Genomic DNA, 60,948 nt, shown 5'->3' with positions numbered 1-60,948 from the left:
AGGAGTCTCTTCACACCCCCCCTCAGAGGTGCGGGGGGAGGAGTCTCTTCACACCCCCCTCAGAGGTGCAGGGGGAGGAGTCTCTTCACACCCCCCCTCAGAGGTGCGGGAGGAGTCTCTTCACACCCCCCCCCGAACAGTGCAGGGGGAGGAGTCTCTTCACACCCCCCCCCCCTGAACGGTGCAGGGGGAGGAGTCTCTTCACACCCCCCTCAGAGGTGCGGGGAGGAGTCTCTTCACAACCCCCCTCAGAGGTGCGGGGAGGAGTCTCTTCACACCCCCCCTCAGAGGTGCGGGGGGAGGAGTCTCTTCACACCCCCCCTCAGAGGTGCGGGGGGAGGAGTCTCTTCACACCCCCCTCAGAGGTGCGGGGAGGAGTCTCTTCACAACCCCCCTCAGATGTGCGGGGAGGAGTCTCTTCACACCCCCCCTCAGAGGTGCGGGAGGAGTCTCTTCACACCCCCCCCCGAACAGTGCAGGGGGAGGAGTCTCTTCACACCCCCCCCCCTGAACGGTGCAGGGGGAGGAGTCTCTTCACAACCCCCCTCAGAGGTGCGGGGAGGAGTCTCTTCACACCCCCCCTCAGAGGTGCGGGGGGAGGAGTCTCTTCACACCCCCCCTCAGAGGTGCGGGGGGAGGAGTCTCTTCACACCCCCCTCAGAGGTGCGGGGAGGAGTCTCTTCACAACCCCCCTCAGATGTGCGGGGGGAGGAGTCTCTTCACAACCCCCCTCAGAGGTGCGGGGGGAGGAGTCTCTTCACAACCCCCCTCAGAGGTGCGGGGGGAGGAGTCTCTTCACAACCCCCCTCAGAGGTGCGGGGGGGGTGGGGAGTCTTCTAGAACAGAATGATGAAGGTAGCAGACGATAGGACGGTCACCTGTATGTAGAAGTCGCTTCCTCACTGCACTGCCCTCCGCTGCAGCACGGCTTCCCAGAATCCTTTGCAGGAAGAACACAGCCTGAGGATTTCTTCTCTGACAATCGCTGAGACACTTGTGTGGCAGAGAAGGCGGAGGAGGGGCCTGTCATAACAAGAGATATGAAAGTCACCAACCAATCATTTCATCTCATCTCTCCGTGTATTCCTAGCTGCAGGCATAGAATCCGGTACTAACTGCTGGAAACTGGGAAGATATTGGGGGAGGGGGATTTACCTATTGAAGAGTGAGGGCCACCCAAGTGATTTGGTAACTGGTCGCAATGAACTATGGGGGTTTTATTGTCCCCCGTCCCCTCCCCCGACTGTAAATGTGTCCTTACTGTCCTGAGCCCCCATAAGGCTTCTTTCACACGGATTCACTGCAGTTTACCCGCACCACACCTTCTCAACCACCCCTCCTCCACCTCCACCACCCCTCCTCCACCACCCCTCCACTACCACCCCTCCTCCTTCACCACCACCACCCCTCCTCCTCCACCACCACCCCTCCTCCTCCACCACCCCCCCTCCTCCTTCACCACCACCACCCTCCTCCTCCACCACCCCCCCTCCTCCTTCACCACCACCACCCTCCTCCTCCACCTCCTCCTTCACCACCACCCCTCCTCCACCTACACAACCCCTCCTCCTCCTCCTTCACCACCACACCTCCTCCTCCTTTCCTGACGGTTAGCTGCATTAGCCAAAGACTTCTATTCTATCCTATGGGTGCGGTTCCCTTTCTGAAAGTGCAGCAATCCCGCAGGATAGAATAGAAGTCTCTGGCTAAGTGCAGCTGCAGTCAGTGTGAAAGCAGCCTAATAGTTGTTAACCCTTTTATAGGTACTGATTTGCTGATTGCAAAGCTATTAAGCCGGTTGTATGTTATTAGGCGGGCCTTCTTGCCCTATGCTAGGAAGGATTGGTGGCAGAGGGCATTTGGTATCACTCCGCCTGGGATAAAATCCGGAAATACAGAGGACGCATCAGCTTAGAAAGCGCCCTGCGCTCCCTCTGCTGCCGGCACTCGGATGCTCTGGGATGGCGGTCAGCCACATTGTGATAAACGGGTTGCCCACCCCAGGCATGCGCTTCCATGGTTTGAGGTTGCGCGCCACAGGTTAAGCGCCCCTGTATTAGGACAGGGGGGGGGGGGGGGTAATAAAATGTATACCCTTCATGCACATGGACACTGACAGGCACTGATGAAGAACTCGGCCATTAGAGCCTATTGGACAGAAATGAAGGAGGTGGGGGGGACTGCAGGCCGTATGGTGCTGCTAAATAGAGCTGAATGTGAGAACCTGAACAGTGATAACAGAGGCCAGGAAGTACACAGGGGGTTAATTTACTAAAACTGGAGAGTGCAGAATCCAGCCAATCATCTTCCTAAATTAAGCTTTGGCAATAAAACCTGGAAGCGGATTAACCAATCACCACCAATCACAGCTGCACCAGATTCCGCACTCTCCCCCCCCCCCCCCCCAAAGAGGCGGAGTCTGTACTGATCATCCATAATAATCTACAAGCAGGAGGCGGAGAATACCAACCAAACGCACAGAAAGGCGACCCACCAGTGATAGAATATAATAAGGACACTGCAGGAAGGAAATACAAATCTCATCTGATTGGTGGGGGATTTCAGGTCACATTTAATGAATGGAAGAAAGCCGTCTCTCTGTGCAATGATGAATCTCACCCGTGTGCGTGTCCAATGTGCACATACACAGCACACATCTCTCCTCCCCCCTCTGCTCCCGCCGGTCATCTGTGCTGGAGAGGAGGAGCTTCTCGCTGGTCCTATGGAGGGGACATCCAATAGAGAACAATCAGGTGATTACATTATAAGTATGTAGTGTACGGTATGCATGTATGTTATGTAGTGTATGTGTATATGTAATATGTATGTAATGTATGCATGTAGTGTACGGTATGGATGGTATGTAGTGTACGGTATGGATGGTATGTAGTGTACGGTATGGATGGTATGTAGTGTACGGTATGGATGGTATGTAGTGTACGGTATGGATGGTATGGATGGTATGTAGTGTACGGTATGGATGGTATGTAGTGTACGGTATGGATGGTATGTAGTGTACGGTATGGATGGTATGGATGGTATGTAGTGTACGGTATGGATGGTATGGATGGTATGTAGTGTACGGTATGGATGGTATGTAGTATACGGTATGGATGGTATGGATGGTATGTAGTGTATGGTATGGATGGTATGGATGGTATGTAGTGTACGGTATGGATGGTATGTAGTATACGGTATGGATGGTATGGATGGTATGTAGTGTACGGTATGGATGGTATGTAGTGTATGGTATGGATGGTATGTAGTGTACGGTATGGATGGTATGTAGTGTACGGTATGGATGGTATGTAGTGTACGGTATGGATGGTATGGATGGTATGTAGTGTACGGTATGGATGGTATGGATGGTATGTAGTGTATGGTATGGATGGTATGTAGTGTACGGTATGGATGGTATGTAGTATACGGTATGGATGGTATGGATGGTATGTAGTGTATGGTATGGATGGTATGTAGTGTATGGTATGGATGGTATGTAGTGTATGGTATGGATGGTATGTAGTGTACGGTATGGATGGTATGTAGTATACGGTATGGATGGTATGGATGGTATGTAGTGTACGGTATGGATGGTATGTAGTGTATGGTATGGATGGTATGGATGGTATGTAGTGTACGGTATGGATGGTATGTAGTATACGGTATGGATGGTATGTAGTATACGGTATGGATGGTATGGATGGTATGTAGTGTATGGTATGGATGGTATGGATGGTATGTAGTGTACGGTATGGATGGTATGTAGTATACGGTATGGATGGTATGGATGGTATGTAGTGTACGGTATGGATGGTATGTAGTGTATGGTATGGATGGTATGTAGTGTACGGTATGGATGGTATGTAGTGTACGGTATGGATGGTATGTAGTGTACGGTATGGATGGTATGGATGGTATGTAGTGTACGGTATGGATGGTATGGATGGTATGTAGTGTATGGTATGGATGGTATGTAGTGTACGGTATGGATGGTATGTAGTATACGGTATGGATGGTATGGATGGTATGTAGTGTATGGTATGGATGGTATGTAGTGTATGGTATGGATGGTATGTAGTGTATGGTATGGATGGTATGTAGTGTACGGTATGGATGGTATGTAGTATACGGTATGGATGGTATGGATGGTATGTAGTGTACGGTATGGATGGTATGTAGTGTATGGTATGGATGGTATGGATGGTATGTAGTGTACGGTATGGATGGTATGTAGTATACGGTATGGATGGTATGTAGTATACGGTATGGATGGTATGGATGGTATGTAGTGTATGGTATGGATGGTATGGATGGTATGTAGTGTACGGTATGGATGGTATGTAGTGTATGGTATGGATGGTATGTAGTGTACGGTATGGATGGTATGTAGTGTACGGTATGGATGGTATGGATGGTATGTAGTGTACGGTATGGATGGTATGTAGTGTACGGTATGGATGGTATGGATGGTATGGATGGTATGTAGTGTACGGTATGGATGGTATGGATGGTATGTAGTGTACGGTATGGATGGTATGTAGTATACGGTATGGATGGTATGGATGGTATGTAGTGTACGGTATGGATGGTATGTAGTGTATGGTATGGATGGTATGTAGTGTACGGTATGGATGGTATGTAGTGTACGGTATGGATGGTATGTAGTGTACGGTATGGATGGTATGGATGGTATGTAGTGTACGGTATGGATGGTATGGATGGTATGTAGTGTATGGTATGGATGGTATGTAGTGTACGGTATGGATGGTATGTAGTATACGGTATGGATGGTATGGATGGTATGTAGTGTATGGTATGGATGGTATGTAGTGTATGGTATGGATGGTATGTAGTGTATGGTATGGATGGTATGTAGTGTACGGTATGGATGGTATGTAGTATACGGTATGGATGGTATGGATGGTATGTAGTGTACGGTATGGATGGTATGTAGTGTATGGTATGGATGGTATGGATGGTATGTAGTGTACGGTATGGATGGTATGTAGTATACGGTATGGATGGTATGTAGTATACGGTATGGATGGTATGGATGGTATGTAGTGTATGGTATGGATGGTATGGATGGTATGTAGTGTACGGTATGGATGGTATGTAGTGTATGGTATGGATGGTATGTAGTGTACGGTATGGATGGTATGTAGTGTACGGTATGGATGGTATGGATGGTATGTAGTGTACGGTATGGATGGTATGTAGTGTACGGTATGGATGGTATGGATGGTATGGATGGTATGTAGTGTACGGTATGGATGGTATGGATGGTATGTAGTGTACGGTATGGATGGTATGTAGTGTACGGTATGGATGGTATGGATGGTATGGATGGTATGTAGTGTACGGTATGGATGGTATGGATGGTATGTAGTGTACGGTATGGATGGTATGTAGTGTACGGTATGGATGGTATGTAGTGTACGGTATGGATGGTATGTAGTGTACGGTATGGATGGTATGTAGTATACGGTATGGATGGTATGTAGTGTACGGTATGGATGGTATGGATGGTATGTAGTATACGGTATGGATGGTATGGATGGTATGTAGTGTATGGTATGGATGGTATGTAGTGTACGGTATGGATGGTATGTAGTGTACGGTATGGATGGTATGGATGGTATGGATGGTATGGATGGTATGTAGTGTACGGTATGTAGTGTATGGATGCGGTAAATGGGCGTCCCCTCACCTGTACAGAGTGCTGACTGTGGAGGGGAAGTCGGATTGCAGTTTGGTGATGAAGGATTCGGAGAGATTCTGGATGGAGTTCTCCGGGGCCTGGAGGGAAAAACCGAGGAATTACAGCAAAACTACAAGATGTAGAAAAGAATTACAAACCCCCCTCCATTAGCCAGAGACACCACCCCCCCCCCCCTTGTTTTTCCAGGGAATGCTGTGCTCAATCACCCTAGACCAGATCTATTCTCCCCCCCCCCCCCCCTCCAGAGAATGCAGGGTTCTCTCACCCCAGATCCTCCCAGGGAATGCCACACTATAGACCCCCCTAAACCCGGTGAAAGTTATGCTTCATCTTCCTAGAACCTCCTAGGTAAAGCCGAGTTACGTTACTTTCTTCTACAGAAATGAAATTCTCCTATTACTCCCGGGGAAGTTTTATAGATGCCCAGAGCCTCCCGGGTCTCCGTATTCTATACCATCCCTGTACCTTCTACACCGTCCCCGCCCCTTCTACACCGTCCCCGCCCCTTCTACACCGTCCCCGCCCCTTCTACACCGTCCCCGCTAGGGCTGAACGATAGTCGATATGATATCCACTATCGTTCTGTGGCCGTAGGCGATATTCATATCGCCGAGGTCACGATATTTGCATAGGCAGGGGGAGGGACTCGGAGGAGGACAGGAGGACTCGCAGACTTCCGTGTTAGGCGTGTTAGGTCAGAGGAGAACTCACACATCCAATCCACTGCAGGCTGCAGCCCACCCCACACGTTCAGTGAGTCTCACTCTCCGCCCTCGTTTTTTCAATGGCACATTCAGGCAACCAATCACGCCGTGAGCAGCTGCACAGCTAACCAATCACGCGTGCCTGCACACCTGATTGGTTCGCTGTGCCGCTACTCACGGCGTGATTGGCTCCCTGAATGTGCCATTGAGAAAACTAGGGCGGAGAGTGAGACTCACTGAACGTGTGGGGCGGCTGCAGCCTGCACGAGACGAGTGAATAATGTAATGTATGCGGCTGTGCTCCTTTCTAATCCACCGCTCCACCCTCCTCCTACCACTGCCAGTATATATGTGAAATACAATAATCTATAATGACATGGTGTGTATACAAAAAGGGAAAAGTAGATGTATGTATATATATGTAGAGGAAAATAAATTATTAATAATTCAGAGGTTATTTATATATTAATAATTTATTTTCCTCTACATATAAATACATCTACTTTTCCCCTTTTGTATACACACCATGTCATTATAGATTATTTATTGTATTTCACATATATACTGGCAGCACCAATCACTTCCTCTTCCTTTTTATAATCTATTATATAACCCCTTCCAAGGTTATACTTTGAAGTGGGCTGCAGCCAACCTCCTTTATATTTCTCCATATAAAGGACGGGTCCCTCAATATCGCAATATATATCGTTGGAAAAAAAATATCGCAATATATTTTTTTTCCAATATCGTGCAGGCCTAGTCCCCGCCCCTTCTACACCATCCCCGCCCCTTCTACACCGCCTCTCTGTACCTTCTACACCGTCCCCGCCCCTTATACACCGCCTCTCTGTACCTTCTACACCGTCCCCGCCCCTTCTACACCGCCTCTCTGTACCTTCTACACCACCCCCGCCCCTTCTACACCGCCCCTTCTACACCGCCCCTTCTACACCGCCTACCTTCTACGCCGCCTCTCTACCTTCTACACCGCCTCTCTGTACCTTCTACACCGCCCCCGCCCCTTCTACACCACCCCTTCTACGCCGCCCCTTCTACGCCGCCCCTTCTACGCCGCCCCTTCTACGCCGCCCCTCTACCTTCTACGCCGCCCCTCTACCTTCTACGCCGCCTCTCTACCTTCTACACCGCCTCTCTACCTTCTACACCGCCTCTCTACCTTCTACACCGTCTCTCTACCTTCTATACCGTCTCTCTACCTTCTATACCGTCTCTGTACCTTGGTGTCCAGTGCTGGGATGAAGACAGACGGAACATTGAAAAGTCGGTTATAGAAGGAAATTTCCTTTAAGGAATATTCTCTCATTGGACGGACAACAACAACATCCCCGAAACGATTATCAGAAAATCCCTGTATGGAGGAGGGGAGGAAATCAGAGGATTAATTATAATCTATGATACAAACTTAGAGCAAAATCTACACAAAACTTCCTACATTGGATCCAACATTGAATATAAAAAACGTTTCTACGACTCCAGTGAGGCCCCCAATCCCGGCAGAACACCCAAACAGCGGGAAAGCGTATAAAACAATAAGAGATGGCGGCTGTACTATGGGCTCAGACCGCTCATAGGATCGGATTTTCTTCCAGTCACCCCTAAATATGGAGCGGGTTTATCTTCAGTCCAGGTGGCATTGGGATCCCCAAAATGCTTTGGGGGCGTGGCCTAGCGGGAGCCCAAGCTGAGGTTGTCTCCCCCGTACCACCATAGGACTCCATGGATGTGCCGCACCCCGGATCTTTCCTCTCCTCTTCCAGACAGCACTAAAGAGGAACTCCACCACATCTCAGCACCACAAACCAAAAACACTAATTCATTTTTAATATTCAAAGCAAAAAACCCCATCCATCCATCCATCCATCCATTGTCTCCATCCATCCATTGTCTCCATCCATCCATGTCACAATGCTTTATTTTGCTGAGAAATCACTTTGAAAAACCACCATCTTCAACTGTGTGAAAGAGGGGGGCATTCTGACTTCCAACATAAGGGGCCCCATTCTCCCCACCAACATAAGGGATCATTCCCCCCCCACCGACCACCAACATTAGGGATCATTCCCCCCCCACCGACCACCAACATAAGGGATCATTCCCCCCCCACCGACCACCAACATAAGGGATCATTCCCCCCCCACCGACCACCAACATAAGGGATCCATTCCCCCCACCGACCACCAACATAAGGGACCCATTCCCCCCCCACGACCACCAACATAAGGGACCCATTCCCCCCCCACCGACCACCAACATAAGGGACCCATTCCCCCCCCACCGACATAAGGGACCCATTCCCCCCCCACCGACATAAGGGACCCATTCCCCCCCCACCGACATAAGGGACCCATTCCCCCCCCACCGACCACCAACATAAGGGACCCATTCCCCCCCACCGACCACCAACATAAGGGACCCATTCCCCCCACTGACCACCAACATAAGGGATCATTCCCCCCACCGACCACCAACATAAGGGATCATTCCCTCCACAGACCACCAACATAAGGGATCATTCCCTCCACTGACCACCAACATAAGGGATCATTCCCTCCACTGACCACCAACATAAGGGATCATTCCCTCCACTGACCACCAACATAAGGGACCCATTCCCCCCCACTGACCACGATAAGGGACCCATTCCCCCCACTGACCACCAACATAAGGGATCATTCCCCCCCACTGACCACCAACATAAGGGATCATTCCCCCCCACTGACCACCAACTTAAGGGATCATTCCCCCCCACTGACCACCAACATAAGGGATCATTCCCCCCACTGACCACCAACATAAGGGATCATTCCCCCCACTAACCACCAACATAACGGACCCATTCCCCCCACTAACCACCAATGGAAAAAAGTTTTAGTAGGGACTCTCTGAGACCTGAAGATGATTGTATGAGTTCCTGTGGGGTAAAAGATTGAGAAATTTGGCATCAGACTGAACAGACTGGAGATACCGGCAGCTTCCTCTTCACGAGGAAGAAAAGTTAAAGTGTTACTTTTATTGTTCTATGCATTCTAAAACAGCTTCCTCCTCCCACACAGGCAGCTTCCTCCCCTCACAGCAGCCTTCTCCTCCCTCACACACCGCTTCCTCCTCCCTCCCTCACACACCGCTTCCTCCTCCCTCCCTCACACGCAGCTTCCTCCTCCCTCCCTCACACACCGCTTCCTCCTCCCTCCCTCACACACCGCTTCCTCCTCCCTCCCTCACACACCGCTTCCTCCTCCCTCCCTCACACGCAGCTTCCTCCTCCCTCCCTCACACGCAGCTTCCTCCTCCCTCCCTCACACGCAGCTTCCTCCTCCCTCCCTCACACGCAGCTTCCTCCTCCCTCCCTCACACGCAGCTTCCTCCTCCCTCCCTCACACGCAGCTTCCTCCTCCCTCCCTCACACGCAGCTTCCTCCTCCCTCCCTCACACGCAGCTTCCTCCTCCCTCCCTCACACGCAGCTTCCTCCTCCCTCCCTCACACGCAGCTTCCTCCTCCCTCCCTCACACACCGCTTCCTCCTCCCTCCCTCACACACCGCTTCCTCCTCCCTCCCTCACACACCGCTTCCTCCTCCCTCCCTCACACACCGCTTCCTCCTCCCTCCCTCACACACACACCGCTTCCTCCTCCCTCCCTCACACACACACCGCTTCCTCCTCCCTCCCTCACACACACACCGCTTCCTCCTCCCTCCCTCACACACACACCGCTTCCTCCTCCCTCCCTCACACACACACCGCTTCCTCCTCCCTCCCTCACACACACACCGCTTCCTCCTCCCTCCCTCACACGCAGCTTCCTCCTCCCTCCCTCACACGCAGCTTCCTCCTCCCTCCCTCACACGCAGCTTCCTCCTCCCTCCCTCACACGCAGCTTCCTCCTCCCTCCCTCACACGCAGCTTCCTCCTACCTCCCTCACACGCAGCTTCCTCCTACCTCCCTCACACGCAGCTTCCTCCTACCTCCCTCACACGCAGCTTCCTCCTACCTCCCTCACACGCAGCTTCCTCCTCCCTCCCTCACACGCAGCTTCCTCCTCCCTCCCTCACCGTTTCCTCCTCCTCCCTCACACACCGCTTCCTATTGTCCTGATATTTGGCAGGGGGTTCATATGACTGTTACACAGAATGACCAGCAGAGGTCCCTGTAATCACAGAATACACTCACTGTATCCAGAGGCAGAAAGGCTCCTCGGCCGAGTGAAATATTGCTGAGCAGTCGGACGGCCAGGCGGGTGCAGCTCTCTGCACTCATCACCTTGGAGTAGCCGTGCGATCGCGCCACGTGCAAAATTAAATGGTTCCTGAAAAAGATAAAAAATACATGAAATCTTCAAACCCAAATACACAGCATGTGAAGGTTCATGTCATGGGTAAAGGATACATTTTACTTTTATCACAGTAATCCATTAAATTACCCCCCCCCCCCCCCGACGAGATCTGCGTTCAGAGATCTCCACTATGCAGCCTAATGGGGGTGCCCATCCCCCGCTGCAGAATCTCCTGGCTGGGATCTTATGATCTCCCCTCATTCTATGGGAGGAATCTCTTCCGTGTCCCAGCAGTGGATCAGAGATTCCTAGAGATTCATTGTCACATGTGTGGAATAACGCTCAGGCCGGGGATTGTACAGCGGGGGATGGGCGGCTCCCGGTCAGATACAAAGTGGGAATCTCTAATTTATTAATTGTATTTAATGTCCCCAATCCGGGCAACGGTGCACTTTAACCTCCTCAGCCCCGGAAGATTTACCCCCCTTCATGACCAGGCCATGTTTTGTGATTCGACACTGCGTTACTTTAACTGACAATTGCGCGGTCGTGTGACGCTGTACCCAAATATAACCGATCCCCTGTTTGGACAGTGAGGGTAGGGGAGGGGAGGGGAGGGGGGGGTGGGGGTTGATCTTCTCCCCTCACTCGCTGTCACAATAAAAAAAACGCTCGCCTGCCTGGCTGCGTCATCCTTTCAGTGTTCTGGCAATGGGAAAATGACAAGTACTGTCCGCCTTCGCGGCTGTCAGCTTGCAGTTCTCAGTGAAAGAGGGGGGGGGGGTGCTGTTGAGCTCTCTTGGTAGTTCATTGAACTTCCTGTCATTGGGTAAAGGCCGGTGTTCTAAAATTTCATCGGACCTGTGAAAATTCCGGACCTCGTCACTTCCGGTGAGGCTACGTCACCACCAGCTGGTGCGAGCCCCGGTGCGCAGCGTACAAGGCATTTTCCAGGTCCGATGACATTTTAAGACTTAGCGAACAGCTGACTGAGAGGAGGCGGGGCTGAGGCACCGGGTATGGGCGGTCCAACAACTCCACTTCCGGGTCTATGCGTTCCAGACAAACATCTTTTTTTTCTATCATTCCACACATTTATACACATTGAGAGAAATAATAAAATGTTTAATATTAATCGTAATCATAATTAGTATTTATATCAAGCAGAAAAGGGAAATGCATCATGGGAAATGCAGTGATTCTGGACCCCGGCACAGTGTGTTGGTATGAGAAGAAGAAGAACAACAACAAGAACAACAACAACAACAAGAACAACAACAACAACAACAAGAACAACAACAACAAGAACAACAACAACAAGAAAAACAAGAAGAAGAAGAAGAAAAACAAGAACAAGAAGAAGAAGAAGAAGAAGAAGAAGAAGAAGAAAAACAAAAACAAGAAGAAGAAGAAGAAGAAGAAGAAGAAGAAGAAGAAGAAGAAGAAGAAGAAGAAGAAGAAGAAGAAGAAGAATCCGCCTTTCCGTTCCATTGAAGTAAAGGGAATGTATAAATGTGTGGAATGATAGAAAAGAAAACATAAAAAGATTTTTGTCTGGAACACATAGACCCGGAAGTGGAGTTGTTGGACCGCCCATACCCGGTGCCTCAGCCCCGCCTCCTCTCAGTCAGCTGTTCTCTAAGTCTTAGAATTTCATCGGACCTGGAAAAATGTCTTGTGCGCTGCGCACCGGGGCTCGCACCAGCTGGGTTATGACGTAGCGTCACCGGAAGTGACGAGGTCCGGAGTTTTCATGGGTCTGACAAAATTTTAGAACACCGGCCGGTATTGGAGGAATGAACTGTAACTCACACCCATCGGCCAATCACAGCTTCAATGCTTTACAGGTCCCCAACCATTATAAATGTGTATTTTCTTCCCCGTCATTTATTATACTATTAGTAAAGGTGAAATTCTTCTTCTTCTTCTGGGATTTTAGTGCTGAATATTTGCAGACAGGAATGGGAATCTCACCGGAGGGAATGCAGCAGCTCCTGCTTGGCGGTCAGAGTTGTGACGGAGGAGAAGAGATCTCTCAGCGCTGCGCCGTGCTCTGCAGGGGGGCGGGGGAAGGATGGAGAGCGGCTGTATTCTGCCAATGGGGGGCTTAAAGTTGGAATCGGTCTGAGAGTCGCATCAGATATCCCATCCCCCGCCCTCTGCTGTCCCATAAAACTGCCCACCGCCTGCTTGTAGTTCCCCTCCTGCGGGAGGAGATTTGTCTGAAGAACCGATTCTGGCAGAGAGAAAATCTGCAGAGAAAAGAGAAGAGAAGAGGAGAGGAGAGGGGAGGGGAGGGGAGGAGAGGAGAGGAGAGAAGATAAAAACGTACAACTTCAAATCAGGAAATCTCTCTTCTATATTACATTATGTATTATGAGGGAGGGGAGGGGGAGGGGATTCAGGCTCACCTGCTCCATGTAGAGGATATAGGGGAGGGGGGAGGGGGGAGGGGATTCAGGCTCACCTGCTCCATGTAGAGGATATAGGGGAGGGGAGGGGGAGGGGATTCAGGCTCACCTGCTCCATGTAGAGGATATAGGGGGAGGGGGAGGGGATTCAGGCTCACCTGCTCCATGTAGAGGATATAGGGGAGGGGGGAGGGGGGAGGGGATTCAGGCTCACCTGCTCCATGTAGAGGATATAGGGGAGGGGGGAGGGGGGGAGGGGATTCAGGCTCACCTGCTCCATGTAGAGGATATAGGGGAGGGGAGGGGGAGGGGATTCAGGCTCACCTGCTCCATGTAGAGGATATGGGGGAGGGGGAGGGGATTCAGGCTCACCTGCTCCATGTAGAGGATGTGATACGGGAAGGAAGTTGATTTTAGAATTCTCTCGATGTCACATAGGAGGCGTTCTCTGTCCTCCCAGCTCTGACCGCACACTGCGCCTTCTATAGAGGAGAGAGGGGAGACCCTGAGTGTTGGGGGGTTCACACATCACAATACATCTGTAGAAAAACTTCTATTCATTCAGCAACTTCCCCCCCCACCCCCCCCCCCATTTCCCATCCCAACCCTTCCCCCCTCCACCAACCAGAGGCCACAGATTGCTGCCGGTGACCCCCATAGAGAGATTCTCCTCACTTCCTCCATTGTCCTCAGCAATCTGCCGGTGTCATCTGTCTACAGAGCACAGAAGGAGAAAAGGGGGGGATGGGTATTTGCCTGACCTAAGAGAGTCTTGTGATTCCTCCCTGCATTCTATTTGCAGAATTTACTTCATAGCAGAGAGGATTTCATTTAAATCATTTTTAAAGGGCAACTGTCATCTCTGTACTGCGGTGGCCACTCCCCCCTGACCCACAGCCACTCCCCCCCTGACACACGGCCACTCCCCCCCTGACCCACTGACTCACTGACAGTCCTATTGACTTGGATGATGATGCGGCAGTGGCACCAGGCGAGGGGCGTGGCGGCAGTGGCACCAGGCGAGGGGCGTGGCGGCAGTGGCACCAGGCGAGGGGCGTGGCCGTAGCAGGCGAGTGAATGCCGCTGACAGGCGCCGCCATGATGGATCCGAGGTTCTCTTTACATGGAAGAACCGGATTCTGGCTCAGAGTTGGAATCTTTAACCCCTTGCCGAGCAGCCGCCATCGTTTTACTGGTCGGCTCGGTTACATGAGATTCTCTTCATGTAGCGGTTAGTGTGGACGCATGCGCACCGCCAGAAGAGGAGGAGCCAATCAGCAGGTCCAGCGGCCGCGATGTCCACCGGTCACCGGCGATCGCTCCCCATGGAGACAGAACGGCCGATGTAAACACAGCACCCCCCCCCCCCCCCCCGTTCTGTCAGTGATGAACACAGGGATCCTCCTATTTAGAATCACAGATCTCTGTGTTCATGCAGCAAGCCCATCCCCCACACAGTTAGAAAACACCCCCTAGGGACACATTTAACCATTTGATCATCCCTGGTGTTAACCCCTTCCCTGCCAGTGTCATTATTACAGTGACAGTGCTTATTTCTAGCACTGATTACTGTAATAATGTCACTGGTACCCCCAAAAGTATCAAAAATGTCAGTTAGGGGTCCGATCTGTCCGCCGCAATGTCGCAGTCCCACAAAAAAAAAAAAAAAAATTGCAGATCGCCGCCATTACTTGTAAAAAAAATTAAAAAAAATAATGAATAAATCTTTCCCGTAGTTTGTAGATGTGATAACTTTTGCGCAAACCAATCAATCAATATTCACTTATTGGGATTGTAACAAATATATGCAGCTGAATACAAATTGGCCAAAAATGTTGAAAATAAAAAAGATTAAATTTTTTTACTGGGAATAAATTTATAGCAGAATGTGAAAAATATATATTTTTTTTTTTCAAAATTGTCTTTTTTTGTTAATAATCACAGGAGATCAATAAACACCAATAGAAATCTCCATTTGTGGGAAAAATCCACATCAATTGTATTTGTGTACAGCGTCGCACGACCGCGCAATTGTCAGTTAAAGTCACGCAGTGCTGAATCGCAAAAAATGGCCTGGTCATTAAAGGGGGTAAAACCTTCCAGTCCTTAAGTGGTTAATATTTGCAGATAAAATGAAGGTTTCCTATTTAGAATAAGCGGTCAGATTAGTAAAACAGCGATAATCAGAACCTATCCACTCATACAGTTTGTAGTGTACATAGAGCTGCGGGATAAAGGAATATTCCTGAACTTTATCTCATGGTTCCTGTGACCTCAGTACAGAGCAGAGATTGGATTCATTGCATGGAAATATTGCAGAATATACAGCCTCATGCTACATAACTAAGCTCCAATTCATGCTGAATAAACTCCATTATTCATGTATCTTCAATAGAAAACTATATTTACTCCAAAAGCATTTTAATAAAAGGCTTTTGATTTCAATTTTTAAAAAAAAAAATCAGATTTTTTAATTTTTTTTTTTAAATCATTGATTTTTATTCACCGGCTTCAGAGAGGATCGGCCGAGTGAAACAAGAAATAAAATTCCCTCATTCTCTCATTTCTGAATTCCGCTGAACATGGCGGCCATCTGAGAGTTTTCAGTGATAAATATGTCCCCCCCCTCCCCCCCCAAAAGACGAGCGGCTGCACCGATCGATCGATCTTCCCCCAACTCACCATCAATGAACAGAATGGCCGGGGTAAAACGCAGCTTCTTCGGAGCATCGCGGCTCAGTCCCTGCAGAGAACAAATCGCCATCAATCGATCGGAGATTCTTTTTATTATAAATTACAATCATTTTACACTCACAGGCGACTCTGCAATGGAATCGCACAGAGCAACCTCCGGACTTCATCTTCTCAGGGTCCCGCCCACACTCCTGGCTCCTCCCCCTAACCAACTGCCTATCATAACAAACCACTTACTATGGGGCGCTCCTGACCCGGCTGTGTGTGTCCATTGACGCACCTCCCGGAGCCGGACTGGAATACTCCCAGGATGTGAGTGAGGCCTCGATATTACCGCTCCCCACCATCCATCACAGGAGCGACTTCTCCAACACTGAGCTCAGAGCTACTACATCAGAGAGGGGGAGGAGTCAGAGAAACCACGCCCCCCTGTGATGGAAGGGAGCAGTAATGACCATGCCTTCCATCATCCTTGGAGTTTTCCAGCCAGGCTCCAGGGAGGTAAATGGCTGCATCCATAGCAAGGACATTATTCACCCCCTCCCCCATCCATAGCAAGGACATTATTCACCCCCTCCCCCATCCATAGCAAGGACATTATTCACCCCCTCCCCCATCCATAGCAAGGACATTATTCACCCCCTCCCCCATCCATAGCAAGGACATTATTCACCCCCTCCCCCATCCATAGCAAGGACATTATTCACCCCCTCCCCCATCCATAGCAAGGACATTATTCACCCCCTCCCCCATCCATAGCAAGGACATTATTCACCCCCTCCCCCATCCATAGCAAGGACATTATTCACCCCCTCCCCCTCCCCCTCCCCCATCCATAGCAAGGACATTATTCACCCCCTCCCCCATCCATAGCAAGGACATTATTCACCCCCTCCCCCATCCATAGCAAGGACATTATTCCCCCCCTCCCCCTCCCCCATCCATAGCAAGGACATTATTCACCCCCTCCCCCATCCATAGCAAGGACATTATTCACCCCCTCCCCCATCCATAGCAAGGACATTATTCACCCCCTCCCCCATCCATAGCAAGGACATTATTCACCCCCTCCCCCATCCATAGCAAGGACATTATTCACCCCCTCCCCCATCCATAGCAAGGACATTATTCACCCCCTCCCCCATCCATAGCAAGGACATTATTCACCCCCTCCCCCATCCATAGCAAGGACATTATTCACCCCCTCCCCCATCCATAGCAAGGACATTATTCACCCCCTCCCCCATCCATAGCAAGGACATTATTCACCCCCTCCCCCTCCCCCTCCCCCATCCATAGCAAGGACATTATTCACCCCCTCCCCCATCCATAGCAAGGACATTATTCACCCCCTCCCCCCATCCATAGCAAGGACATTATTCACCCCCTCCCCCATCCATAGCAAGGACATTATTCCCCCCCTCCCCCTCCCCCATCCATAGCAAGGACATTATTCCCCCCCTCCCCCTCCCCCATCCATAGCAAGGACATTATTCACCCCCTCCCCCATAGATAGCAAGGACATTATTCACCCCCTCCCCCATCCATAGCAAGGACATTATTCCCCCCCTCCCCCTCCCCCATCCATAGCAAGGACATTATTCACCCCCTCCCCCATAGATAGCAAGGACATTATTCACCCCCTCCCCCATCCATAGCAAGGACATTATTCACCCCCTCCCCCTCCCCCATCCATAGCAAGGACATTATTCACCCCCTCCCCCATCCATAGCAAGGACATTATTCACCCCCTCCCCCATCCATAGCAAGGACATTATTCCCCCCCTCCCCCTCCCCCATCCATAGCAAGGACATTATTCCCCCCCTCCCCCATCCATAGCAAGGACATTATTCACCCCCTCCCCCTCCCCCATCCATAGCAAGGACATTATTCACCCCCTCCCCCATAGATAGCAAGGACATTATTCACCCCCTCCCCCATCCATAGCAAGGACATTATTCACCCCCTCCCCCTCCCCCATCCATAGCAAGGACATTATTCACCCCCTCCCCCATCCATAGCAAGGACATTATTCACCCCCTCCCCCATCCATAGCAAGGACATTATTCCCCCCCTCCCCCTCCCCCATCCATAGCAAGGACATTATTCCCCCCCTCCCCCATCCATAGCAAGGACATTATTCACCCCCTCCCCCTCCCCCATCCATAGCAAGGACATTATTCACCCCCTCCCCCATAGATAGCAAGGACATTATTCACCCCCTCCCCCATCCATAGCAAGGACATTATTCACCCCCTCCCCCTCCCCCATCCATAGCAAGGACATTATTCACCCCCTCCCCCATCCATAGCAAGGACATTATTCACCCCCTCCCCCATCCATAGCAAGGACATTATTCCCCCCCTCCCCCTCCCCCATCCATAGCAAGGACATTATTCCCCCCCTCCCCCATCCATAGCAAGGACATTATTCACCCCCTCCCCCATAGATAGCAAGGACATTATTCACCCCCTCCCCCATCCATAGCAAGGACATTATTCACCCCCTCCCCCTCCCCCATCCATAGCAAGGACATTATTCACCCCCTCCCCCATCCATAGCAAGGACATTATTCACCCCCTCCCCCATCCATAGCAAGGACATTATTCACCCCCTCCCCCATCCATAGCAAGGACATTATTCACCCCCTCCCCCATCCATAGCAAGGACATTATTCACCCCCTCCCCCATCCATAGCAAGGACATTATTCACCCCCTCCCCCCATCCATAGCAAGGACATTATTCACCCCCTCCCCCCATCCATAGCAAGGATATTATTCACCCCCTCCCCCATCCATAGCAAGGACATTATTCACCCCCTCCCCCTCCCCCATCCATAGCAAGGACATTATTCACCCCCTCCCCCATCCATAGCAAGGACATTATTCACCCCCTCCCCCATCCATAGCAAGGACATTATTCACCCCCTCCCCCATCCATAGCAAGGACATTATTCACCCCCTCCCCCCATCCATAGCAAGGACATTATTCCCCCCCTCCCCCATCCATAGCAAGGACATTATTCCCCCCCTCCCCCATCCATAGCAAGGACATTATTCACCCCCTCCCCCTCCCCCATCCATAGCAAGGACATTATTCACCCCCTCCCCCATCCATAGCAAGGACATTATTCACCCCCTCCCCCATCCATAGCAAGGACATTATTCACCCCCTCCCCCTCCCCCATCCATAGCAAGGACATTATTCACCCCCTCCCCCATCCATAGCAAGGACATTATTCACCCCCTCCCCCATCCATAGCAAGGACATTATTCACCCCCTCCCCCATCCATAGCAAGGACATTATTCACCCCCTCCCCCATCCATAGCAAGGACATTATTCACCCCCTCCCCCTCCCCCATCCATAGCAAGGACATTATTCACCCCCTCCCCCCATCCATAGCAAGGACATTATTCACCCCCTCCCCCATCCATAGCAAGGACATTATTCACCCCCTCCCCCATCCATAGCAAGGACATTATTCCCCCCCTCCCCCATCCATAGCAAGGACATTATTCACCCCCTCCCCCATCCATAGCAAGGACATTATTCACCCCCTCCCCCCATCCATAGCAAGGACATTATTCACCCCCTCCCCCCATCCATAGCAAGGATATTATTCACCCCCTCCCCCATCCATAGCAAGGACATTATTCACCCCCTCCCCCTCCCCCATCCATAGCAAGGACATTATTCACCCCCTCCCCCATCCATAGCAAGGACATTATTCACCCCCTCCCCCATCCATAGCAAGGACATTATTCACCCCCTCCCCCATCCATAGCAAGGACATTATTCACCCCCTCCCCCATCCATAGCAAGGACATTATTCACCCCCTCCCCCCATCCATAGCAAGGACATTATTCACCCCCTCCCCCTCCCCCATCCATAGCAAGGACATTATTCACCCCCTCCCCCTCCCCCATCCATAGCAAGGACATTATTCACCCCCTCCCCCATCCATAGCAAGGACATTATTCACCCCCTCCCCCATCCATAGCAAGGACATTATTCACCCCCTCCCCCATCCATAGCAAGGACATTATTCACCCCCTCCCCCATCCATAGCAAGGACATTATTCACCCCCTCCCCCATCCATAGCAAGGACATTATTCACCCCCTCCCCCATCCATAGCAAGGACATTATTCACCCCCTCCCCCTCCCCCATCCATAGCAAGGACATTATTCACCCCCTCCCCCATCCATAGCAAGGACATTATTCACCCCCTCCCCCATCCATAGCAAGGACATTATTCACCCCCTCCCCCATCCATAGCAAGGACATTATTCACCCCCTCCCCCTCCCCCATCCATAGCAAGGACATTATTCACCCCCTCCCCCATCCATAGCAAGGACATTATTCACCCCCTCCCCCCATCCATAGCAAGGACATTATTCACCCCCTCCCCCATCCATAGCAAGGACATTATTCACCCCCTCCCCCATCCATAGCAAGGACATTATTCACCCCCTCCCCCTCCCCCATCCATAGCAAGGACATTATTCCCCCCCTCCCCCTCCCCCATCCATAGCAAGGACATTATTCACCCCCTCCCCCATCCATAGCAAGGACATTATTCACCCCTCCCCCTCCCCCATCCATAGCAAGGACATTATTCACCCCCTCCCCCATCCATAGCAAGGACATTATTCACCCCCTCCCCCTCCCCCATCCATAGCAAGGACATTATTCACCCCCTCCCCCATCCATAGCAAGGACATTATTCACCCCCTCCCCCATCCATAGCAAGGACATTATTCACCCCCTCCCCCATCCATAGCAAGGACATTATTCACCCCCTCCCCCATCCATAGCAAGGACATTATTCACCCCCTCCCCCCATCCATAGCAAGGACATTATTCACCCCCTCCCCCATCCATAGCAAGGACATTATTCACCCCCTCCCCCCATCCATAGCAAGGACATTATTCACCCCCTCCCCCTCCCCCATCCATAGCAAGGACATTATTCACCCCCTCCCCCATCCATAGCAAGGACATTATTCACCCCCTCCCCCTCCCCCATCCATAGCAAGGACATTATTCACCCCCTCCCCCCCATCCATAGCAAGGACATTATTCACCCCCTCCCCCATCCATAGCAAGGACATTATTCACCCCCTCCCCCATCCATAGCAAGGACATTATTCACCCCTCCCCCTCCCCCATCCATAGCAAGGACATTATTCACCCCCTCCCCCATCCATAGCAAGGACATTATTCACCCCCTCCCCCTCCCCCATCCATAGCAAGGACATTATTCACCCCCTCCCCCCATCCATAGCAAGGACATTATTCACCCCCTCCCCCCCATCCATAGCAAGGACATTATTCACCCCCTCCCCCATCCATAGCAAGGACATTATTCACCCCCTCCCCCATCCTTAGCAAGGACATTATTCACCCCCTCCCCCATCCATAGCAAGGACATTATTCACCCCCTCCCCCATCCATAGCAAGGACATTATTCACCCCCTCCCCCATCCATAGCAAGGACATTATTCACCCCCTCCCCCTCCCCCATCCATAGCAAGGACATTATTCACCCCCTCCCCCCATCCATAGCAAGGACATTATTCACCCCCTCCCCCCCATCCATAGCAAGGACATTATTCACCCCCTCCCCCATCCATAGCAAGGACATTATTCACCCCCTCCCCCATCCATAGCAAGGACATTATTCACCCCCTCCCCCTCCCCCATCCATAGCAAGGACATTATTCACCCCCTCCCCCATCCATAGCAAGGACATTATTCACCCCCTCCCCCATCCATAGCAAGGACATTATTCCCCCCCTCCCCCATCCATAGCAAGGACATTATTCACCCCCTCCCCCCCATCCATAGCAAGGACATTATTCACCCCCTCCCCCATCCATAGCAAGGACATTATTCACCCCCTCCCCCATCCATAGCAAGGACATTATTCACCCCTCCCCCTCCCCCATCCATAGCAAGGACATTATTCACCCCCTCCCCCATCCATAGCAAGGACATTATTCACCCCCTCCCCCTCCCCCATCCATAGCAAGGACATTATTCACCCCCTCCCCCCATCCATAGCAAGGACATTATTCACCCCCTCCCCCCCATCCATAGCAAGGACATTATTCACCCCCTCCCCCATCCATAGCAAGGACATTATTCACCCCCTCCCCCATCCATAGCAAGGACATATTCACCCCCTCCCCCTCCCCCCATCTGTAGAGGCCGCTTTCTACCAATGGTGAACTCAGAAGAAGAGATTTTTATGGCCATTTAAGATTATTATAGAACTCTTACCTCCTGAACCTGCTGGATCATAGCGCTAGATGACGGCCCCCCTGAATACGCCAAGAGAACCTGAAACCAGGAGAAGAAATATAACCTGGGATCAGAGACAGTGATAACAACCTGGGATCAGAGACAGTGATGATAACCTGGGATCAGAGACAGTGATAACAACCTGGGATCAGAGACAGTGATAACAACCTGGGATCAGAGACAGCGATAACAACCTGGGATCAGAGACAGCGATAACAACCTGGGATCAGAGACAGTGATAACAACCTGGGATCAGAGACAGTGATCACCCTGGGATCAGAGACAGTGATCAATAATCTTCATGTTCTGGGGGATCATATACTATACATTAGGATGCACTGATACCAATACCAAGCGGTTAAACCAGTATCGGTACTCGTGTACATACTCCGATACCTGAAACCGACACTTCAGCTGTCAGCAGGATTTCCCCACTGACAGCTGAAATGTAAAGAAAATAAAAAAGCTGCCAATTATCGGTTGTTAAGGAGAGGGACCGCCACGCCCTTAACAACCAATGACTCATTCAGAGGTCAGTGGGGTTCCCCTGTTAAAAGCTGAAGAATAAACTGAAGTCCCGGCGATTGGAGCCGTCAATGTCTATCATCATCACTCAGCCAGAGGTAAAAAGTAACATTGTTTCATTTTGTATCTTTCTGTTTCTTCATCTACCGATCAAAAGGGAAGAACTTCCATCTAGAGATCAAAGGGAAGAACTTCCATCTAGAGATCAAAGGGAAGAACTTCCATCTAGAGATCAAAGGGAAGAACTTCCATCTACCGATCAAAGGGAAGAACTTCCATCTAGAGATCAAAGGGAAGAACTTCCATCTAGAGATCAAAGGGAAGAACTTCCATCTAGAGATCAAAGGGAAGAACTTCCATCTAGAGATCAAAGGGAAGAACTTCCATCTAGAGATCAAAGGGAAGAACTTCCATCTAGAGATCAAAGGGAAGAACTTCCATCTAGAGATCAAAGGGAAGAACTTCCATCTAGAGATCAAAGGGAAGAACTTCCATCTAGAGATCAAAGGGAAGAACTTCCATCTAGAGATCAAAGGGAAGAACTTCCATCTAGAGATCAAAGGGACGAACTTCCATCTAGAGATCAAAGGGACGAACTTCCATCTAGAGATCAAAGGGACGAACTTCCATCTAGAGATCAAAGGGACGAACTTCCATCTAGAGATCAAAGGGACGAACTTCCATCTACCGATCAAAAGGGACGAACTTCCATCTACCGATCAAAAGGGAAGAACTTCCATCTACTGATCAAAAGGGACGAACTTCCATCTACCGATCAAAAGGGAAGAACTTCCATCTAGAGATCAAAGGGAAGAACTTCCATCTAGAGATCAAAGGGAAGAACTTCCATCTAGAGATCAAAGGGACGAACTTCCATCTGCCGATCAAAGGGACGAACTTCCATCTACAGATCAAAGGGAAGAACTTCCATCTACAATGGATGGTAAATAGCGGCTTATATCTAAAAAAAACCCCCCACATTCACCGGGGACATTATATAACCGAGGGGACAACCGCATTAACCCTTCATTTACTCCAATCAGCCTTCAGTAACTCCTTATTCTCCATTTCATTATTTTCTTGCTGATTTTTTTTTGTTCACCTCTATTTTATAAACTATTAATATATAAAACTTTTGTTTGCTTGGTTCTTTAATATTTTTACACCTTTAGCATAGATTTACACATTTCATAAATAATAAACACATCGGTACGCTTCTACACCGAGCCGCCATGTGTCTGACATGTCAACTGGATCCTGACTGCTGGAAATGGGCTGAAATAAAGCATTCAGCAGAAAAAAAGAGGCTGAAAATAGATATGGGGGGGGGGGGGGACCCCTCACACCGGAACCTCCATACGTAACAACAACTGAGAAACGCTTCTCTCTCCTACAGCATTTATTATTGATAGAGTCGCACTGTGAGACGCCTCATCCCAGTCCTGGGAGTCTCACTTCTTCTATGTCCAGAGATCTTCTCTTCCTGTGATTGGCTCTGCATTTCCCCCCCCCCCCCCAACACACCCCACAATCTCCATCCAATGATAACCCCTCCTCTCACCTTCTCTCCCGGGAACACCACTCTGTTCTTCCCCAGCGCCGCTCGGAATTTGTGCACAAAGTATTCTTTGAAGCATGACCTGGAGAGAGATTTACTGACAGATTACTGACACGTTACTGACACGTTACTGACACACCACTGACACACCACTGACACACCACTGACACACCACTGACACACCACTGACACACCACTGACACACCACTGACACACCACTGACACACCACTGACACACCACTGACACACCACTGACACACCACTGACACGTTACTGACACGTTACTGACACGTTACTGACACGTTACGAGAATTGTGGCATTGAATGAACTCGGTCTTAAAAAGGTAGAAAGTTTTTACCTCAATCCATTCTCTGCATTCAGATAAAAACCTTCTGTGTCTGGGATTTCCCCAGCTCCCCTCCCCCTCTAATGGTTACCTGAGCCCCCTCTCCATCCAACACTGTGCACGAGAGCAGTGGCTCTGTCCGCTCTCTCTCACCTCATTGGATAGAGAAGCAGCAATGTTCAGACACAGCTAGCGAGAAGGGGGGGGGGGGGGGTTGAGCCACGCTTTGTGTGTCAATGGATACCAAAGAGGGAGAGCCCGGTACTGGAAGAGACGGATTTTCCTTTTCGCTCAGATAGTGAACCTCAAAGATTTCTGATGGCTGGGATGGATCAGGACATGGAGGAAAGCGTCCTTCCAGTCGATGGTTACTAGAAAGGCAGCCTCTGGAAGTAAGGATCTCACCGAGAAGATAGTTTCCATCTTGAATTTCCTGTATTGGATCGATCGGTTGATGCCCTTCAGGTTGAGGATTCGGCAATGTTTGCCCGAGGCTTTTGTACTGAGGAAGACTTGGGAGTAGAAACCGAACACTTGCTGAGACAGATGTAGTTCTAGGATGCCCCTTTAGTTCTAGGATCCCCCTTTAGTTCTAGGATGCCCCTTTAGTTCTAGGATGCCCCTTTAGTTCTAGGATGCCCCTTTAGTTCTAGGATCCCCCTTTAGTTCTAGGATCCCCCTTTAGTTCTAGGATCCCCCTTTAGTTCTAGGATCCCCCTTTAGTTCTAGGATCCCCCTTTAGTTCTAGGATCCCCCTTTAGTTCTAGGATGCCCCTTTAGTTCTAGGATGCCCCTTTAGTTCTAGGATGCCCCTTTAGTTCTAGGATCCCCCTTTAGTTCTAGGATGCCCCTTTAGTTCTAGGATGCCCCTTTAGTTCTAGGATGCCCCTTTAGTTCTAGGATGCCCCTTTAGTTCTAGGATGCCCCTTTAGTTCTAGGATCCCCCTTTAGTTCTAGGATCCCCCTTTAGTTCTAGGATCCCCCTTTAGTTCTAGGATCCCCCTTTAGTTCTAGGATCCCCCTTTATCTCAGTAGATCCGGGAGAGTTTCCTCCATGGATTTCCTTCGGTGTGGTGAATCTGGGGAGTCGTGACTCTGAGGCTGGTTCACAATCCTCCTCCCACTGGTGGAGTCATTGGGGTTTGGTTACTGTTGTGCCCACAGTTGGGGAAGAGGACGTTCGACTTCCCCTTGTTTTTGTTAAAGGCCAATCTAAGTTGGGGATTTGTCTTTTCCCCTTTTGGTGGAGTTTCTCCTCTAGGGGGGATGAAAAAAACTTTCGGCTTCTCTTTTCTTATGGACCGGAATCCTTTGGATTTGTCGGCTGATTTTGCCAACACTTTGTTGAGCTCCGGACTGAACAGTGAGCTACCGTCATAGGGAATGTTACATAAACTATTCTTTGACGCAGTCCTCATCCCAGGTCCTGAGCCAGAGGGCTTTTCTGGCCACTTTAATTAGGTGGACCGATAAGGACCCGTTTTTGGTCTCCTGCAGACCTCTATATATCCGGTCAGGAATGGAATCGGTGGTCTGAACTTCCTGTATAACCTCTGTTATGTAGATAGACTTAAGGAGTTCCTCCGTTTCTTCTGTTGGAAACCGGTGTTTGGGTATCTTTTGGGGCTCTGCCCAGTCTGGTTCACCATTGGAATCAGAGCCATCTTGAAGGAGGAGCTCCCCTTCCACTTCAGGTTCAGAGTCTGAGGAGGTCACCTGCGGCTGAGAGACGGCTGGGAGATTTCTGAGTCTTCTCTCGATGTGAACTCCTCGGGTCAGTGGACAATGTTGATGGCTGAGCCCCTCGCACGAGCAGGATGGGCAGCCTAACACAGGAACCTCAGACTGGCTGGTGACTGACCTCTGGGCTCCTTGAGGGGGGCCAAGCACCCCCCCTCCCCTGCCACTACTACAACACCTCCTGGTGCAGGAATGACAAGAGAAGCAGAAGGAAGGGGGAACCCTGTGGAAACCACAGAGCTCTCCTCCATCCCTCCCCCAAAAGTGCCTGGAACTGGCTGCCTCACCAGTTGGATAGAGGCGGGGGGGGGGGGGGGTGTCCAGGGACGCCTGCCTTGGACAAGGTAAAAAATAAACTGGGGATGAATGCCATCTTCAGTGCTCATGCTTGCAGGATGGGAAACCCAAGAACTGAGGGGCAGCCGACGGGCGCCTTTTTAAACCTCTCTGTGGTTGTGTTTCCTGCAGGAGGAGGAGCCTATCTCCTCCTGCAGGGCGCTCTTTACATCTAGAGGAAAACAGATTTCATCTCCAAATACGGAAAGGTTTCTTCACAGTTGTAGTAGTGTACTACTACTACACCGCTACTACTACACCGCTACTCCTACACCGCTACTACTACTACTACTACTACACCGCCACTACTACACCGCTACCCCTACACTGATACCCCTACACTGATACCCCTACACTGATACCCCTACACTGATACCCCTACACTGATACCCCTACACTGATACCCCTACACTGATACCCCTACACTGATACCCCTACTCCTACACCGCTATCCCATACACCGCTACCCCATACACCGCTACTACTACCCCTACACCGCTACTACTACACCGCTACTACTACACCGCTACTCCAGTGATCTTCACTTGCTTCTGTGTCCCAGGCTGAGCGGCTCCTCTGCTTACTGAACACAGACGGTCGGCTGCTCAGCGCCATCCAGAGTTCAGAGAGTGCTTTGCATTTCATGAATGAATGTAAAGTGTTCTCTGATTGGATGAGGTGGGGAGATGGGGCGGGGACACCCGGAGGTGGAATTCTTCTCTCTCCATCACCTGTGTGGTAAATCTGTGGCTCATCAGGTCTTTTCTATGAGAACATCGGAGAACGAACGATTCTTTATTCTCCGGCACAGCCGAGTTCAGGAAAGACGTCACTGACCTGCAGAAGGCGTCTCCAACCCGGATGATGAGGACAGCGGAGGATTCCCGGCATTTCATACACCGCTCACCGACCCTGCAACCAAATCATTTACCAACAATTACTATTTTCCCTCTCACTGAACCCCCAACTCCACCTCCAAACCCACCCCAACCCTGCCCCTATCCCCCAACTCCACCTTCAAACCCTAACCCCACCCCAACCCAACCCTGCCCCTATCCCCCAACTCCACCTTCAAACCCTAACCCCACCCCAACCCAACCCTGCCCCTATCCTCCAACTCCGCCTCCAAACCCCAACCCCACCCCAACCCTGCCCCTATCCCCCAACTCCGCTTCCAAACCCCAACCCCACCCTAGCCCTGCCCCTATCCCCCAACTCCGCCTCCAAACCCTAACCCCACCCCAACCCTGCCCCAATCCCCCAACTCCGCTTCCAAACCCTAACCCCACCCCTGCCCCTATCCCCCCAACTCCGCCTCCAAACCCCAACCCAACCCCAACCCTGCCCCTATCCCCCCAACTCCGCCTCCAAACCCTAACCCCATCCCAACCCTGCCCCTATCCCCCCCAACTCCACCTCCAAACCCTAACTCCATCCCAATCCTGCCCCTATCCAAACTCCGCTTCCAAACCCCAACCCCACCCCAGCCCTGCCCCTATCCCCCCCAACTCCGCCTCCAAACCCTAACTTCACCCCACCCTTGCCCCTATCCCCCAACTCCGCTTCCAAACCCTAACCCCACTCCAACCATGCCCCTATCCCCACCCCAACTCCGCCTCCAAACGCTAACTCCACCCCAACCCTGCCCCTATCCCAACTCCGCTTACAAACCCTAACCCTGCCCCTATCCCCCCCCCCAACTCCGCCTCCAAACCCTAACCCCACCCCACCCCTATCCCCCCCAACTCCGCTTCCAAACCCTAATTCCACCCCAACCCTGCCCCTATCCCCCAACTCCGCTTCCAAACCCTAACCCCAACTCCAACCATGCCCCTATCCCCCCCCCCCCCAACTCCGCCTCCAAACCCTAACTCCACCCCAACCCCTATCCCCCAACTCCGCTTTCAAACCCTAACTCCACTCCAACCCTGCCCCTATCTCAACTCCGCTTCCAAACCCTAACCCCACTCCAACCCTGCCCCTATCCCCCCAACTCCGCCTCCAAACCCTAACTCCACCCCAACCCTGCCCCTATCTCAACTCCGCTTCCAAACCCTAAGCCCACCCCAACCCTGCCCCTATCCCCCCCAACTCCGCTTCCAAACCCTACCCCAATCCTGCCACTATCCCCAAACTCTGCCTCCAAACCCCATCCCAACCCTGCCCCTATCCCCCAACTCCGTCTCCTAACCCAATGTCCAATCTTGCCCCTATCCATCCAACCCCGCCTTTAAACCCTAACCCCACCCCAATCCTGGCCCTATCCCCCAACTCCACCTCCAAACCCTACCCCCACCCCAACCCTGCCCCTATCCCCCAACTCCGCTTCCAAACCCTAACCCCACTCCAATCCTGCCCCTATCCCCCAACTCCGCTTCCAAACCCCACCCCAACCCTGCCGATATCCCTCAACTCCGCCTTCAAACCCTAACCACTCCCCAACCCTGCCCCTATCCCCCAACTCCGCCTCCTAACCCTAACCCAATGTCCAATCTTGCCCCTATCCATCCAACTCTGCCTCCAAACCCTAACCCTACCCCAATCCTGACCCAACTTCGCCTTCAAACGTTAACCCAATGCCCAATCTTGCCCCTATATCCCAACTCCGCCTCCTAACCCTACCCCAATCCTGCCCCTATCCCCCAACTCCGCCTCCAAACCCTACCCCAATGTCCAATCTTGCCCCTATCCATCCAACTCAGCCTTCAAACCCTAACCCCACCCCAACCCTGCCCCTATCCCCCAACTCCGCCTTCAAACCCTAACCCCACCCCAATCCTGCCCCTATCCCCCACTCCGCTTCCAAACCCTAACTCCTCCCCAACCCTGCCTGTATCCCCCAACTCCGCTTCCAAACCCTAACCCCACTCCAACCCTGCCCATATCCCCCCCAACTCCGCCTCCAAACCCTAACCCCACCCCTGCCCCTATCCCCCCCAACTCCGCTTCCAAACCCTAACTCCACCCCAACCCTGCCCCTATCCCCCAACTCCGCCTTCAAACCCTAACCCCACCCCAATCCTGCCCCTATCCCCCACTCTGCTTCCAAACCCTAACTCCACCCCAACCCTGCCCCTATCCCCCAACTCCGCTTCCAAACCCTAACCCCAACTCCAACCATGCCCCTATCCCCCCCAACTCCGCCTCCAAACCCTAACTCCACCCCAACCCCTATCCCCCAACTCCGCTTTCAAACCCTAACCCCACTCAAACCCTGCCCCTATCCCCCCCCCAACTCCGCCTCCAAACCCTAACTCCACCCCAACACTGCCCCTATCTCAACTCCGCTTCCAAACCCTAAGCCCACCCCAACCCTGCCCCTATCCCCCCCAACTCCGCTTCCAAACCCTACCCCAATCCTGCCACTATCCCCAAACTCTGCCTCCAAACCCCATCCCAACCCTGCCCCTATCCCCCAACTCCGCCTCCTAACCCAATGTCCAATCTTGCCCCTATCCATCCAACTCCGCCTTCAAACCCTAACCCCACCCCAACCCTGCCCCTATCCCCCAACTCCGCCTTCAAACCCTAACCCCACCCCAATCCTGGCCCTATCCCCCAACTCCACCTCCAAACCCTACCCCCACCCCAACCCTGCCCCTATCCCCCAACTCCGCTTCCAAACCCCACCCCAACCCTGCCGATATCCCTCAACTCCGCCTTCAAACCCTAACCACTCCCCAATCCTGCCCCTATCCCCCAACTCCGCCTCCTAACCCTAACCCTACCCCAATGTCCAATCTTGCCCCTATCCATCCAACTCTGCCTCCAAACCCTAACTTCACCCCAATCCTGCCCCAACTTCGCCTTCAAACGTTAACCCAATGTCCAATCTTGCCCCTATCCATCCAACTCCGCCTTCAAACCCTAACCCCACCCCAACCCTGCCCCTATCCCCCAACTCCGCCTTCAAACCCTAACCCCACCCCAATCCTGCCCCTATCCCCCACTCCGCTTCCAAACGCCACCCCTGCCCCTATCCCCCACTCCGCTTCCAAACCGCACCCCAACCCTGCCCCTATCACCCAACTCCGCCTTCAAACCCTAACCCCACCCCAATCCTGCCTCTATCCCCCAACTCCGCTTCCAAACCCCACCCCTGCCCCTATCACCCAACTCCGCCTTCAAACCCTAACCCCACCCCTGCCCCTTTTCCCCAACTCCACCTCCAAACCCCAACCCTGCCCCTATCCCCCCACTCCGCCTCCAAACCCTACCCCCACCCCAATTTTTTACTTTCTGCTATAAAACATCTAATAAAAAAAGGAAAATAATCAAAAATTTCTTCATCAATTTCTTCAAATCTGTATTCTGCTACAAATCCCAATCAGGGAATATTGATTGGTTTGTGCAAAAGTTCTATCTATCTCTATCTATCTGTCTATAGTCTATCTATCTATATCTATAGTCTATCTATCTATATCTATAGTCTATCTATCTCTATCTATCTATATCTATAGTCTATCTATATCCATCTATATATCGTCTACAAACTATGGGACAGATTTATGGAATTTTATTACTAGTAATGTCGGCGATCAGCGACTTATAGCGGGACTGCGACATTACAGCAGAAAATCCGACACTAACTGACACTTATTGGGGACCGGTGACACCAATACAGCGATCAGTGCTAAATATATGCACTGTCACTGTACTGACACTGGCAGGGAAGGGGTTAACATCGGGGGTGATCAAAGGGTTAAACATGTTCCTAGGGAGTACTTTCCAACTGTGGGGGAGGGGCTTGTGCTATGGGAAGATCCGAGATCCGAGTTCCTTACTGACAGAACGGCGATCGGCGTTGTTTACATGGATCGCTGTCCTGAATAATCGCTGGGTGATTCGGGGCCACTGATTGGCTCCCGCTGTGTCCAATCACATCAGGAGTGACTACACATGGGTGCCTCAGACCTGGAAGTGCACTGCCGCCATTCATGTACAGTATACAGCGGGGGTCTCAGCCTGCCGCCCTTCATCTGCTGGGGAACTACAACTCCCATGAGGCATTGCAAGGCTGACAAGCATGACTCCCATAGGCAGAAGCATGATGGGACTTGTAGTTCAGGAACAGCTGGAGAGCCGCCAGTTTGAGACTCCTGGAGTGCGGTCAGAGGAGAATTCTATAATAATTACACTCACAGGAGCCTCCATACCTCCATAATCCCTCCATACCTCCATTATACCTCCATATCAGTAGGGATCTCTGCCTTCCCCCTCCATATCAGTAGGGATCTATACCTTCCCCCTCCCCCCTCCATATCAGTAGGGATCTATACCTTCCCCCTCCCCCCTCCATATCAGTAGGGATCTATACCTTCCCCCTCCCCCCTCCATATCAGTAGGGATCTATACCTTCCCCCTCCCCCTCTCCATATCAGTAGGGATCTATACCTTCCCCCTCCCCCCTCCATATCAGTAGGGATCTATACCTTCCCCCTCCCCCTCTCCATATCAGTAGGGATCTATACCTGCCCCCTCCATATCAGTAGGGATCTATACCTTCCCCCTCTCACCTCCCGGTCGGCTCCTCTCTCCTCAGCTCCCGGCATTCTCTCTCCTCCACATCGCACATTTCTGCCACAACGTGTCTGACTCCACTGACAGCGACTTCCGGCCCGCTCTGATGACGTCACCTCAGCCTGATAACACGCAGCGCTCTGATTGGGGGATGAATGAACGCGGCTCCGGTATCTCAGAGAAGAGGGCAGTGTTTAGAGGTTGTGGGCTGGGTTAGGGGAGGAGTTATTTCAGAGATGTGGGCGGGACTTATATGTTGTGAGAGGGGCGATCTCATAGCTGGGCGGGGTTTATAGTTTGTGGGCTGGATTAAGGGAGGGGTTGTCAGAGAAGTGGGTGGGTTATCTCAAAGGTGGGCGGGGTTTATAGATAGTGGGTTAGGTTAGGGGAGGGGTTACTTCAGCGATGTGGGCGGGGTTTAGAGGTTTTGGGGTTTAATGTTCATTAGAAGGAGTAAAATCTTAGCCGACCAATGAGAAGTCAGTATTTACAGATCTGATTCCTGTATAATAATATTAGAGGTCAGAGGTCAGATAACATTTAGGGGCTCTGATTGGACATTTTATTGAATTCTGTATTTGGCTTCAAATAACCCAAAAAGAGATTCCGATCATCGGATCCGATCCTCCCGTCTATTGATGATCCATCCAATCACATCCCTTCTCAGGATCCACCAATCACAGCATCGGGTTCTGTGTGTTTGTCTCAGCTAGAAGAGAACTCATTCATTTCAATAGGTTGCCCCGCCCACGAGGAACGGGAAGGAAGGCCGGAATTTCACCAATCCCCCATTGTGTCTCTGTTCCATGTGGGTTGGCATCAGAATGTGAAGCCGGTGCCGATTCCTGGCCGTGCCGATAGGAATTATTATTATCCAGCATTTACAGAGCATCCGGAAAGTTCTCACAGAGCTTTACTCCTCCCACATTTTATATTACAGCCAACATGGATTCCATTCATTATTTTCCTCCATCCCCCATAATGACAACGTGAGAGAAGATTGTATGAAATCCCATGTACATAAGTATTCACCCCCTTTGCCATGTACATAAGTATTCACCCCCTTTGCCATGTACATAAGTATTCACCCCCTTTGGTGAAGCTCCTTTGGCCCCAATTCCAGCCTCCAGTATTTCTGAGTATGATGCTACAAGCTTGGCACTCCTATTTTTGGGCAGTTTCTCCCATTCTTCTTTGCAGGACCTCTCAAGCTCCATCAGGTTGGATGGGGGAGGGTCGGTGCACAGCCATTTTCAGATCTCTCCAGAGATGTCCAATCGGGTTCAAGTCTGGGCTCTGGCTGGGCCACTCAAGGACATTCACAGAGTTGTTCCGTAGTCACTCCTTTGTTATCTTGGCTGTGTGCTTAGGGTCGTTGTCCTGTTGGAAGATGAACCTTCACCCCAGTCTGAGGTTCAGAGCGCTCTGGAGAAGGTTTTCATCAAGGATGTCTCTGTACATTGCTGCATTCATCTTTCCCTCCATCCTGACTAGTCTCCCAGTTCCTCCCCACACCATGACGCTGCCACCACCATGCTTCACAGTAGGGATGGTATTGGCCAGGTGATGGGCGGTGCCTGGTTTCCTCCAGACATGATGTTGCCACCACCATGCTTCACAGTAGAGATGGTATTGGCCAGGTGATGGGCGGTGCCTGGTTTCCTGATGCTTCCCATTCAGAACAAAGAGTTCAATCTTTGTTTCATCAGAGCAGAGAATTTTGTTTCTCATGGTCTGAGAGTCCTTCAGGTGTCTTTTGGGAAACTCCAGGCGGGCTGTCATGTGACTTTTACTGAGGAGTGGCTTCCGTCTGGCCACACCCATACAGGCCTGATTGGTGGAGAGCTGCAGAGATGGTTGTTCTTCTGGAAGGTTCTCCTCTCTCCACAGAGAAATGCTGGAGTTCTCTCAGAGTGACCATCGGGTTCTTGGTCACCTCCCTGACTAAGGCCCCCCTCCCCCGATCACTCAGTTTGGCCGGGCGGCCGCTCTAGGAAGATTCCTGGTGGTTCCAAACTTCTCAAGGATGATCAGTGGAAACAGGATGACCCTGAGCTCAATTCTGAGTGTCATGGCAGAGGGTGTGAATACTTATGTACATGGAATTTATTTATTTTTTATAAATTTGCAAAGATTTCAAACAATCTTCTCTCACGTTGTCATTATGGGGGATGGAGGAAAATAATGAATGGAATCCATGTTGGAATGCGGCTGTAATATAAAATGTGGGAGAAGTGAAGCTGTGAGAACTTTCCGGATGCTCTGTATATATTATTAATGTTGTTATACAGGATTTATATATTATTATTATTAGTTAGGATTTTTATAGCACCAACAGTTTACGCAGCTCTTTACAACACAAGGGCGGACAGTACAAATACAATACAATATAATACATTAGGAATCAGAGGGCCCGGCTCGTTGGAGCTTACAATCTAAGAGGGACGGTCAAGAGACACAAAAAGGTGATAACTGTGGGGGATGGGCTGAGAAATAAATGTATAGTTGTTAGGTGGGGGAGGGATAGGTGTCTCTGCAGAGATGAGTTTTCAGGGATCGTCTGAAAGTGGACATAGTAGGAGATAATCGGACAGATTGGGGTAGAGCATTCCAGGGGATGGGAGAGGCTCGGGAGAAGTCCTGGAGGTGAGTATGGGATGGGGTGACGAGGGGGTTAGAGAGTAGGAGGTCCTGGGAGGAATGAAGAGGACGGGTTGGTTGGTATGTTGAGACCAGGTTAGTGATGTAGCTGGGGTCCAGGTTATGGTTAGTATCTTGAATTTATTCGTAGGTTGAGTGGCAGCCAATGGAGGGATTGGCAGAGAGGGGTAGCAGACGTCGAGCGGTTTGTAAGGTGGATGAGCCTGGTAGCAGCGTTCATGATGGACTGAAGGGGTGTGGCCTATTTAAAGGTACGCCAATGAGAATGGAGTTTCAGTAATGGAGATGACCAGGGAGTGGATTAGAAGCTTTGTGGTGATTGGTTAGGAAGGGAGGTATCTTGGAGATGTTGCGGAGGTTGAGGCGCCAAGCTTTAGGGAGTGACTGGATGTGGGGAGAAAGGAGAGTTCAGAGTCCAGGATTATACCGAGGACCTTGGCATGGGTGGACGGGTTGATAGTTGTGCTGTTTATGTTGACATAGAAATCAGGGGAAGAGGACCGCGGGGGAGGAAATATCAGGAGCTCGGTTTTGGATTGGTTGAAGTTGAGGAAGTGATGGGACATCCAGGCTGATATGTCTGTTAGTAAGCTGGTGATGGGTGAGAAGACTGATGGGGTGAGCGGGTGAGGGGTGCAGAGATAGATTTGGGTGTCATCAGTGTTGAGATATTGAAAGCCATGGGAGGCAATCAGCTGACCCAGGGAGGAGGAGGGGTAGATTGAGAAAAGGAGAGGTCCAAGAACAGAACCTTGGGGGGACCACGGCTGAGAAAGGAAGAGGAGAGGAGGGAGTAGAGTTGTAGGTGGCCCTGAAGGTGCGGTTGGGTCGGTAGGAAGAGGAGAGGAGGAAGTAGAGTTGTAGGTGACACTGAAGGTGCGGTTGGGTCGGTAGGAAGAGGAGAGGAAGGAGTAGAGTTGGAAGTGACACTGAAGGTGCGGTTGGGTCGGTAGGAAGAGGAGAGGAGGAAGTAGAGTTGGAAGTGACACTGAAGGTGCGGTTGGGTCGGTAGGAAGAGGAGAGGAGGGAGTAGAGTTGGAAGTGACACTGAAGGTGCGGTTGGGTCGGTAGGAAGAGGAGAGGAGGGAGTAGAGTTGGAAGTGACACTGAAGGTGCGGTTGGGTCGGTAGGAAGAGGAGAGGAGGGAGTAGAGTTGGAAGTGACACTGAAGGTGCAAATGGGTCGGTAGGAAGAGGAGAGGAGGGAGTAGAGTTGGAAGTGACACTGAAGGTGCGGTTGGGTCGGTAGGAAGAGGAGAGGAGGGAGTAGAGTTGGAAGTGACACTGAAGGTGCGGTTGGGTCGATAGGAAGAGGAGAAGAGGTAGTAGAGTTGTAGGTGACACTGAAGGTGCGGTTGGGTCGGTAGGAAGAGGAGAGGAAGGAGTAGAGTTGGAAGTGACACTGAAGGTGCGGTTGGGTCGGTAGGAAGAGGAGAGGAGGGAGTAGAGTTGGAAGTGGCACTGTTGCGGTTGGGTCGGTAGGAAGAGGAGAGGAAGGAGTAGAAATGGAAGTGGCACTGAAGGTGCGGTTGGGTCGGTAGGAAGAGGAGAGGAAGGAGTAGAGTTGGAAGTGGCTCTGAAGGTGCGGTTGGGTCGGTAGGAAGAGGAGAGGAAGGAGTAGAGTTGGAAGTGACGCTGAAGGTGCGGTTGGGTCGGTAGGAAGAGGAGAGGAGGGAGTAGAGTTGGAAGTGACACTGAAGGTGCAGTTGGGTCGGTAGGAAGAGGAGAGGAAGGAGTAGAGTTGGAAGTGACACTGAAGGTGCGGTTGGGTCAGTAGGAAGAGGAGAGGAAGGAGTAGAGTTGGAAGTGACACTGAAGGTGCGGTTGGGTCGGTAGGAAGAGGAGAGGAAGGAGTAGAGTTGGAAGTGACACTGAAGGTGCGGTTGGGTCGGTAGGAAGAGGAGAGGAGGGGAGGGAGTAGAGTTGGAAGTGGCGCTGAAGGTGCGGTTGGGATTGGTAGGAAGAGGAGAGGAAGGAGTAGAGTTGGAAGTGACACTGAAGGTGCGGTTGGGTCGGTAGGAAGAGGAGAGGAGGAGTAGAGTTGGAAGTGACGCTGAAGGTGCGGTTGGGTCGGTAGGAAGAGGAGAGGAAGGAGTATAGTTGGAAGTGACACTGAAGGTGCGGTTGGGTCGGTAGGAAGAGGAGAGGAAGGAGTAGAGTTGGAAGTGACACTGAAGGTGCGGTTGGGTCAGTAGGAAGAGGAGAGGAAGGAGTAGAGTTGGAAGTGACACTGAAGGTGCGGTTGGGTCGGTAGGAAGAGGAGAGGAAGGAGTAGAGTTGTAGGTGACACTGAAGGTGCGGTTGGGTCGGTAGGAAGAGGAGAGGAGGGAGTAGATTTGGAAGTGACACTGAAGGTGTGGTTGGGTCAGTAGGAAGAGGAGAGGAAGGAGTAGAGTTGGAAGTGACACTGAAGGTGCGGTTGGGATTGGTAGGAAGAGGAGAGGAGGAGTAGAGTTGTAGGTGACCCTGAAGGTGCGGTTGGGTCGGTAGGAAGAGGAGAGGAGGAAGTAGAGTTGGAAGTGACACTGAAGGTGCGGTTGGGTCGGTAGGAAGAGGAGAGGAAGGAGTAGAGTTGGAAGTGGCACTGAAGGTGCGGTTGGGATTGGTAGGAAGAGGAGAGGAGGAGTAGAGTTGTAGGTGACCCTGAAGGTGCGGTTGGGTCGGTAGGAAGAGGAGAGGAGGAAGTAGAGTTGGAAGTGACACTGAAGGTGCGGTTGGGTCGGTAGGAAGAGGAGAGGAAGGAGTAGAGTTGGAAGTGGCACTGAAGGTGCGGTTGGGTCGGTAGGAAGAGGAGAGGAAGGAGTAGAGTTGGAAGTGGCTCTGAAGGTGCGGTTGGGTCGGTAGGAAGAGGAGAGGAAGGAGTAGAGTTGGAAGTGACGCTGAAGGTGCGGTTGGGTCGGTAGGAAGAGGAGAGGAGGGAGTAGAGTTGGAAGTGACACTGAAGGTGCAGTTGGGTCGGTAGGAAGAGGAGAGGAAGGAGTAGAGTTGGAAGTGACACTGAAGGTGCGGTTGGGTCAGTAGGAAGAGGAGAGGAAGGAGTAGAGTTGGAAGTGACACTGAAGGTGCGGTTGGGTCGGTAGGAAGAGGAGAGGAAGGAGTAGAGTTGGAAGTGACACTGAAGGTGCGGTTGGGTCGGTAGGAAGAGGAGAGGAGGGGAGGGAGTAGAGTTGGAAGTGGCGCTGAAGGTGCGGTTGGGATTGGTAGGAAGAGGAGAGGAAGGAGTAGAGTTGGAAGTGACACTGAAGGTGCGGTTGGGTCGGTAGGAAGAGGAGAGGAGGAGTAGAGTTGGAAGTGACGCTGAAGGTGCGGTTGGGTCGGTAGGAAGAGGAGAGGAAGGAGTATAGTTGGAAGTGACACTGAAGGTGCGGTTGGGTCGGTAGGAAGAGGAGAGGAAGGAGTAGAGTTGGAAGTGACACTGAAGGTGCGGTTGGGTCAGTAGGAAGAGGAGAGGAAGGAGTAGAGTTGGAAGTGACACTGAAGGTGCGGTTGGGTCGGTAGGAAGAGGAGAGGAAGGAGTAGAGTTGTAGGTGACACTGAAGGTGCGGTTGGGTCGGTAGGAAGAGGAGAGGAGGGAGTAGATTTGGAAGTGACACTGAAGGTGTGGTTGGGTCAGTAGGAAGAGGAGAGGAAGGAGTAGAGTTGGAAGTGACACTGAAGGTGCGGTTGGGATTGGTAGGAAGAGGAGAGGAGGAGTAGAGTTGTAGGTGACCCTGAAGGTGCGGTTGGGTCGGTAGGAAGAGGAGAGGAGGAAGTAGAGTTGGAAGTGACACTGAAGGTGCGGTTGGGTCGGTAGGAAGAGGAGAGGAAGGAGTAGAGTTGGAAGTGGCACTGAAGGTGCGGTTGGGATTGGTAGGAAGAGGAGAGGAGGAGTAGAGTTGTAGGTGACCCTGAAGGTGCGGTTGGGTCGGTAGGAAGAGGAGAGGAGGAAGTAGAGTTGGAAGTGACACTGAAGGTGCGGTTGGGTCGGTAGGAAGAGGAGAGGAAGGAGTAGAGTTGGAAGTGGCACTGAAGGTGCGGTTGGGTCGGTAGGAAGAGGAGAGGAAGGAGTAGAGTTGGAAGTGGCACTGAAGGTGCGGTTGGGATTGGTAGGAAGAGGAGAGGAGGAGTAGAGTTGTAGGTGACCCTGAAGGTGCGGTTGGGTCGGTAGGAAGAGGAGAGGAGGAAGTAGAGTTGGAAGTGACACTGAAGGTGCGGTTGGGTCGGTAGGAAGAGGAGAGGAAGGAGTAGAGTTGGAAGTGGCACTGAAGGTGCGGTTGGGTCGGTAGGAAGAGAAGAGGAAGGAGTAGAGTTGGAAGTGACGCTGAAGGTGCGGTTGGGTCGGTAGGAAGAGGAGAGGAGGGAGTAGAGTTGTAGGTGACACTGAAGGTGCGGTTGGGTCGGTAGGAAGAGGAGAGGAGGGAGTAGAGTTGGAAGTGACACTGAAGGTGCGGTTGGGTCAGTAGGAAGAGGAGAGGAAGGAGTAGAGTTGTAGGTGACACTGAAGGTGCGGTTGGGTCGGTAGGAAGAGGAGAGGAGGGAGTAGAGTTGGAAGTGACACTGAAGGTGCGGTTGGGTCAGTAGGAAGAGGAGAGGAAGGAGTAGAGTTGGAAGTGACACTGAAGGTGCGGTTGGGTCGGTAGGAAGAGGAGAGGAGGGAGTAGAGTTGGAAGTGACACTGAAGGTGCGGTTGGGTCAGTAGGAAGAGGAGAGGAGGGAGTAGAGTTGGAAGTGACACTGAAGGTGCGGTTGGGTCGGTAGGAAGAGGAGAAGAGGTAGTAGAGTTGTAGGTGACACTGAAGGTGCGGTTGGGTCGGTAGGAAGAGGAGAGGAAGGAGTAGAGTTGGAAGTGACACTGAAGGTGCGGTTGGGTCGGTAGGAAGAGGAGAGGAGGGAGTAGAGTTGGAAGTGGCACTGTTGCGGTTGGGTCGGTAGGAAGAGGAGAGGAAGGAGTAGAATTGGAAGTGGCACTGAAGGTGCGGTTGGGTCGGTAGGAAGAGGAGAGGAGGGAGTAGAGTTGGAAGTGACACTGAAGGTGCGGTTGGGATTGGTAGGAAGAGGAGAGGAGGAGTAGAGTTGTAGGTGACCCTGAAGGTGCGGTTGGGTCGGTAGGAAGAGGAGAGGAGGAAGTTGAGTTGGAAGTGGCACTGAAGGTGCGGTTGGGATTGGTAGGAAGAGGAGAGGAGGAGTAGAGTTGTAGGTGACCCTGAAGGTGCGGTTGGGTCGGTAGGAAGAGGAGAGGAGGAAGTAGAGTTGGAAGTGACACTGAAGGTGCGGTTGGGTCGGTAGGAAGAGGAGAGGAGGGAGTAGAGTTGGAAGTGGCACTGAAGGTGCGGTTGGGATTGGTAGGAAGAGGAGAGGAGGAGTAGAGTTGTAGGTGACCCTGAAGGTGCGGTTGGGTCGGTAGGAAGAGGAGAGGAGGAAGTAGAGTTGGAAGTGACACTGAAGGTGCGGTTGGGTCAGTAGGAAGAGGAGAGGAAGGAGTAGAGTTGGAAGTGGCACTGAAGGTGCGGTTGGGTCGGTAGGAAGAGGAGAGGAAGGAGTAGAGTTGGAAGTGACGCTGAAGGTGCGGTTGGGTCGGAAGGAAGAGGAGAGGAGGGAGTAGAATTGCAAGTGACACTGAAGGTGCGGTTGGGATTGGTAGGAAGAGGAGAGGAGGAGTAGAGTTGTAGGTGACCCTGAAGGTGTGGTTGGGTCGGTAGGAAGAGGAGAGGAGGAAGTAGAGTTGGAAGTGACACTGAAGGTGCGGTTGGGTCAGTAGGAAGAGGAGAGGAAGGAGTAGAGTTGGAAGTGACACTGAAGGTACGGTTGGGTCGGTAGGAAGAGGAGAGGAGGTAGTAGAGTTGGAAGTGACACTGAAGGTGCGGTTGGGTCGGTAGGAAGAGGAGAGGAAGGAGTAGAGTTGGAAGTGACACTGAAGGTGCGGTTGGGATTGGTAGGAAGAGGAGAGGAGGAGTAGAGTTGTAGGTGACCCTGAAGGTGTGGTTGGGTCGGTAGGAAGAGGAGAGGAGGAAGTAGAGTTGGAAGTGACACTGAAGGTGCGGTTGGGTCGGTAGGAAGAGGAGAGGAAGGAGTAGAGTTGGAAGTGACACTGAAGGTACGGTTGGGTCGGTAGGAAGAGGAGAGGAGGTAGTAGAGTTGGAAGTGACACTGAAGGTGCGGTTGGGTCGGTAGGAAGAGGAGAGGAAGGAGTAGAGTTGGAAGTGACACTGAAGGTGCGGTTGGGATTGGTAGGAAGAGGAGAGGAAGGAGTAGAGTTGGAAGTGACACTGAAGGTGCGGTTGGGTCGGTAGGAAGAGGAGAGGAAGGAGTAGAGTTGGAAGTGGCACTGAAGGTGCGGTTGGGTCAGTAGGAAGAGGAGAGGAGGGAGTAGAGTTGGAAGTGGCACTGAAGGTGCGGTTGGGTCGGTAGGAAGAGGAGAGGAGGGAGTAGAGTTGGAAGTGGCACTGAAGGTGCGGTGGGATTGGTAGGATGAGAACCAGTGAAGAGTCTGGTCATGGAGACCAAAGGAATGGAGACCTTTGAAGGGGAGGGGGAGGTCCACTGTGTCAAAGGCAGCAGAGAGGTCCAGGAGGAGGAGTACAGAAAAGTGTCCATTGGCATTGGCCTTTAGGAGGTCCTTTGTGAGTTTAAGGAGAGCCGTGTCAGTGGAGAGTTGAGGACGACATCCAGACTGAAGGAGATCAAGAAATTTGTTCTTAGATGGTCACTCAGTCGGTGGTAGACCAGTCGTTCCAGGAGTTGGGGAGTAGGGAGATGGGGCGTAGGTTGTGAAGATCGGTGGGGTCCAGTGAGGGCTTTTTAAGGATGGGGTTGACCAGCGCATGTTTTAGAGAGTTGGAGAAGATGCGGGAAGAGAGGGAGAGGCTGAAGATATGAGTTAGAGAGCGTAGAATAGAGTCAGTGGGTGAGCGTAGCATTTGCGAGGGAGCAGGATCCAGGGGGCAGGTGGTTAGATGGGAGCCAAGATGTACCCGGCTATACCGCCATTATATACCCGGCTATACCTCCATGATGTACCCGGGTATACCGCCATGATGTACCCAGCTATACCTCCATGATGTACCCGCCGATACCGCCATGATGTACCCAACTCTATCGCCATGATGTACCCGACTCTACCGCCATGATGTACCCGACTCTACCGCCATGATGTACCCAGCTATACCGCCATGATGTACCCAGCTATACCGCCATGATGTACCCAGCTATACCGCCATGATGTACCCAGCTATACCGCCATGATGTACCCAGCTATACCGCCATGATGTACCCAGCTATACCGCCATGATGTACCCAGCTATACCGCCATGATGTACCCGACTATACCGCCATGATGTACCCGACTATACCGCCATGATGTACCCGACTACACCGCCATGATGTACCCAGCTATACCGCCATGATGTACCCGACTATACCGCCATGATGTACCCGGCTATACCGCCATGATGTACCCTACTATACCGCCATGATGTACCCGACTATACCGCCATGATGTACCCAGCTATACCGCCATGATGTACCCGGCTATACCGCCATGATGTACCCGACTATACCGCCATGATGTACCCGACTATACCTCCATGATGTACCCGACTATACCTCCATGATGTACCCGACTATACCGCCATGATGTACCCGACTATACCGCCATGATGTACCCGGCTATACCTCCATGATGTACCCGACTATACCTCCATGATATACCCGGCTATACCTCCATGATGTACCCGGCTATACCTCCATGATGTACCCGGCTATACCTCCATGATGTACCCGACTATACCTCCATGATATACCCGGCTATACCTCCATGATATACCCGGCTATACCTCCATGATGTACCCGGCTATACCTCCATGATGTACCCGACTATACCGCCATGATGTACCCGGCTGTATCGCCATGATGTACCCGACTATACCCCCATGATGTACCCGACTATACCTCCATGATGTACCCGACTATACCTCCATGATGTACCCGCCTATACCTCCATGATGTACCCGCCTATACCTCCATGATGTACCCGACTATACCTCCATGATGTACCCGACTATACCTCCATGATGTACCCGACTATACCTCCATGATGTACCCGACTATACCTCCATGATGTACCCGGCTATACCGCCATGATGTACCCGGCTATACCTCCATGATGTACCCACCTATACCTCCATGATGTACCCGGCTATACCTCCATGATGTACCTGACTATACCGCCATGATGTACCCAGCTATACCTCCATGATGTACCCAACCATACCTCCATGATATACCCGACTATACCGCCATGATGTACCCGGCTATACCGCCATGATGTACCCGGCTATACCGCCATGATGTACCCGGCTATACCTCCATGATGTACCCACCTATACCTCCATGATGTACCCGGCTATACCTCCATGATGTATCCGACTATACCTCCATGATGTACCCACCTATACCTCCATGATGTACCCGGCTATACCTCCATGATGTACCCGGCTATACCTCCATGATGTACCCGACTGTACCTCCATGATGTACCCGACTATACCGCCATGATGTACCCGACTATACCGCCATGATGTACCCGGCTATAACGCCATGATGTACCCGGCTATACCGCCATGATGTACCCGACTATACCGCCATGATGTACCCGACTGTACCTCCATGATGTACCCGACTATACCGCCATGATGTACCCGGCTATACCGCCATGATGTACCCGGCTATACCGCCATGATGTACCCGCTACCGCCATGGTGTACCCGACTATACCTCCATGATGTACCCGACTATACCTCCATGATGTACCTGGCTATACCTCCATGATGTACCCGGCTATACCGCCATGATGTACCCGACTATACCGCCATGATGTACCCGACTATACCTCCATGATGTACCCGGCTATACCTCTATGATGTACCCGACTACACCGCCATGATGTACCCGGCTATACCGCCATGATGTACCCGACTATACCTCCATGATGTACCCGACTATACCGCCATGATGTACCCGACTATACCTCCATGATGTACCCGACTATACCTCCATGATGTACCCGACTATACCTCCATGATGTACCCGACTATACCTCCATGATGTACCCGACTATACCGCCATGATGTACCCGACTATACCTCCATGATGTACCCGGCTATACCGCCATGATGTACCCGACTATACCTCCATGATGTACCCGGCTATACCTCCATGATGTACCCGGCTATACCTCCATGATGTACCCGACTATACCTCCATGATGTACCCGGCTATACCGCCATGATGTACCCGACTATACCGCCATGATGTACCCGACTATACCTCCATGATGTACCCGACTATACAGCCATGATGTACCCGACTATACCTCCGTGATGTACCCAGCTATACCTCCGTGATGTACCCAGCTATACCTCCATGATGTACCCGACTATACCGCCATGATGTACCCGACTATACAGCCATGATGAACCCGGCTATACAGCCATGATGTACCCGGCTATACCTCCATGATGTACCCGACTATACCTCCATGATGTACCCGACTATACCGCCATGATGTACCCGACTATACCTCCATGATGTACCCGACTATACAGCCATGATGTACCCGGCTATACCTCCATGATGTACCCGACTATACCGCCATGATGTACCCGACTATACCTCCATGATGTACCCGACTATACCTCCATGATGTACCCGACTATACCGCCATGATGTACCCGACTATACCGCCATGATGTACCCGACTATACCTCCGTGATGTACCCAGCTATACCTCCATGATGTACCCAGCTATACCTCCATGATGTACCCGACTATACCTCCATGATGTACCCGACTATACCTCCATGATGTACCCGACTAAACCGCCATGATGTACCCGACTACACCGCCATGATGTACCCGACTATACCTCCATGATGTACCCGACTATACCTCCATGATGTACCCGACTATACCTCCATGATGTACCCGACTATACCTCCATGATGTACCCGACTATACCGCCATGATGTACCCGACTATACCGCCATGATGTACCCGACTATACCTCCGTGATGTACCCAGCTATACCTCCATGATGTACCCGACCATACCTCCATGATATACCCGACTATACCGCCATGATGTACCCGGCTATACCGCCATGATGTACCCGGCTATACCGCCATGATGTACCCGGCTATACCTCCATGATGTACCCACCTATACCTCCATGATGTACCCGGCTATACCTCCATGATGTATCCGACTATACCTCCATGATGTACCCACCTATACCTCCATGATGTACCCGGCTATACCTCCATGATGTACCCGACTATACCGCCATGATGTACCCGACTATACCGCCATGATGTACCCGACTATACCGCCATGATGTACCCGACTATACCGCCATGATGTACCCGACTACACCGCCATGATGTACCCAGCTATACCGCCATGATGTACCCGACTATACCGCCATGATGTACCCGGCTATACCGCCATGATGTACCCTACTATACCGCCATGATGTACCCGACTATACCGCCATGATGTACCCAGCTATACCGCCATGATGTACCCGGCTATACCGCCATGATGTACCCGACTATACCGCCATGATGTACCCGACTATACCTCCATGATGTACCCGACTATACCTCCATGATGTACCCGACTATACCGCCATGATGTACCCGACTATACCGCCATGATGTACCCGGCTATACCTCCATGATGTACCCGACTATACCTCCATGATATACCCGGCTATACCTCCATGATGTACCCGGCTATACCTCCATGATGTACCCGGCTATACCTCCATGATGTACCCGACTATACCTCCATGATATACCCGGCTATACCTCCATGATATACCCGGCTATACCTCCATGATGTACCCGGCTATACCTCCATGATGTACCCGACTATACCGCCATGATGTACCCGGCTGTATCGCCATGATGTACCCGACTATACCCCCATGATGTACCCGACTATACCTCCATGATGTACCCGACTATACCTCCATGATGTACCCGCCTATACCTCCATGATGTACCCGCCTATACCTCCATGATGTACCCGACTATACCTCCATGATGTACCCGACTATACCTCCATGATGTACCCGACTATACCTCCATGATGTACCCGACTATACCTCCATGATGTACCCGGCTATACCGCCATGATGTACCCACCTATACCTCCATGATGTACCCACCTATACCTCCATGATGTACCCGGCTATACCTCCATGATGTACCTGACTATACCGCCATGATGTACCCAGCTATACCTCCATGATGTACCCAACCATACCTCCATGATATACCCGACTTTACCGCCATGATGTACCCGGCTATACCGCCATGATGTACCCGGCTATACCGCCATGATGTACCCGGCTATACCTCCATGATGTACCCACCTATACCTCCATGATGTACCCACCTATACCTCCATGATGTATCCGACTATACCTCCATGATGTACCCACCTATACCTCCATGATGTACCCGGCTATACCTCCATGATGTACCCGGCTATACCTCCATGATGTACCCGACTGTACCTCCATGATGTACCCGACTATACCGCCATGATGTACCCGACTATACCGCCATGATGTACCCGGCTATAACGCCATGATGTACCCGGCTATAGCGCCATGATGTACCCGGCTATACCTCCATGATGTACCCAGCTATACCGCCATGATGTACCCGACTATACCTCCATGATGTACCCGACTATACCTCCATGATGTTCCCGGCTATACCTCCATGATGTACCCGACTATACCGCCATGATGTACCCGACTATACCTCCATGATGTACCCGACTATACCTCCATGATGTACCCGGCTATACCTCCATGATGTACCCGACTATACCTCCATGATGTACCCAGCTATACCTCCATGATGTACCCGCTACCGCCATGGTGTACCCGACTATACCTCCATGATGTACCCGACTATACCTCCATGATGTACCTGGCTATACCTCCATGATGTACCCGGCTATACCGCCATGATGTACCCGACTATACCGCCATGATGTACCCGACTATACCTCCATGATGTACCCGGCTATACCTCTATGATGTACCCGACTACACCGCCATGATGTACCCGACTATACCTCCATGATGTACCCGACTATACCTCCATGATGAACCCGACTATACCTCCATGATGTACCCGGCTATACCTCCATGATGTACCCGGCTATACCTCCATGATGTACCCGACTATACCGCCATGATGTACCCGACTATACCTCCATGATGTACCCGGCTATACCTCCATGATGTACCCGACTATACCTCCATGATGTACCCGACTATACCGCCATGATGTACTCGACTATACCTCCATGATGTACCCGACTATACCTCCATGATGTACCCGACTATACCTCCATGATGTACCCGACTATACCTCCATGATGTACCCGACTATACCTCGCCATGATGTACCCGACTATACCGCCATGATGTACCCGGCTGTATCGCCATGATGTACCCGACTATACCCCCATGATGTACCCGACTATACCTCCATGATGTACCCGACTATACCTCCATGATGTACCCGACTATACCTCCATGATGTACCCGCCTATACCTCCATGATGTACCCGCCTATACCTCCATGATGTACCCGACTATACCTCCATGATGTACCCGACTATACCTCCATGATGTACCCGGCTATACCGCCATGATGTACCCGGCTATACCTCCATGATGTACCCACCTATACCTCCATGATGTACCCGGCTATACCTCCATGATGTACCTGACTATACCGCCATGATGTACCCAGCTATACCTCCATGATGTACCCGACCATACCTCCATGATATACCCGACTATACCGCCATGATGTACCCAGCTATACCTCCATGATGTACCCGGCTATACCTCCATGATGTACCCGACTATACCTCCATGATGTACCCGACTATACCTCGCCATGATGTACCCGACTATACCGCCATGATGTACCCGGCTGTATCGCCATGATGTACCCGACTATACCCCCATGATGTACCCGACTATACCTCCATGATGTACCCGACTATACCTCCATGATGTACCCGACTATACCTCCATGATGTACCCGCCTATACCTCCATGATGTACCCGCCTATACCTCCATGATGTACCCGACTATACCTCCATGATGTACCCGACTATACCTCCATGATGTACCCGGCTATACCGCCATGATGTACCCGGCTATACCTCCATGATGTACCCACCTATACCTCCATGATGTACCCGGCTATACCTCCATGATGTACCTGACTATACCGCCATGATGTACCCAGCTATACCTCCATGATGTACCCGACCATACCTCCATGATATACCCGACTATACCGCCATGATGTACCCAGCTATACCTCCATGATGTACCCAGCTATACCGCCATGATGTACCCGGCTATACCTCCATGATGTACCCACCTATACCTCCATGATGTACCCGGCTATACCTCCATGATGTATCCGACTATACCTCCATGATGTACCCACCTATACCTCCATGATGTACCCGGCTATACCTCCATGATGTACCCGACTATACCGCCATGATGTACCCGGCTATACCTCCATGATGTACCCGACTGTACCTCCATGATGTACCCGACTATACCGCCATGATGTACCCGGCTATAACGCCATGATGTACCCGGCTATACCGCCATGATGTACCCGACTATACCGCCATGATGTACCCGACTGTACCTCCATGATGTACCCGACTATACCGCCATGATGTACCCGGCTATACCGCCATGATGTACCCGGCTATACCTCCATGATGTACCCGACTATACCGCCATGATGTACCCGACTATACCTCCATGATGTACCCGGCTATACCTCCATGATGTACCCGACTATACCTCCATGATGTACCCGACTATACCGCCATGATGTACCCGACTATACCGCCATGATGTACCCGGCTATACCTCCATGATGTACCCGACTATACCGCCATGATGTACCCGGCTATAGCGCCATGATGTACCCGGCTATAGCGCCATGATGTACCCGGCTATACCTCCATGATGTACCCAGCTATACCGCCATGATGTACCCGACTATACCTCCATGATGTACCCGACTATACCTCCATGATGTTCCCGGCTATACCTCCATGATGTACCCGACTATACCGCCATGATGTACCCGACTATACCTCCATGATGTACCCGGCTATACCTCCATGATGTACCCGACTATACCTCCATGATGTACCCGGCTATACCTCCATGATGTACCCGCTACCGCCATGGTGTACCCGACTATACCTCCATGATGTACCCGACTATACCTCCATGATGTACCCGGCTATACCTCCATGATGTACCCGGCTATACCGCCATGATGTACCCGACTATACCACCATGATGTACCCGACTATACCTCCATGATGTACCCGGCTATACCTCTATGATGTACCCGACTACACCGCCATGATGTACCCGACTATACCTCCATGATGTACCCGACTATACCTCCATGATGTACCCGACTATACCTCCATGATGTACCCGGCTATACCTCCATGATGTACCCGGCTATACCTCCATGATGTACCCGACTATACCGCCATGATGTACCCGACTATACCTCCATGATGTACCCGGCTATACCTCCATGATGTACCCGACTATACCTCCATGATGTACCCGACTATACCGCCATGATGTACCCGACTATACCTCCATGATGTACCCGACTATACCTCCATGATGTACCCGACTATACCTCCATGATGTACCCGACTATACCTCCATGATGTACCCGACTATACCGCCATGATGTACCCGACTATACCTCCATGATGTACCCGGCTATACCGCCATGATGTACCCGACTATACCTCCATGATGTACCCGGCTATACCTCCATGATGTACCCGACTATACCGCCATGATGTACCCGACTATACCGCCATGATGTACCCGACTATACCTCCATGATGTACCCGACTATACAGCCATGATGTACCCGACTATACCTCCGTGATGTACCCAGCTATACCTCCGTGATGTACCCAGCTATACCTCCATGATGTACCCGACTATACCGCCATGATGTACCCGACTATACCTCCATGATGTACCCGACTATACAGCCATGATGTACCCGGCTATACAGCCATGATGTACCCGGCTATACCTCCATGATGTACCCGACTATACCTCCATGATGTACCCGACTATACCGCCATGATGTACCCGACTATACCTCCATGATGTACCCGACTATACAGCCATGATGTACCCGGCTATACCTCCATGATGTACCCGACTATACCTCCATGATGTACCCGACTATACCTCCATGATGTACCCGACTATACCTCCATGATGTACCCGACTATACCGCCATGATGTACCCGACTACACCGCCATGATGTACCCGACTATACCTCCATGATGTACCCGACTATACCTCCATGATGTACCCGACTATACCTCCATGATGTACCCGACTATACCTCCATGATGTACCCGACTATACCGCCATGATGTACCCGACTATACCTCCATGATGTACCCGGCTATACCGCCATGATGTACCCGACTATACCTCCATGATGTACCCGGCTATACCTCCATGATGTACCCGACTATACCTCCATGATGTACCCGACTATACCTCCATGATGTACCCGACTATACCTCCATGATGTACCCGACTATACCTCCATGATGTACCCGACTATACCTCCATGATGTACCCGGCTATACCGCCATGATGTACCCGACTATACCTCCATGATGTACCCGGCTATACCTCCATGATGTACCCGGCTATACCTCCATGATGTACCCGACTATACCTCCATGATGTACCCGGCTATACCTCCATGATGTACCCGGCTATACCTCCATGATGTACCCGACTATACCTCCATGATGTACCCGACTATACCTCCATGATGTACCCGACTATACCTCCATGATGTACCCGGCTATACCGCCATGATGTACCCGACTATACCTCCATGATGTACCCGACTATACCTCCATGATGTACCCGACTATACCTCCATGATGTACCCGGCTATACCTCTATGATGTACCCGACTATACCTCTATGATGTACCCGACTATACCTCCATGATGTACCCGACTATACCTCCATGATGTACCCGACTATACCTCCATGATGTACCCGACTATACCTCCATGATGTACCCGACTACACCTCCATTATGTACCTGACTATACCTCCATGATGTACCTGACTATACCTCCATGATGTACCCGACTATACCTCCATGATGTACCCGACTATACCTCCATGATGTACCCGACTATACCGCCATGATGTACCCGACTACACCGCCATGATGTACCCGACTATACCTCCATGATGTACCCGACTATACCTCCATGATGTACCCGACTATACCTCCGTGATGTACCCGACTATACCTCCGTGATGTACCCGACTATACCTCCATGATGTACCCGACTATACCTCCATGATGTACCCGGCTATACCTCTATGATGTACCCGACTATACCTCCATGATGTACCCGACTATACCGCCATGATGTACCCGACTATACCTCCATGATGTAACCGACTATACCACCATGATGTACCCGACTATACCTCCATGATGTACCCGACTATACCTCCATGATGTACCCGGCTATACCTCTATGATGTACCCGACTATACCTCCATGATGTACCCGACTATACCTCCATGATGTACCCGGCTATACCTCTATGATGTACCCGACTATACCTCCATGATGTACCCGACTATACAGCCATGATGTACCCGGCTATACAGCCATGATGTACCCGGCTATACCTCCATGATGTACCCGACTATACCTCCATGATGTACCCGACTATACCGCCATGATGTACCCGACTATACCTCCATGATGTACCCGACTATACAGCCATGATGTACCCGGCTATACCTCCATGATGTACCCGACTATACCTCCATGATGTACCCGACTATACCTCCATGATGTACCCGACTATACCTCCATGATGTACCCGACTATACCGCCATGATGTACCCGACTACACCGCCATGATGTACCCGACTATACCTCCATGATGTACCCGACTATACCTCCATGATGTACCCGACTATACCTCCATGATGTACCCGACTATACCTCCATGATGTACCCGACTATACCGCCATGATGTACCCGACTATACCTCCATGATGTACCCGGCTATACCGCCATGATGTACCCGACTATACCTCCATGATGTACCCGGCTATACCTCCATGATGTACCCGACTATACCTCCATGATGTACCCGACTATACCTCCATGATGTACCCGACTATACCTCCATGATGTACCCGACTATACCTCCATGATGTACCCGACTATACCTCCATGATGTACCCGGCTATACCGCCATGATGTACCCGACTATACCTCCATGATGTACCCGGCTATACCTCCATGATGTACCCGGCTATACCTCCATGATGTACCCGACTATACCTCCATGATGTACCCGGCTATACCTCCATGATGTACCCGGCTATACCTCCATGATGTACCCGACTATACCTCCATGATGTACCCGACTATACCTCCATGATGTACCCGACTATACCTCCATGATGTACCCGGCTATACCGCCATGATGTACCCGACTATACCTCCATGATGTACCCGACTATACCTCCATGATGTACCCGACTATACCTCCATGATGTACCCGGCTATACCTCTATGATGTACCCGACTATACCTCTATGATGTACCCGACTATACCTCCATGATGTACCCGACTATACCTCCATGATGTACCCGACTATACCTCCATGATGTACCCGACTATACCTCCATGATGTACCCGACTACACCTCCATTATGTACCTGACTATACCTCCATGATGTACCTGACTATACCTCCATGATGTACCCGACTATACCTCCATGATGTACCCGACTATACCTCCATGATGTACCCGACTATACCGCCATGATGTACCCGACTACACCGCCATGATGTACCCGACTATACCTCCATGATGTACCCGACTATACCTCCATGATGTACCCGACTATACCTCCGTGATGTACCCGACTATACCTCCGTGATGTACCCGACTATACCTCCATGATGTACCCGACTATACCTCCATGATGTACCCGGCTATACCTCTATGATGTACCCGACTATACCTCCATGATGTACCCGACTATACCGCCATGATGTACCCGACTATACCTCCATGATGTAACCGACTATACCACCATGATGTACCCGACTATACCTCCATGATGTACCCGACTATACCTCCATGATGTACCCGGCTATACCTCTATGATGTACCCGACTATACCTCCATGATGTACCCGACTATACCTCCATGATGTACCCGGCTATACCTCTATGATGTACCCGACTATACCTCCATGATGTACCCGACTATACCGCCATGATGTACCCGACTATACCTCCATGATGTAACCGACTATACCACCATGATGTACCCGACTATACCTCCATGATGTACCCGACTATACCGCCATGATGTACCCGGCTATAGCGCCATGATGTACCCGACTATACCGCCATGATGTACCCGGCTATACCTCCATGATGTACCCGGCTATACCTCCATGATGTACCCGACTATACCTCCATGATGTACCCGACTATACCTCCATGATGTACCCGGCTATACCGCCATGATGTACCCGACTATACCTCCATGATGTACCCGACTATACCGCCATGATGTACCCGGCTATAGCGCCATGATGTACCCGGCTATACCTCCATGATGTACCCAGCTATACCGCCATGATGTACCCGACTATACCTCCATGATGTACCCGACTATACCTCCATGATGTACCCGACTATACCTCCATGATGTACCCGACTATACCGCCATGATGTACCCGACTATACCTCCATGATGTACCCGACTATACCTCCATGATGTACCCGGCTATACCTCCATGATGTACCCGGCTATACCTCCATGATGTACCCGGCTATACCTCCATGATGTACCCGCTACCGCCATGGTGTACCCGACGATACCTCCATGATGTACCCGACTATACCTCCATGATGTACCCGGCTATACCGCCATGATGTACCCGACTATACCGCCATGATGTACCCGACTATACCTCTATGATGTACCCGACTATACCTCCATGATGTACCCGACTATACCTCCATGATGTACCCGACTATACCTCCATGATGTACCCGACTATACCTCCATGATGTACCCGACTACACCTCCATGATGTACCTGACTATACCTCCATGATGTACCCGACTATACCTCCATGATGTACCCGACTATACCTCCATGATGTACCCGACTATACCTCCATGATGTACCCGACTATATCGCCATGATGTACCCGACTACACCGCCATGATGTACCCGACTATACCTCCATGATGTACCCGACTATACCTCCATGATGTACCCGACTATACCTCCATGATGTACCCGACTATACCTCCGTGATGTACCCGACTATACCTCCATGATGTACCCGACTATACCTCCATGATGTACCCGGCTATACCTCTATGATGTACCCGACTATACCTCCATGATGTACCCGACTATACCGCCATGATGTACCCGACTATACCTCCATGATGTAACCGACTATACCACCATGATGTACCCGACTATACCTCCATGATGTACCCGACTATACCTCCATGATGTACCCGTCTATACCTCCGTGATGTACCCAGCTATACCTCCATGATGTACCCAGCTATACCTTCATGATGTACCCAGGTATACCTCCATGATGTACCCAGCTATACCTCCATGATGTACCCGGCTATACCTCCATGATGTACCCGACTATACCTCCATGATGTACCCGACTATACCTCCGTGATGTACCCGACTATACCTCCATGATGTACCCGACTATACCTCCATGATGTACCCGGCTATACCTCTATGATGTACCCGACTATACCTCCATGATGTACCCGACTATACCGCCATGATGTACCCGACTATACCTCCATGATGTACCCGACTATACCTCCATGATGTACCCGGCTATACCTCTATGATGTACCCGACTATACCTCCATGATGTACCCGACTATACCGCCATGATGTACCCGACTATACCACCATGATGTACCCGACTATACCACCATGATGTACCCGTCTATACCTCCGTGATGTACCCAGCTATACCTCCATGATGTACCCAGCTATACCTCTATGATGTACCCAGGTATACCTCCATGATGTACCCAGCTATACCTCCATGATGTACCCGACTATACCTCCATGATGTACCCGACTATACCTCCATGATGTACCCGACTATACCTCCATGATGTACCCGGCTATACCTCCATGATGTACCCAGCTATACCTCCATGATGTACCCGACTATACCTCCATGATGTACCCAGCTATACCTCCATGATGTACCCGACTATACCGCCATGATGTACCCGACTATACCTCCATGATGTACCCGACTATACCTCCATGATGTACCCGACTATACCTCCATGATGTACCCGACTATACCTCCATGATGTACCCGACTATACCTCCATGATGTACCCGACTATACCTCCATGATGTACCCAGCTATACCTCCATGATGTACCCAGCTATACCTCCATGATGTACCCGACTATACCTCCATGATGTACCCGACTATACCTCCATGATGTACCCGGCTATACCGCCATGATGTACCCGGCTATACCTCCATGATGTACCCGGCTATACCTCCATGATGTACCCGACTATACCTCCATGATGTACCCGGCTATACCTCCATGATGTACCCGACTATACCTCCATGATGTACCCGGCTATACCTCCATGATGTACCCGGCTATACCTCCATGATGTACCCGACTATACCTCCATGATGTACCCGGCTATACCTCCATGATGTACCCGGCTATACCGCCATGATGTACCCGACTATACCTCCATGATGTACCCGGCTATTCCTCCATGATGTACCCGACTATACCTCCATGATGTACCCGACTATACCTCCATGATGTACCCGGCTATACCTCCATGATGTACCCGGCTATTCCTCCATGATGTACCCGGCTATTCCTCCATGATGTACCCGGCTATACCTCCATGATGTACCCAGCTATACCTCCATGATGTACCCGGCTATACCTCCATGATGTACCCGGCTATACCGCCATGATGTACCCGCCTATACCTCCATGATGTACCCGCCTATACCGCCATGATGTACCCGCCTACACTCCGGATCTTATTGGATCACAGAGCCCCCTTTTTCCTCTCGGAGGCCTCAGACTGGTGGGATGGTGACACTCCCCTCCCCCTCCATAGTAATGGCAGTATATGGTTATCTCCTCCATGTCACAAAGGCTTCTGGGAGATCTGACTTGACTTTTATAATGGGGGAGGGGCTGGCACATTGGAAAACCTCTATGATTGGCCCCTCCAACCCACCTGACCACAGAAGACAGGCCACAAAGTCCATGGCCCATAATAGTTTTACAATCCATGAACTGGCAGAGTTCAGGTAGAAGTCATCCTGATAGTAAACGCCCCTAACTGGGGCCCTTCCTTGCCCTCACTTAACATGGCGGACGTCGCCTCAGAGCACAGATATTGGAGGCTACAATGAGAATATATATAAATAATCTATTTTCCGATCAAATTTCTATTTATTTCCAGTCTGCAGCTCTCCTCAGAGGTCAGTAAAGATTTGTAAAATAAAAGCCAGGTTTGCCCTTAGATAAGATGGCGGCCGCGCCTCAGTGAGGTGGGAAATGGCCATTAGTGGGAGGATTGGGGTGACTGTTGGGGTGTATTGAGCTCTCTTGTCCGCCATTCCCGGAGATAAGGACCGCCGTCCTCTCATTCTGCCCTCAGGAAGGACCGGGAGGTCTGGCGGGTTTCCATGGTGACGCGTGTCGCCGCGCAGTGACGTCAGCAGGCCCGGGGTGATGACGTGCAGTGTTTATGTCCCGCTGCAGCCGCTGAGGTGACGGTGCCGCGGCGGTCATGGCAATGTTCCGGAATTTGGTGGCCTCAGCCCAGCACCGGCAACACCAAAACCCGGCCGTCCCGTCCTCCGCCGACAGCCTGGAGGCCCAATACGGCTGTCCGATCTGCCTGGAGGTTTACCACAAGCCGGTGGCCATCGGCAGCTGCGGACACACGTGAGTGCGGGGGGGGGGGGAGGGGACACAGGGGCCCCACCGGGGGGGAGGGGACACAGGGGCCCTACCTACTGGAGGGGGAGGAGACACAGGGGCCCTGCCTACTGGAGGGGGAGGAGACACAGGGGCCCTGCCCACTGGAGGGGGAGGAGACACGGGGGCCCTACCTACTGGAGGGGGAGGAGACACAGGGGCCCTGCCTACTGGAGGGGGGGAGACACAGGGGCCCTGCCCACTGGAGGGGGAGGAGACACGGGGGCCCTGCCTACTGGAGGGGGAGGAGACACGGGGGCCCTACCTACTGGAGGGGGAGGAGACAAGGGGGCCCTGCCTACTGGAGGGGGAGGAGACACAGGGGCTCTGCCCACTGGAGGGGGAGGAGACACAGGGGCCCTGCCCACTGGAGGGGGAGGAGACATGGGGCCCTGCCCACTGGAGGGGGAGGAGACACGGGGGCCCTGCCTACTGGAGGGGGAGGAGACACAGGGGCCCTGCCCACTGGAGGGGGAGGAGACACGGGGCCCTACCTACTGGAGGGGGAGGAGACACGGGGGCCCTGCCCACTGGAGGGGGAGGAGACAAGGGGGCCCTGCCTACTGGAGGGGGAGGAGACACAGGGGCTCTGCCCACTGGAGGGGGAGGAGACACAGGGGCTCTGCCCACTGGAGGGGGAGGAGACACAGGGGCTCTGCCCACTGGAGGGGGAGGAGACACAGGGGCCCTGCCCACTGGAGGGGGAGGAGACATGGGGCCCTGCCCACTGGAGGGGGAGGAGACACGGGGGCCCTGCCTACTGGAGGGGGAGGAGACACGGGGGCCCTGCCCACTTGAGGGGGAGGAGACACGGGGGCCCTGCCTACTGGAGGGGGAGGAGACACAGGGGCCCTGCCCACTGGAGGGGGAGGAGACACAGGGGCCCTGCCCACTGGAGGGGGAGGAGACACAGGGGCCCTGCCTACTGGAGGGGGAGGAGACACGGGGGCCCTGCCTACTGGAGGGGGAGGAGACACGGGGGCCCTACCTACTGGAGGGGGAGGAGACACGGGGGCCCTGCCTACTGGAGGGGGAGGAGACACGGGGGCCCTGCCCACTGGAGGGGGAGGAGACACAGGGGCCCTGCCCACTGGAGGGGGAGGAGACACGGGGGCCCTGCCTACTGGAGGGGGAGGAGACACGGGGGCCCTGCCTACTGGAGGGGGAGGAGACACGGGGGCCCTGCCCACTTGAGGGGGAGGAGACACGGGGGCCCTGCCTACTGGAGGGGGAGGAGACACAGGGGCCCTGCCCACTGGAGGGGGAGGAGACACAGGGGCCCTGCCCACTGGAGGGGGAGGAGACACAGGGGCCCTGCCTACTGGAGGGGGAGGAGACACGGGGGCCCTGCCTACTGGAGGGGGAGGAGACACGGGGGCCCTACCTACTGGAGGGGGAGGAGACACGGGGGCCCTGCCTACTGGAGGGGGAGGAGACACGGGGGCCCTGCCCACTGGAGGGGGAGGAGACACGGGGGCCCTGCCCACTGGAGGGGGAGGAGACACAGGGGCCCTGCCTACTGGAGGGGGAGGAGACACGGGGGCCCTGCCTACTGGAGGGGGAGGAGACACGGGGGCCCTGCCCACTGGAGGGGGAGGAGACAAGGGGGCCCTGCCTACTGGAGGGGGAGGAGACACAGGGGCTCTGCCCACTGGAGGGGGAGGAGACACAGGGGCCCTGCCTACTGGAGGTGGAGGAGACACAGGGGCCCTGCCCACTGGAGGGGGAGGAGACATGGGGCCCTGCCCACTGGAGGGGGAGGAGACACGGGGGCCCTGCCTACTGGAGGGGGAGGAGACACAGGGGCCCTGCCCACTGGAGGGGGAGGAGACAAGGGGGCTCTGCCCACTGGAGGGGGAGGAGACACAGGGGCCCTGCCTACTGGAGGTGGAGGAGACACAGGGGCCCTGCCCACTGGAGGGGGAGGAGACATGGGGTCCTGCCCACTGGAGGGGGAGGAGACACGGGGGCCCTGCCTACTGGAGGGGGAGGAGACACAGGGGCCCTGCCCACTGGAGGGGGAGGAGACAAGGGGGCCCTGCCCACTGGAGGGGGAGGAGACACAGGGGCCCTGCCCACTGGAGGGGGAGGAGACACAGGGGCCCTGCCCACTGGAGGGGGAGGAGACACAGGGGCCCTGCCTACTGGAGGGGTAGGGGACACAGGGGCCCTGCCTACTGGAGGTGGAGGAGACACAGGGGCCCTGCCCACTGGAGGGGGAGGAGACATGGGGTCCTGCCCACTGGAGGGGGAGGAGACACGGGGGCCCTGCCTACTGGAGGGGGAGGAGACACAGGGGCCCTGCCCACTGGAGGGGGAGGAGACAAGGGGGCCCTGCCCACTGGAGGGGGAGGAGACACAGGGGCCCTGCCCACTGGAGGGGGAGGAGACACAGGGGCCCTGCCCACTGGAGGGGGAGGAGACACAGGGGCCCTGCCTACTGGAGGGGTAGGGGACACAGGGGCCCTGCCTACTGGAGGGGGAGGAGACACAGGGGCCCTGCCCACTGGAGGGGGAGGAGACACAGGGGCCCTGCCTACTGGAGGGGGAGGGGACACAGGGGCCCTGCCCACTGGAGGGGGAGGAGACACAGGGGCCCTGCCCACTGGAGGTGGAGGAGACACAGGGGCCCTGCCTACTGGAGGGGGAGGAGACACAGGGGCCCTGCCCACTGGAGGTGGAGGAGACACGGGGGCCCTGCCTACTGGAGGGGGAGGAGACACGGGGGCCCTACCTACTGGAGGGGGAGGAGACACGGGGGCCCTGCCTACTGGAGGGGGAGGAGACACAGGGGCCCTGCCCACTGGAGGGGGAGGAGACAAGGGGGCCCTGCCCACTGGAGGGGGAGGAGACACAGGGGCCCTGCCCACTGGAGGGGGAGGAGACACAGGGGCCCTGCCCACTGGAGGGGGAGGAGACACAGGGGCCCTGCCTACTGGAGGGGTAGGGGACACAGGGGCCCTGCCTACTGGAGGGGGAGGAGACACAGGGGCCCTGCCCACTGGAGGGGGAGGAGACACAGGGGCCCTGCCTACTGGAGGGGGAGGGGACACAGGGGCCCTGCCCACTGGAGGGGGAGGAGACACAGGGGCCCTGCCCACTGGAGGTGGAGGAGACACAGGGGCCCTGCCTACTGGAGGGGGAGGAGACACAGGGGCCCTGCCCACTGGAGGTGGAGGAGACACGGGGGCCCTGCCTACTGGAGGGGGAGGAGACACGGGGGCCCTACCTACTGGAGGGGGAGGAGACACGGGGGCCCTGCCTACTGGAGGGGGAGGAGACACGGGGGCCCTGCCCACTGGAGGGGGAGGAGACACAGGGGCCCTGCCCACTGGAGGGGGAGGAGACACAGGGGCCCTGCCCACTGGAGGGGGAGGAGACACGGGGGCCCTGCCTACTGGAGGGGGAGGGGACACGGGGGCCCTGCCTACTGGAGGGGGAGGGGACACGGGGGAGAGAGATAATGCAGGGAGGAGCGGTCAGGAAAGGGTTAAGGGAGGGATCGGGGGATGGTGGGAGAAATAATTCGATCCTCGGATCCCCTCTGGAAATGTTGGATTGGGAAGTTTTATCTCCGTCCTGTGAGAGCGCAGCGCTGTGTTCTGGGTCCGCTAACTCCTCCCCCTTCTATTATATTGGGGGAACTTCGCTGTTTTCTTATTTTTTAATTAAAAAAAGAGAATTTTTTTCCGTAATAATTGTGTTTGTGAGACGGCTGCAGAAAAATCACTGCAACTTCTCCATTTCATTCTCTGGGGCTATAATGATTGGGGCTCTCAGTACATTTCTAGCAAAAAATTAAAGAAATGGGCGTGGTCCTTAAATGGTTAATGGAAGGAAAGAAAATATTTTTTCTCTTACGTCCTCCGACAGTCGCCGCCTCT

General features: G+C 52.4%; 2 protein-coding genes across 2 annotated transcripts in view; one reads left to right on the top strand and one right to left on the bottom strand.

Annotated features, from left to right (window-relative positions):
- Positions 1-874: 874 nt before the first annotated feature.
- CTU2 (cytosolic thiouridylase subunit 2) lies at positions 875-32,364 on the bottom strand (the record flags this gene model as incomplete). The annotated part of the gene is made up of 12 exons (XM_082271068.1): positions 32,160-32,364; positions 27,481-27,555; positions 24,224-24,302; positions 22,117-22,176; positions 15,814-15,874; positions 13,504-13,613; positions 12,695-12,972; positions 10,618-10,753; positions 7,664-7,795; positions 5,711-5,799; positions 2,620-2,720; positions 875-1,023 (listed from the first exon to the last, which is right to left on the bottom strand). The coding sequence occupies exons 1-12, from the start codon at positions 32,216-32,218 to the stop codon at positions 875-877; spliced, it is 1,329 nt and encodes a 442-aa protein (XP_082127194.1). The 5' UTR covers positions 32,219-32,364.
- A 24,276-nt stretch (positions 32,365-56,640) lies between these two features.
- RNF166 (ring finger protein 166) overlaps positions 56,641-60,948 on the top strand; it is a 39,286-nt gene continuing 34,978 nt past the window's right edge. Inside the window, exon 1 of the mRNA XM_082270588.1 lies at positions 56,641-57,031. Coding sequence (XP_082126714.1) covers positions 56,874-57,031 — 158 coding nt within the window. The 5' untranslated portion in view covers positions 56,641-56,873. The remainder of the gene's footprint in view (positions 57,032-60,948) is intronic.

Source organism: Pelophylax lessonae (genome assembly GCF_965119305.1).
Source record: "Pelophylax lessonae genome assembly, chromosome: 10".
Classification (NCBI taxonomy): domain Eukaryota; kingdom Metazoa; phylum Chordata; class Amphibia; order Anura; family Ranidae; genus Pelophylax; species Pelophylax lessonae.
This window is presented reverse-complemented; position numbering and strand designations above follow the sequence as displayed.